This window comes from Micropterus salmoides, unplaced genomic scaffold (genome assembly GCF_014851395.1).
Source record: "Micropterus salmoides isolate LMB-PRFRI ecotype aquatic unplaced genomic scaffold, ASM1485139v1 Ms_hic_scaffold_11, whole genome shotgun sequence".
Classification (NCBI taxonomy): Eukaryota; Metazoa; Chordata; class Actinopteri; order Centrarchiformes; family Centrarchidae; genus Micropterus; species Micropterus salmoides.
Genome location: NW_024040152.1, coordinates 2,979,206 through 3,051,294, shown reverse-complemented (window position 1 = coordinate 3,051,294; position 72,089 = coordinate 2,979,206). Strand labels below are relative to the sequence as shown.

At 39.9% G+C, this 72,089-nt stretch overlaps 2 protein-coding genes across 2 annotated transcripts; one reads left to right on the top strand and one right to left on the bottom strand.

The window, feature by feature from the left end:
* Positions 1-36,135: 36,135 nt before the first annotated feature.
* Positions 36,136-50,737, bottom strand: rhbg (Rh family B glycoprotein). The gene is made up of 10 exons (XM_038710415.1): positions 50,360-50,737; positions 46,086-46,272; positions 45,378-45,528; positions 45,061-45,208; positions 43,940-44,106; positions 41,822-41,959; positions 41,219-41,352; positions 40,429-40,550; positions 39,268-39,341; positions 36,136-36,664 (listed from the first exon to the last, which is right to left on the bottom strand). The coding sequence occupies exons 1-10, from the start codon at positions 50,535-50,537 to the stop codon at positions 36,587-36,589; spliced, it is 1,377 nt and encodes a 458-aa protein (XP_038566343.1). The 5' UTR covers positions 50,538-50,737; the 3' UTR covers positions 36,136-36,586.
* A 15,072-nt stretch (positions 50,738-65,809) lies between these two features.
* On the top strand, positions 65,810-70,898 carry hapln2 (hyaluronan and proteoglycan link protein 2). Its single transcript, XM_038710414.1, has 6 exons — positions 65,810-66,046; positions 66,316-66,420; positions 68,200-68,556; positions 68,876-68,992; positions 69,070-69,252; positions 70,499-70,898. Exons 1-6 carry the CDS (start codon positions 66,013-66,015, stop codon positions 70,774-70,776), a joined length of 1,074 nt encoding a protein of 357 aa, XP_038566342.1. The 5' UTR covers positions 65,810-66,012; the 3' UTR covers positions 70,777-70,898.
* Positions 70,899-72,089: the final 1,191 nt, after the last annotated feature.

Here is a 72,089-nt window from a genome sequence, read left to right as displayed (position 1 = left end):
TTCTAAATGAAGGTGAATAATTGACTGTCACATCACCATGTCATCAACATGGCCCAACGTTAAGTGGATGCTCAGATGATACACCCATATGTTGAAAACGTGATTCCAGAACCATGGGTTCAGTCTTTCCTCCAGGTGCTGGAACCTGGCTGCAGGGATTTGCTACCATTCAGACACAAGAGCATCAGTGATGTCCAACACTGATGTTGATGATTAAAGGACTGGCTCTAGTTCATCACAAAAGGTGTTGGATGGGGTTGAAGTCAGAACTTGTCATTTCTTTGCAGAGCTGGTTTTGTCTGGGAGGCGGGGGGGGGGTTGGTATGTTAAAGCTGTCGGCACAAACATGAAATGTACAGTACAGTATTATCTAAAATATTCTGCTGCTGAATTAAGATTTACCTTCATTTCATTTGCCCGATGAGGCCCCAATCACATTGATTGATTTGTGATGGTATCTATAATATCTAGATAGCATCACATATTTTGTATTGCTGTTAACTGCCCCCCTTGTGGCCACACAGCTGAGAACCTACAGCTGCAGCTCCTTTTTCTACAAATGCAACAGTTAACAGAAAGTGTTATTCCTGTATTTAATAACAGGAGAAGGTTATTTCAGATCGTGCTGTTAGTGTGATTTTTATAGGAATAAAAGCTGATGTTTCAGTGATCTAAGATGTCAGCTGTAAATGTCAAGATTGCAGCGTCACTCCCTCAGAGTTGAACCGGTTGTTTCAAGAGCCGCCATCATTCTAACAACAATTCCAAAAATCATACATGGAGAAATGTGCTGTAGCAGGCAGAGAGCAGCTTCTACAACAACAACACAAGTTAATCAACCACACTGTGATGCAGGCACAGTTTGCGTCTTTGCACCTTTGTCGCCAGTAGCATAAGTGTGTTCTCTATGATGGCTTTGTTTAGTGGCACACTGTAAAACCACTCCATTAGAAAAACACACCGTGCTACCGCTATCACCGTCACTCTGTCCACGGACACCAACAGATCTGCAGCCACAGTGCTGCTGTTTTTCTGTCTGACCAGCTAATTGCAGTTAATTGCATTCACCCGCTGGCCCTGGCGTGAATCAGTCCCTAATTAGAAGGTTAGATTGAAAAGCAACAGGGCTGTGCAGCCTCACAACCGGGACGGGGGACCACTAACCTACTCACATTAAGGGTCTTTTCCTGGTCCCACTGGACAATTTTATCCAAACCTGAGCTTTGTTGCGTAGATTCTTTTTGAGTGGCAGCTGTCGTTGAATCATATGGGAAAGATTACAGAGTGGAACTACCTTTTCAGCCATTTCTGTGCCAAGCTGGATTTATCAGAGCTTTCATAAAAATACCCAGTTTTCTAGCCATAATAGGGACCCTTGATGTTGACCTATTTACAAGTCAGAAACTAGTAATTAAGGTGACTCTCATGAGCAGCCCTGATGTGGTCCTCTGGGGTCCACACCTAACGTGAAAGCCAGTTGGTGATGGATTAACGTCATGTGTCATCTTTTAGGATCCGTGGTGATCGGGAAGGTGATGGTGTAGCCTGGCAGGTGATATTGAAATTCAACTTAAATTTGAAGACAGGAACTTCAGTCAAAAATGCTTGCAGATGAAATAAAAAAAAAATAAAAAGCACTTGTTGTTCGTGTTTACAAAAATAGTTAGTTTGACAGACAAGCGTGAAACTCATATTGGATAATTCATCACCTTAGAATTTATATCAGGAAGTAGTGTGCCCGGCTGATAGCTCTTTTGCCCTGGCCTTAACTGTATCGCAGCTGCCATGCTCAGATATTGTAGAAAAGGATTCCTGCCTGTGGAAACATCCACACAATTTTTTTTTTTTTTTTTTTTACCAGAACCAGGATCTTTCGACCAACTTTAAGCAAAGTGCTTTTGTTGCCTAAACCTAATCACATGTGGGACTTGGGAAGGAACCCCGCTCTTGGATCGAATCTGAATCTCGAATTTCTAACTGACTTGTCCACATCACAGATACAGAAAAAGACACTTTTCTGCATTCTGGGGAAATCATTATATGTAGTTGAGGCACACTGAGGGAAAGTGTACAAAAAATAATGTTCATTTTGTTTAATTCTGCAACAGCCTAATCTCTAAATAATGGCATTTTTTGCAGTAGCCAGGGGCCACAGAGGGGGCCCTGTTGGGCCTCAGGATTGAGGCCCTGTTCCTGGGAGCGACGCTCTCAATTTATTTGATCCCATAAGGTTAGTTGTTGTACACCTTAATCCACATGCACGCCTCCTCCCTCTTTCATTCATGACCTCTGATTGGATTACACCATAACTCAGCCCGTGTGTGTGTGTGTGTGTGTGTGTGTGTGTGTGTGTGTGTGTGTGTGTGTCAGAGAGAGAGATTGCAAAGAAGGGTGTATGGAAAAGAAGGAGGGAGGGCGTACACAGAATGATATGTGTGTGAGAGCTGGATTCAGCTCCTTTCACACATCCTTAATTCCCACCACCACTTTCTAAAACTAAAATTTTTGAAGAAAATTTTATTTTTATTTTTAATAGTCAGTGCTTCCATGTTGGTGTTTTGTTTAAGATTAAGTTCCCATGGACGTCCAGCCGGGGCCAAAATAAAACTTGCGCTCCAGACAAAAAACAAAATGCTATAGTGTCTTTCAACATAAAGACATTTTTTTTCCATATTAAATAGTAAAAATGTATTAAAATTATAGCACATTATTATTGCCTAAGTCCACAGCAGCATTTCAGCCCCCCTTTCTGTGCTCCTCTGAATTCAAAGAGAAAGATTCCATTCTTCCTACTAATGAGCACAGAGTCTTCACGCTAGCAGTAAAAAGGCAGCAGGCTTATTTAATAAAAATAAAAAAACTTGATTTCTGAATTCTTAATTGATACTACTGCCCCATAATGCAATGCACTAAGGACACGGAGGACCTGCTCACAGCTGGTAATAAAAACGTATTTATATAGCACCTTTCATATATGAAATGTAACTGAAAGTGCTTTACACACAAAACACGAAAAAGATCAATGTATGTTTCCTGTTAGTACAAAATAGTTAAATACATCTATTTCTTAAATACTATCAGGGAAGAACAGTTCAGCAGTGTTTGTGTGTGCAGGCATTCTGTTACATGGATTTTTTTGTTTTTCCACTTTGGATTGATCAGATGCATTTCCCAGATAAAAGGGTACAAAATAAGCTACAAGCTTCACTCTTAAACCTTTACATCTTTTACATTTAAATCAACCCAAAGCAAAGCAGAAATTTGAATAATGGAATTTTAAAAAATCCCTTTTAAACATCCGAATACAACCTATATCATCATTGCTACTAAATATTAAATGTCTCCATCCTAACGCCATGCTGTCGGTACAGTTTCCAAATTCCCTCAAATCTGATATATTTGTACATTAGCATTAAACAAAAAGCTTCAGTTTCTGGATCAACTCCAGAAGAGCTTTACAAACAGACAGTACAGGAGGTGGAAGGTCAGAAACAAACAAAACCCAGAGATACGGCAAATATTGTGTCCCAACAGTGATCCCAGACACAAATGATGGCAGAGGAGAAGTTGTTTTGATGGCAGTTGAACTCCTCCACGTCCATGAATGCAACTCATTACAGAATGTTTTTAGCAGTTTTGTTCTCAGAGTCGTGCTGTTTATCCAGTTTGAGAGTCCACAACGTATTTTTTTCAACAGAAAGCCATCACACTGCTCGCACAGCTGAATTGTTGCACGTGGTTGCCTAGCGATAAGATAAAACCGAAGAAAAAGAACGATTGTGAAGTCCATAATGCAGCAGTCCTCTTTGAAAATATAAGTGAATAGGTTGTCAAAGGCATTGTTCTTTACAAAGCAATAAAATACAAAGTGCTCTCCAGTCTCTTATTTTATTTGAATAAAATGTTAGAAATTGTGACTGTTTGTAAAAAAAACACTTGATGCTGAGAGGCAGCATGTTTTTACGCTGACTGTTTCTTTAGCAGTGTCAGGCTGCTCTGGCTTTGCCCTCCGCACCCATGAAATGAAACATTTCTGACTCAACATATGCAGAAGCATGAAAATCCTACTTTCTTATAATCTTTTACATTTACATTACATTTATTCATTTAGTTGACGCTTTTATCCAAAGGGACTAACTAAATATGTCAGAGGTCACACGCCTCTGGAGCAACTAGGGGTTAAGTGTTTTGCTCAGGGAATGGTGAATGTGTAACAGTGGACCCCTCTCACACCAAAGGCTGTCTTATCCACTGCACCATCACCATTATTTTTCACAATAAAAGAAATGCTACTCTTTCTAAACAAGTCTTCCAAACTCCATGACAAAATACATACTGTAAAAGTGCTTTCTGTGTCTTCTAAAATTAAATAAAACCAACCGCTATGGTTAAGGTTTGGTTAGGTTTACAAAGAAAAGCGACTCAGTTTATTGAGAATCATGGTGATGGTTAAAGAACAAACACTGACTGTCAGAAGGAAATGGAACAGTGATCTCTCTTGTCAAACATTTTGCTGACTCATCTATCCCCTCAGCCTCCACCTGGGGACTGTGTGACTCGCGTCACCTGACCTTCTGCATTGCTCCACACTAACACGAGTCATAATTACTAAGGCTGCTAGATGGCTTTGTCACTTCAACCCTGACATAAGTCGTTTTGAGGACTTTCATGAGCTTAAAAACCCAACCAGTGTGGTGCTGGTTAGTGCCACGTGGGCTTGGTTTTCACAAAACCTTTGCATTGTGCTTGTGTACTTAAGCCATCAGTGGACCGCTAACTCTTTTTCTGCTATCCCTGCTGCCACACAATTTGCCTGAAAGCCAACCCTATCCCCAGGCAAGTACTTCAATATTGGATAATTCAGCAAACCCCAGAAGTGCAATGACAATGTTTTTAAATACTTTGTAACCTTTAGTATCTGTACAAAGTATCTGTGCACTTATGGTATGGTTAAAATTAGGGACAGATCAAGGTTGTAATTAATAAAAGGGTGAACATTTATTGCTGGGTTGTGACTTTCTGCAACAGGGAAAATGACTTCCTCCATTGGCACTGAACGTTGGCACTGGACCTAGATCATGAGGTGTGGAATCATTGATGTAATTCTTAGAGATAGTGGGCTGCTAAAAACTATGCTCTCACTTGCTGCTGCTGTTACTATAGCATAGAATTTTATAAGCCACCACAGCATCCACCTGTAGGCTCTGAAAGCTACCATCCCCCAGGGAGGAGGCTATTCTTGTCCCTCCCCACTCCCTGCTGTGCTGAGTTTGGCATTTTCAAGGTCAGAATCTAGATGGCAAGTATCAACACATTCACATAATAATACAGTTGTCATTAGTCCACTGACAGAAAATGTTGTTACTCGATCTTTTGTGTCATATATCAAGAAAATATGCTAAACATATGCTGGTTCCAGATCCTCGAAAATGAGGATTAACTGCTTTTTTCTGTTTGATACACAGTATGTCTAAATAGAATATATTTGGGTTTCAGACTGTAGATTGGATAAAACAAGCAATCTGAAGAGTAACCATGGACCTTTTTTTCTTTTTTGTTTACAGTTTATAGACAAACCATTAGTAGATTTATTATGAAATGAAATGAATCCATAATTTTAAAAAAATAAGTCTTAGGTTTTGCCCTAAACTAGAAGATGAAATGAAATAAAGGACCATCAAAAGGGAAAGTGGTCTGTATGACTGGTGTCAGTGCTGTGTGGGTGAAATTACGTTTCCTGACATACAATACATATACATTACTGTAGGGTATGTACTGTGACACCATTGAGAAATGTTGGGCTGTAATTTAGGAAATGTAATCTGGGAATTTAGGCCTGTGCTGCTGTTGCAGGCATTGCGAGCTGCTGTAAATAACAGCCTACAACAAATGTCCAAAATGCCAGAACAAATCTAGAACCCGAGGTCAAACCCACAAGGTCACTGCACCTATTTTCCTTTACTCTGCTCCTTCCCTTCAAATCAACGGACATACGTAAAAAGGGCTGAAGTGACATTTCACTCCTGGAGTCATGGCAACCATTTAACTCTAAACCCCACCATTAACTCCTGAACATATCAGGGCTGAGACGCACAAAGGAAGGTGGACCTCCTTTGGACCTGTGTGTGTGCTTTCTTCCACCAGGAGACCTCACTAAAAACACCAGGACAGGTCAAGGCTGGCACAAATAGTCGCTGACCTCGGAGAACTAATGGGATGAAGGGTGGTTGGCTGCTGTGAATCAAACCCTCCGATGGGTGCAGGAAGAGGAAGGAAAGGAAGTCGCAGCTCGTCACTTGACTTCTACATGTGTGGCTGACTGTCTCCTTGGGAAAGAAGAAGGCAGAGGATGGGGCATTTTGATGGCCTCCTACAGCCAGACTCCTGTCTTGTCCACGACAATGAGCAATCACGAGTAAGTGTTGATGATTAGAGAGACACTCAGGTTAGACCTGGCCTCCAGTGAACCTACTGAACCTTCACAATAACATCAGGCTCCAGCAGCCTTCTCAGACTATGTCAAATCTGAAAGAGGATCTTTTTCTAAACCCAATTCTTATATATTAGTATTATATATTTATATTCTGTAAAACCCCAAATTACATTCGATGCATTTTTGAATGTTCACTGCCAACTTATTTTAACTTCATTATTTGTTAAACATCCATGCATGACAACTACAGTATGGTTGATTAATAAAATGCACACTACCTCGTGCATTGGCACTGAATGTTTGCACCAGTTGTAAACTGTGTGCTGCGGAATCGTTTAATATGAATGTAATGTATAGGGATAGTAGGCAGCTTTTTCAATCCCCAGACAAGGAAAAACAAGTCTCTCCAAAACAACAATGCGTGTCTGACAGTCAGAGGTTGTATAGTGATATCAAGTTATATTATACCAACTTTCTTGTCCCTACACACAACATGCAAAATTCAACCCATCCAAATTAGGAGCAGTGGGCAGCCACTGTACAGCTGCCACCCCCCTAAAATAAAAAAAAACAACAACAAAATACAAATATATATATATATATATATATATATATATATTAATTATATATTTATTTGCGGTAAACAAACTCCACATAGAAAGGATGTCCCCAGCTGGGAATCTAACGCCAGACCTTGTTGCTGTGAGGCGACAGTGCTAACCACTAGCCCAATATCCCAAACCTGCCATACAACACCCTCTATCCTTAGGTCCTCTATTCGGATAAGGAAAAACTCCCCCAAAAGGTAAGGAAGTTTATTTATATGCCACATTTCAAGAGTAGATGTCCCATAGTGCTTCACAACAAAAGACAAAAGACAGAGCAATGGACATGAAATAAATAAAAACATACAAACAACACAAACACACAGAGGACAACTTTCTGTTTTCCCTGGGATCCCTACAGCTGTTGTCTTTAACCGGTATTTATGTTGATTTTGTCAGATAAGTTTGTCAAACTGTGATCTGTTTGACGTCTCAGCACAGCAGCGTAAGGAGTGAAGGCCGAAGAAAGGCCACACTGCTGTCACAGAGGGCCGAGTAAACGAACAAGGATAACGATGCACCTTTTTGAACAGTCTCTCCTCGAAGACATTCACAGTGTTGCACTTCGTTGTTCACGGAAAAAGTTACAGAAGTCGTTGTGTAAAGAATGAGAGACGAGTGCTTGAGAGAAAAATTCAAACACCCTTGTTGACAAGTAGGATTTATGAGCTCTATATAATCACTATTTTGTACGTGCTTAATTGTCTACAACAAAACATAAAAACAACGTCAATGAAAACAACAAAGTTGTGACTTTGGTTGTATTAACACAGCACACAGTAGGTAATCCTGAAGAGCAGGAATGAAAGGGATTATAAATTATTTTTGGTAACTGGTGGGAAACCCTCTGAGACAACATTTAGAGCATTGTGGAATTTTAAAACTTTGCATTCAAATATAGACTAATGAAATTCTTTCAGGGTTAGCAGATCTTCAAAGCTGCATGACCCTCTGGCACACAATGGATGGAGCGATGAATGTCTGGCTGATATTTGCCAACATCTAGCCTAAGTTAGGTAAGTAATATATTTTTATCATGTATATAAGTCCAACATAACAAAAAAAAAGGCTTAAAATATATTTTTACAGCAAAATAAGAAGCTATTAGCAAAACACAGTTGATGATTTACTGTACCTCGTGGAAACCTCAGCAAAATCTAAAACAAAGTTGATAAAATATCAGTCTCACCACTTTGTCTTTATGATAATTAGCTTTGCATTAAAAACATCCACAAAAATCTGAAAACAACACTGTTGAAATCAAAACCGCTTTAGTGCTGAAAGCTGATGCGACGATTAGCATATGGTAACAGCAGCGTGCACAAAGACGTTCCCAGGCTTTGATGGTAAAACAGAGGACACCATTGATACTGCTGTGAATGCGATGCACCCGTAATATGCTGCATATGTTTCTCATCCCGTTACTACTCTATGGGATTAAGCCTCCAAAGCCAAACACACACACACACACAGATATACACACATGCAAAGTCTACGGCCATGCAATCTCAGGGTCCCCCTAATCATGTTCCTTCCATGGGTCCCCCTCTCTTCATTAAAACTCAGACGAGAAAAGGGGGTGCAGACAGGAGCAGGGCGGCAAAGAAAGGCTGCTGAGACAGAGTCCTCCAGCCTGTCTGGCTAAGAGTGTGGGAGCGTGTGTGACGGTGTGTGTTTTTGAAGGGATGGGGGTGTATGGGAATTGACTTTGGTATTAAACGACCTGGTTGAAAGACATCCACCCACTCTTCTCCCCCGGCTAGAGGACGGGAGTGGCGAGCAGCGAGGAACCAGCCGCTTCCACGGTAGCAATTTGCTGTCTGGGTGGCACAAAGGGGATGTCAGAGGTCAAATAAGTGCAGTGAGAGGGAGATGCTTTCTTATGGTAATGCCGTCACAAACAACTCTACATCATTCTAAGGCTGTTAGAGAAGAATGGCCAGTGCACTGGATGGGGGCATTTATGAATATGATGCTAGGTATAATGATCCATGAAGATTTACAGGACGTGTTACGCAAGTAGCAACAACTGTGAATCTCAGCTACATTTGTAACACCAGGAAATCTAGTCCAGCCGTTTTAAGCAGACACATTCAAAACTCTGTGAGTCAGATTCATATTTCAACAAAAGCCTGATTCAATCCTAGAAGCAGATCTATCAGTTTGTTCTCCTGGAGGATTTGAATTTAGCTTGATTCCTTCATTCCGGTGAGAATGACCAAACCAAATAGCCAATGAAAGGCAAGGAGCATAAATAAAATGCACCAATTCACTGGAAAACAGAACCATAGTTTGTTGTGGATTTGGGGAAGCTTGTTACCAGTAAGAACACAATCCAAATAGATCACACAAAAGGCCCCCATAAAGCAATGTTTTATAGGGGAGACAAAGACTTGTTGCCATCTGTTGTAATGACCTTTGAACAATTGCAAGCAGTCCTTCAAAATACATCCAACAACGCATGGAGTTTTTTTAGAAGTAACAGGAAAACATAATTTGTCTGTGCCTCCTATAAAAGGTTTGGTTGGTTTTAGATACAAAATCAACTTGGTTGGGGTTATGGAACGATCAGGATTTGGGTTAACATTACTGCTTCGTTTGGGTTAGGGGACCTTGATCGTCATGGTACCAGTAACGGTTACGTTTGGGGAATGATTGCATAAAAAGAAACCAAAACAAAGAAAGCAGTCTTCGAAATCCCTCCTTTGCTCACAACGGACAATAGTTTAAGAGTAAATCCTACATACACATACCAGAATTACTGTGAAAGTCACTGAAAGGTCTCCAGAGCTTTATCTAACAGAAAAACTGTTTGGAAGAAGTCAAATGGCCCAAAATTGTCAACCCCGAGAACGTTCCCTGGATACCTTTTTAGTAACTGAGGAACGTTACCTGCATTTCAGACGCTAGAACCGGGTTCAGCCTTGTTTACAAGGCCCTCCCAAAAAATCCTTTTCCTTGTGGCAGGACTTTGTGATGGCCTACGAACTGTCAGGGTTAGGGGTGGGAACCTCACGATACATACACGATACATGACTCACGATAAAGATAATATCACGATACAGCAATTCTGCGATAATTGATATATCGCTAGACAATCTTAAAATGATACATCACGATATCTGTCTAACTATGAATACAAAATGCCGGTGAAAAAGTTCTCTATTTAATTGCAGCAAAACACCACAATTCTGCAGCACACATTTAGAAAATATAACATACAGAACTACAGAGCAACTATGAGCGCTATTTTTTATTAATTTTATGTATCAATATGATGGGCTGGAATATTGATACAGTATCATGGAAAAATGTTTGATTTTAAGCTTCTTTTAAATGCAAAAAAGACAAAAGCGATGATATTTGCACCTATAAATACTAAAGTCCCAGCTCTTGCTATTAACACATTGCAAGATGAAGCCACTGAACTTGTTGATACTTAAAAAAAAATAATACTTGGGTATCTGGCTGGACAGAATAGCTCTTGCTACAAAACTTAAATTTACTCTGGCATTCTTATATAGATTAAAAGCTTGCTTTTTTAGGACAACACGGAAAAAACTGATTGCAGGATTATTCTTGTCTCAGCTAGATTATGGTGATATCATATATCAGTTTGCATGTCCATCTACTCTGTCAAAGCTTGACCCTCTTTATCATGGCTATCAGACACATCACTGCATCTTATACAGTAGGGTGAATTGGCCATCACTCAAACTGCGCAGGATGCTACGTTGGTACACTTCTATTTATAAAGCTATTTTAGGTCTTTTGCCTTCTTATATCTGTTTAAAGTTTGTTCACATGCAAAGTACATCTCATTTAAGATCTAGTGACGGACTACTGTGTAAGGTGCCAAGAATGAGGACAGACTTACTATGGCCCTTCGTCCTGGAATGAACTCCAGTCTAGGCTTAAGATTGGTGCGCTAATTTCCTTAGCTGCTTTTAAAAAAAGAATATCTGACATTCTGATGGACATATGTACTTGTTTTTAATTAATGGTAGGTAGATCTCTACATTTAGTCCTTATTTTGTTTGTTTATATATTTTAAACTCGTTGTATTTTTTCTATGTAAATATTTTGTAAACTGTGTAAATCTGTATTGTATTTTAATTTACGTAATGTATTGTTTTTCAACTTATGGTTAAAAAATTTCCTGTTTAAATAAAGGTTTATATATATATAGGGTGGAGTCTACAAATAGCTAAAACTGTGTAAAACATCAGACTGTGAGCAAGCATAGATTGTTGCTAATATAAATATGAGGACTTTAGATGAGAATTTAGTAGCAGTATTAGAAGCTCATTTTCTGACTAGTCAGTTGGTTCAGTGCAGTTAGTAAAGCAGGAAAACAACCGTTAAAGCAGTCAAATCAGTTGTCTTGCATATCTGATGATTTCTGCATTTTCTCCTTTCCTTTCCTTTGCTTTGTGCAAAGATTATATTTTAAACCATACCATTTTTTGTCTCTGGTATGCCTTGATTATTGACCTAATCTTATTGGTTGTATATGTACAGTAAATGTAGAAATGAATGTGCTAAATAAACCTTAGATCCTGGTCTTAGTTAGCGTTTAGTGTTTGGTATAAAGAGCCAAGCACAAAGAAGCAACAAAATCAACTTTTTATCAACAGGAGTTTGGTGGATCGCACTCTTATACTCCTTTGCATGCACACGTACACATACACACACAACACACACCCTATTGTAGCTGGCTGACTGCCGCTCAGGAGGAGGCTGTGGGATCAGAGAGCCTGCAGCACCTCCTTCCACTTTCTTCTGAGGGGCCAGAGAGAGAAAGAGAGAGAGCGAGAGGCCCCTCTAAATGCAGACATGAAGCATTATGTTTCCAGGCTGTCTGCTGTCTGGGAGGAGAGGCAGTTCAGATAGAGGGAAGGAGGCAGCTCAGGCCTCAGCACTGGAAAGTTCATTTAAGACGTCTGAAATGTCGTCTGGCTGGCAACATATACTCCAAATCCCTGAATACTCACTGTGACTTGATGTGTTTGTTTCCACTGGATGAAAGAGATGCAGTGGGAACAGACGCAACACTGATTTCTAAATATCAAGAGAAACTGAAAATCAGTTAAAAATTATATGTAGCCAGAAAAACAATCATGATGGTTGCCATGATGGTGCTGGATGAGATTAAGGTTAGAGTAACGTTACGTGACAAACACTGACCTGAAGCACATGTTCATGGATTGTTGTTTCTTCCCAAACATAACAACACCCAAGCGTTCAGATGAATTATACTGCGTTATTGTGAGGTTATTGCCCCCTACTGGCTTGGAGTGCAAGTGCTAAAAACACAACTACCAGAATCACTTTAGGAAAAAATCATCTCACTCTTTCCTGTTTGTATCCGGTGTGAATGAAAGATTAATAACTTCTTCTCTGCATGTACTTAACTCTAAGTGACACTTTGTGACATTGTCACCTGCTTCTCTTCATCATGATTAACAAAATACAGTAAAGCTCCAAAATCTGTATTTGTTTTTTATAAAGGCTTGATATGATGAAAATCTCTCCCACAAATCCTCTGCTGATTTTCTTTACATTTCCAGATGTTTTGATTCACCATTGATCTCTTTGAATTGGACTCTTTGATTGACTTCACAACTTAAGCAATGAGTGTTGAAGGTTGACACAAAATAAAATAATGGGAGCTTATGGTGGCCAAGTGGTTAAGATGCATAACATGTAACAGCAGCATCCGTTTTTAAATTCCATTTGTGTGGTTAAATTTGCTGCACATCATACGTCCCAGAATAACCCTACCAACTCTATAAAGTACGCATCCACAGTATATGTGTAGTTTAGTTTACTTACACCACACAACAAAACTAGGGTCTCTACCTGCTGTTAGTTTTTTGACCCAGTTGAACATCAACATGATAAGATAGCACCTGGCATATGGATTAGTCTGCAGACTGCAAGCATCCTTTGGTTGTTGCAAACTAATCAACTTGAAAAGCAAGTATTACGTCAAAACAAAGACTACAACAGCACTGTATGAGCTAAATGACTAAAACCCCTTCTAAATAGAGAGGATGAGGAACTAAAGAGAGAAGGAACATGCATGAAAGTTACAGATTCAGATCACCACTCTGAGGAACAATGCACAAGATTTACACAATAGTTTTCCTGAAACTAGCATCTAGTGGCCTTTAGTGGAACTGCATCTTTAGGAATCAGCTGTCAGCCGTGATGGTGCCTGCTCAGGTAGTCTGGATGATGATGTCTGAAGGCCCATTTATACTCCGGCGCTCCTATGCTGTAGGCTACGCACGTAGCCATGCATTTATACTTGTAAGCAGGTGTGTCCGTCATTGCGCAATTACACCCCCAAACGCTAGTCGGCAGTAGCGCTACAGCGTCCACTTTTGCCGGGCGAGCCGGCTAACGTCCGGTTTAGCCCTCCGCTAACGGGAATGGGGGTAAAAATGTATACGTGCCGCTGGTATAGCCGTTTCAAATGTTATCAACCCATTGGATCACATTCTGATATTGAAACGAGTCATTTCGCTCGGGTTGTGACGGTCAAATATATTGATCCACCGTGTTACAGCCGCCGTTTTGGCCGATAGTAAAAGTTACTTCAAAGCACGGGCACTTCCTATTGGCTCGGAGGCATTGCAAGGCTACCCAGCCGACCAATCACAGTGCTTACAGTCCGCGTCGCCCCGTCGCGTAGTTACATTTGTGAGGAGGTACACGTCAGGCTACGGCGTAAGTGACGGCGTAGGGTAGGGGGCTACGCAGAGGCTACGCCGTCGATTTGACGCAGAAGTATAAGCCTACAGCCACTCTGCTATGTTTTCGTTTCAAAACTGCTACGTTTGTACCTCCCGTCCAGAAAAAAATGACTTATCCATGACTTATAACGCTGCTGACCCCGTTTCGTTTTAAAACTATGGAGTAGCATATTTAGTGTCCATGCAAAAAAATCTCTGGTTTGGTTCTTCTGCTTTCTGTTTACACTGGAACACGCATGCCCAGTGTACGGGAACAGTACATCTTCAGTCGTCTTAATATAAACGGAGATCATTTCTAATACATAACAAAAAGGCTGGTGTGGACAGAGATTGTTTTCATTTTAAAACAAAAAACATAGTATTGTGGTTGTAGCCTAATTTGCTTTTGTTAAAGGAATTTAACTCAACTGTCAAACAAACTCTCTTCACTGCTCCCTCAGAAGCTCCGCCCCCCCCAATTTTCAAATCTCTGAGGTTTCTTTATAATTGAAACACCTTTGCTGTAGTGCTCTGGCTTCCTCCCACCATCCAAAAACATGCTGGCTAGGTTAATTGGTGTCTCTAAAATTTGTCCTTTGTTTGTCTATGTGTGGCCCTGCGATGGACTGGCGACTTGTCCAGGGTCGCCCAATGTCAGCTGGGATTGGCTCCAGGCCCCCGCGACCCTGTATGCAGGATAAGCGGTTGACGATGGATGGATGGATAGATGGATAGATGGATGGATGGATGGATGGATGGATGGATGGATGGATGGATGGATGGATGGATGGATGGATGGATGGATGGATGGATGGATGGATGGATGGATGGATGGATGGATGGATGGATGGATGGATGGATGGATGGATGGATAGATGGATGGATGGATGGATGGATGGATGGATGGATGGATGGATGGATGGATAGATGGATGGATGGATGGATGGATGGATGGATGGATGGATAGATGGATGGATGGATGGATGGATGGATGGATGGATGGATGGATGGACACTTTTGCTGTAGCCTGGTCATATTTAAGACCCTATAATAGGACCCTCTTGAGGCTATCCTTTAATAAATTCACACTCACATAACTTTCTTCTCTGTTTATATTTTGGCTTTTTCCTGGCCACCCTTTCCTTCTTCACAATTCCTGGAGTCCAGCAAGTTGGAATGTGCCAGTGTGTAAAAAACACTGAGGAAATATTTGCTGAATTTAACAGAAAGTGTGTTGGATTACAATCACAAGTACAATTGAATGAGATTTGTTCAAAAAAGTAAATCTAGTCAGGTAATAAGATAAATGATTGTGTTGATATGTAGTGAAGTCAAACATTCGTACTTTACAATTTTCAGCAGGCTTTTAAAATGTTACTTTAAATTCAATGTAATCATATTTAGAGCACCAGAAATAGTTTTCTCAGGAATGAGCTTGTTTTAACTATAATAACTTAAGTATAATAATAATAATAATAGTTTGATATTGATATCCACATATTTTCCCCATCTATAAACTGTATTTCCTTCAGCACTGAAAATCTTTACTTCTTTCTCCTTTTGCCTAATTTCATATGGCCTATACACAAATCCATATTTTTCTGTACATAATTTTCCACAGTTACCCTTTGTGTGTGTGTGTGTGTGTGTGTGTGTGTGTGTGTGTGTGTGTGTTCAATGGTGAGTTTATAGCATATTCTTGTAATATTCCTATCCATGTGCATACTGCTACTATCATTAACCCCTTTAATTAATTAAACCACAGTGGATGAAAATATCGGTTGCGTGTGTGTGCGTGTGTGTGCGCTGTCACGTCACCTGTTTTGATTTAAAGGCCTGAATTTATTTTACGACAGGACATGGAGAGAAATAGTTTGTTTATTTGGACTGTTATTATTAATATTATTATTATTATTATTATTATTATTATTATTATTATTATTATTATTGTAAGAGCACACATATTTTCAGGTCTATCAGAACTCATGTGCAGTCATACAACAGTGTCATGGATTAAAATTATTATGGTTCATATCTGGTGAGTCATTTGAGCTTAATTGCAATTTAAACCGTGACGTAATCCAATAATAACCAGAAACGCACACGTGATGCTGAAGGACTCTTAAACAGCACAGCCCGCTGCTGCTCCTGAGTCCTACCTGCAGTTTTCTGGCTTCAGACTTGCCTCATGTCAACAAAACCAATGTTGTAAGGTCAGTTAAATTCCACATGTTGTGTGTTCAGTTCGCCATTCAGAGCTAATGGGGTCATGGGTTTGTTGTGTAAAACGAAGGAAAACGAACAACAACGTACTAAATGTTATTTGTACTCAGAAACAGTTCCTCTTTTTTCTGTAAATTAATACTTAACACACTGCAGCCCTCATAGAAGTTATTATCTTATGGACATTGCTAACGAAGAAACAGTTCGTTAACTTCGTTATATCAGAGTAACGCATTGCAACTAAAGATTAATACTAGACATTTTTTCAGCCTTTCAGAAATGGCATCACGCTCAGATTTGTCTCGACCTGCAGGTGTCACAACCTGCATTTCAGATCAGTACATACACTGGAAACCCAAATGATCATCTATAGTTATTTTTTTCGATTCCTGTAATTGTCAGAAAAGATGTTTCTTTCTGTTTCAGTTTAAAAAAATAATTTCAGAATCAGACATAAGCGAACTTAAGCGCTGTCACATGATTACATAATCATATGCAATATAATTCGCTGGTTTATAGTTTTGGAAATGTGGTTTTATATTTAAGTTATAATAATAACTTTACAATAATAGCTTCAGTTCAGTCATTTTGTTTATTGTACTCAACTCAACTCTCAACTCAACTTTATTTATAGAGCACTTTGAACACCACAAGTGGAACCGGAGTGCTGTACAGAAGGTATAAAAGAGAAAATAAAAACAGAGACAAAAAACACAGCAAACATATAACATACACAAGTTATAAACTGTAGCCTTTCCTAAATCAGATATTTTAACTTCAATAAAGGAGCAGAAAGGGAAATTAGAAATCAATCACTGAAACTCATTTTCTGTCAACATTTCAGTTCATAACGGCGCGAGCTATTAGCATAATACTTCTGTACTTTAATAATTTTAATGATTGTGGCTTGGTTGGTCTATGTCGTGTGAACTTGCTTAAACCTTCATAGATCATGAAAAACACATGATTTGATCCTTTAAATTACGATAGAAACCGTGCAAAATTTTCTTTTACGTTATCGCAGAGGAGTGGATATAATCACCTGCATTAGTTTACAGGAAGGTGACCTGATGATTCTGCATGAAAGAAGAAGCGTCCTAAATCTCCCTTTATTTTATAAGAAAGGTGGCCAAAATCCGCCCGTAGATTATGTGTTATGGAAGTGGTTGAAATGATGCAAAAGGTGTTTTTAAATGATCATATTAATGATAGAAACAGTTGCTTCATTTATGGCGGTGACCAGACAGGAGCTCTCCTCTCCGGGCCTTCTCTCTCTCTCTCTCTCTCTCTCTCTCTCTCTCTCTCTCTCTCGTCTTGTCTGCTGAGGGGTGTCTAATCAGGGAAGACAAGCGGCTGACGGAATGATGATGCTTAATTGGCATGGAGTCGTGGGAACGCGTAAACAAACAGCTGCCATTTTCATTTTGCTTGTTTCCCCCTCATCCCTCTTCCTCATGAATAAAGCCGCCGCGGAGAAGTGGAACAGCAACCTGGCAGCTGCAGGGAGGCTGAACTGAAGGAACGAAAAAGAGAAGAGGAGGAGGCCCGGATTGGAGATTAGCCTCACTTTAATCCGCCCTCCACCTCCTCCAGTGATGGGAGGAAAAAAACACCACACAGATATATACCTCCTGAACAACAGAAAAATGTCCTCATCACACAAAGCAGAACACATTTCCAAGATAAGCTGTGCATTTGATTATCACTCTCCCATACAAGAATCTGCTCTGCAAGGGCATCACAATAATAATCAAAGGTTTTCCTCACGAATCCTGTGCTACACAATATATAGTGAATATGGTGGGATATTACTGTTTTTGTCTCCTGTGGTGTCATTATTTTAACAGGGTAATATTTGGCCTGAGGGGGGCACATCATTTAAGATTAAAACCCCTCATTTTTCTACTTGATTAAAAAGTTAAATTTCAGGTTGGCCCAAGCCAGCTTCAATACACAGGAAATGAATGAATAAAATAAAGAACATAAACGTATGCAAGAAGTACAGCCAGTGAAACAAACGCTGAAGAGTAAAAAAAGTGGTTTCCTGTATCTAATGTCCCTCCTCAATAAAGTGGGAAATGTTTTAGTATCCATGCACTACACCAAGCTCAGCCTGTGTGGGCGCACAATTTCAAAATAAAAGATTTTAAAAACCCTAATTTGAATAAATAACAGACATGTCCTATGAAGGATGAAATCTTCTCTGTCTTGACCACCAACACTATATTTATGTCGAACCTTTCAAAATAAAAACTTGCAAAGTGCTTCACAACAAAAGCAAGATATCAGACAGGGAGGACAAACCTTTTAATTTTTATCTGAAACCACAAAGCAAGAAAAGTGAGTCTTGAGAGTTTGTTTTTGGACATTTTAGTTCCAAAATGTCCAATGGAAACATTCATATGACTTTGGTTAGCTGACCTGAGAGACTTTAAGTTACAATATAGGCAAGAAATTTAGAATCATGCCAGGTGGCTTCATGATTGCCTTTAAACTCTATTGGCAGCCAAAACAGAAAGAGGCCAAAATAAAACTCTCCTCATTAAAAACTGATCAGTATATAGAATTGCCTTCAAATAACTCCAACCAATCAAGATTATTTTACTAAATGTTTTCTAAATAGTGGACTCATAGGTGGGCATACATCTTCAATAACATCAAGAAGACAATAAACATAAGCGCTGCTCTTCAAGATTATATCGACTTACCAACTCAGTCGGTTTGTGGCTATCAGCTCCAAGCTCAGTTGTTCATACTGAGATATACAAGATACACTGTAAATCTAAAAAAGCTCACATTAAAGTTGAGTTAAAAAACAACAAAAAAAAATGTAATTTCCTAAAACTAGTATAGTTTTTAGCAAACTTTACTGAAACAGGAACAAAATAGTGAATTTGTTGGGGACTATTTTCAGCGGCGGATTAATCCACATTTGGAGTATTTGGGGCAGCAGCAACAGCGTGTGTGCTCATGGTGATGAAGGAACATGTCATCCAGCAACAGTGTGACTCATTTATGTGTTTTTAATAGTTCTTTGGACAAGAGGACAGAGGAAGAATATATATATCAGGCTTTGATGCACACACACACACACACACACACACACACACACACACACACACACACACACACACAATATTTGTTAGTAGATACATTCCCTTTTGGTTTTAGTCTTTTCATGACCTTTGTTGACTATAAGAAAGAAGAAAAATATAGAATATCTTTATGTCAGCTATGGTCTTCCTGTGTTATTGTCCCTGATGTGGACTGTGAGAATGAACAGACTGACACGTTTACATTTACAAATGAATAGATGCTATCCTGCTATAGTGGCCCTTATTAGTGTCAAGGTGAAAGTAATGGACCTATAAAGGCCCGTGACCCTCTTTACACGTCTATTTTATACAGTGAGATTTAAATCACCCCTGTCAGTCAAAGGAGAAACATGCATTATTCATGTGAGCTGATGGCTGCTAACATGTTCTGCTTAAATTTATCAGTGTGAAACCAGCTATTGAAGACTTCTTCCTATTCATATCTCCATCAGCAAAACTATTAATTTGAGTGGGAGCTGCCATTTCTTTTTATCAGTTTTTTTTTTTTTTTTTGGTGGATCCACATTAATTTAATGAACTTTGAGTGAAGCCATACATGTTTAAGTTAAAATGCCACACATTTAAAAATCCTTGTCAGGTTTTCTTGAGGCAACTGTACAGTTTTGACTCTAATTTAACGGTGAAACACGTTATTCAACAATTACTGTAGTATGAATCTCCTTATTAGCCCCTCTCCTTCTTAATTACATTCTTATTAGCATTTCATTTTCAGCATTTTAATCCCTGCATATGTTATATCAGACATCCATATACTGCTGAGCAGACATTAAGATTAAGCCCTGATTAGAAATGAGAATGAATTAATTCTTTTTGAAGTTGCACGTCTCCTGATTGGCTTTCGTGGCAAAACAAAGCATATTTCTGAAAGCAGTTGATCATCTCCATTATGTGATATCTGCTCTGACAGGTTTCCTATAAGGCTGGACAAACAGGGAAGCAGAGCAAGTGTTCACGTACTGTATTTACAGAGCAAATCAATAGATATTCACAGCCTTTTTTGGTTGACAGTAGCTTCCTTTTCAAACAGCTCGTCTATCTTTGACGCTACAAACTAGTTAGCCTCCTGAAAAGAGCCACAAAGAAGGTGAGAGGATGATCCCTCCAAGATGATCATGACAAAATACAAATTTCACTGTTCATTTTCTACCTGTCTGGAGAGGCACCTTCCTTCAGGCTGATTAGTTTTGATTATTTTGATCAGCCTAGTTCCAACCTAACATAAAAACAAAGTTAGTACTGTAGGCCTCAATACCATAATGTATACTCCATAACAAATAAAAGTCTGGCCTGCAAAACTCAAATATTCCCTCAAAAATTAAGTGCTAACAACATGCAAATTTTCAATAAGAAATCCCAGAGTGCAAAGTCCTAGACTGCATTGTCTTACGTTTGAAAGATTTTTTTGTTCCTACATATTTAGGCAAAAACAGATCTCACATGAAGGTCCACGGTCGCTATTCTGGAGCTTTTGATCACGTTACACCATCTTCCTTAGCAGATGGACTTACCAGTGGAAATAAAGACATTCAAATCAACCTAAGGACTTTGTCCATGTTGGCTTAAAAGCTGAGATTTAAGTTTTAGAAGTTCTTGACCTTGGAAACAACAACAACAACAACAGTCTCATCACGGGCTGGAGCATCATATCACACGATCTTCCTCAGCAGACAGACTTTTCCCAGTTGTCATTATTAAATATCTACTCAGAAATGTAGTGCTCATGGCATACTGTTCTTTGCTTCAAACCCCAGATTGCAATGCTTTGCTTTTGCTAGAAATGTAAATTACCATCATGAGACACTACACCTGTCAGTGATGGTGCAAAATGCTGATTGATTGCAATCTGAAATCTCAGTTTAGTGATTACTACAGAGTAAAGTATTGAGGGGGTAATGAATGAGTGAATGAGGGGGTGATTTCAGACACAACATTAGTTGAAGAACATTATAATTGAAGTAAATGTAAGCAGCTGAACAATGTGATTGGATGCATGTTTTGCAGTTCACTGATTGTCCTTGAAGAAGCTTATTGGTGGACATGAGAAATGTTTTGAAATGGAGCCCAATCAGTGAGTGAACCCCTCCGGCTTGAAGACAATGATAGGTGGGACGCACGGGAGGGGCAGCAGGCAGCGGTCTGCTGAGCTGGAAGGATTTAAGCATTTGAGCTACCTTTGATATATTTCTTTGAATGAAGGGGCACATTTCCCTCTTTTGTTTCCCAGAGTGTTATAATTGAGTACGGCAGCAGTGAGGGGACACCTCTCCAGCACCACAAATTACATCATTTGCAAAGTTGAGTTGTATTTTCTGCTCATGAGTGGACGGTGTTGGGAGGGAGTGGGTGAAGAAAGCAATACAGCCACAATTGGGCCAATGAAGCATATCACGTGCATTCACTTTGCATTTGCCACTTCCTTCAAGACTTTTCTTTCTTTGATTTCTTTTAGGCACTGCGGCACTCCTCACATGCTAATAATAGACTTGTCCATCAACTGTACCCACCCTTGGAGTTAATTGGCAATGTGCAAAGGGAGCCAGCGTCGCTCTGAAGTCGGGCCGTCATTAGATCAGTAGATGCTGACTGTCCCCAGCTCGCATACACCCCTCTGATCTGCACACACTCCCCATCTCTTTTTCACCGCCCCACCTGCTCTCACAGCACGCCCCCTCCCCTCCTCCCCTACAGAATGGTCCCTCCCATTCACTGCCCCGTGGCGTCTTCTCAGAAGGTCTTGAGAAGGCCGACCTGCCTCCTTTCACATCTATGCTGTGATCTCACTCTAGACTAGATAGCTGGGAGACTGTCCTCGTGCTGCATCTATGGGGGGGGGGTTTCGCCTTGATGCTGGCATGTAAAGCCGTCTGCTCCCAGCGCTGTTCCAAAGACTTCTATTCCTGTTATCATCACGCATTCCTGTCATCATCACGCATAGACCAGTAAACCGAAATGTGCACATCCCACACAGAAATAATAGTAATCTCTTAAGGATTAGGACAACAGCACCAACTCCAGCACCCAGAACAAACTCATTTAAAATGGCTCTCTTCAATGTGAGATCACTTTCAAGTAAGACTTTTATCTTAAATGATTTTATCTTGTCTGCAAATCTACAGTTTTTAACTGAATCCTGGTTGCAAATGAATGACTATAGCCAGCTAGCTGAACTGTGTCCGCCTCAATATGATTGTTTTAGTCAACCGAGGGTCAGTGGTCGTGGTGGTGGGCTAGTGAGCGTGTATAGGAAAAATTTTAAATGTCATCAAGTACGCTGTGATGAATTTAGCTCCTTTGAAGTTCTCACTCTTAAAGTTGGAGGGCTGCAACCTGTGATATTTGTTGTAGTTTATCACCCCCCAAAACCGCCTGGAGGATTTTTATCAGAACTTCCTGAATTTTTATCTACTCTGGTTTTAAATTATGACAGAATTGTTCTTTGTGGCGATTTTAATATTCATGTTTATGACCCCAACAATGTTAATGCAACTGACTTTTTAAATATGGCCCCTTCTTTTAACTTCAAACAACATGTCAAAGGGCAAACACATAACCGTGGTCATACACTGGACTTGGTTTTTACATCTCCTCTGTGGAATTGGTGGACATGACCATATCTGACCACAGATGTATTGTTTCGCGATTCGCCTGTTACTCATGCCGCCTCACCGAGCTCCGTGTGTTCTCGCATCTTTAATGAACAAAGTGTTTCAAAGTTTTGCACATTCTTTCAGAGCCAAAGCCAACACCTGTCTGATTCTAACACCAACAATCTGGTCGATCACTTTAATCATATCTGCTTGTTGTCACTAAATATTACTGCTCCTCTAAAGGTTAGGCCTACGTCTAAAGCTAGTAAGCAACCCTGGATAAATGACAGCATTCGCAGCCTAAAAAGGGAATGCAGGAAAGCAAAGCGTTTTAACCAGTTTTATCCCATCAACTTGTCTGAGCTTTTAAAAACAGTATCACAAATGAGAGTGTCCTCCGGCCCACTTGATGTAATACCTATAAAGTTTTTACTGAAAGTAATAGATTCTGCTGGGCCCCATTTGATCTCTGTTTTCAACAGCTCCCTATCTACTGGTTGTGTCCCTGATTATTTTAAAACGGCTTGCGTGAACCCACATTTAAAGAAACCTGGTTTAGATCCCTCCCTCCCACATAATTTTAGACCAATTTCAAAACTGCCTTTTATTGCAAAGATTCTAGAAAGAATTGTGTCCAAACAGCTGCTCACTGTACTGGAAAATAACAAATTATTTGAAAAGTTTCAGTCTGGCTTCAGGAAGTACCACAGCACTGAGACTGCCCTGCTTAAAGTCACCAATGACCTTTTAATGTCTGCTGATGAAGGCATGTGCTCAGTCCTTGTACTCCTGGACCTTAGCGCTGCTTTTGACACCATTGATCACAACACCATGTTAGACAGACTGAGGCACTGGGTGGGGATCTCTGGTACTGCCCTAGAATGGTTTTCATCCTAACTGTCAAATAGGAAGTTTTGCACGTCTGTAAACAACTATGTCTCCTCGTTCTGTCCAGTTAAATATGGTGTGCCTCTGGGGTCGGTCTTAGGACCCATTTTGTTTTCCTTGCATCTGCTTCCCCTTGGACATATTATCCATAAACATGGCATTTCTTTTCATATTTATGCTGATGACACACAAATATACTTGCCCGTCAGATCCACAGACCCTGGAATGCTGAGTTCACTTAACAACTGCCTTTGTGAAGTTAAAAAATGGATGTTAAATAATTTCCTCCAGCTGAACTCAGACAAAACAGAAATCCTGGTCATCGGGTCCCAGCAGATGGCAAAACAAATACTGCCATCTGCTGGTTCCCTAGTAAATCACATTAAGCCTGTGGCAAAGAACCTCGGTGTTTGGTTTGATAATAATTTAAATTTCGAGCAGCACACCACAAAGCTTGTTCAATCATGTTTTTATCAACTTAGAAATATAGCAAAAATTCGATCTATGTTAACTTTTAAGGACACCGAGACCATTTTACACGCCTTCATCTCATCACGCCTGGATTATTGTAACAGCCTCTTCACCTGTTTAAAAAATCTATTGATCGACTCCAGACTGTCCAGAACTCAGCTGCCAGGCTTTTAACCAGAACAAAGAAATATGACCACATTACTCCTATTTTAGCTTCATTACACTGGCTCCCAGTATGTTTTAGAATTGACTTTAAAATATTGATCACTTTTAAAGCTCTTCATGGCCTCTCGCCTTGTTATATTTCTGAACTTTTAGTCCCATACACACCAGCACGTACCTTGAGATCCTCGGGAAGAGGTCTGCTGTCTGTTCCAGAGTCTCGACTGAAAACTAAAGGGGACAGAGCGTTTGCTGTCAGGGCCCCGAGGCTCTGGAACAGCCTGCCCGAGGAAATCAGGTCGGCTGAGTCAGTGAACTCTTTTAAGTCCCTTCTTAAAACATACTTTTATAGGAGAGCCTTTCCCGATCTTATTTGACTTTATTTTATCCCTTTTATTTTATTCTATTTTACTAATTTGTATTTTAGTCTTTTCAATGTTTTCATGCTTTTATTTTGTATTGTTTTTGTATTATTGTCTTCTGGGTATTATTGTCTTAACACTTGTTGAAGCACTTGTAACTTGTTTTTGAAAAGTGCTCTACAAATAAAGATTATTATTATTATTATTATTATTGTTATGTAGTGTCTGCTAGTAGCTTTCAAGCGTGTGTTCTGGTTACATCTAACTTTACATTCACTGCAAAAGTGACTTTTACACTTATTGTGTTCTAAAAAAAAGTATTTTTTCGTAAAATAAGTAAAAACCTCTGTCAGTGATATGGGATCATTTCAGTTTCCCACAAAAATCAACTTGTTTTAACTATTTTCTGGAGTTAAGTGTCATTTTGTTTGATTCTGGTGCAGCAATCCTCCCGCAATCTCCTGTCTTCTTCAAAATAAAAGACACGCTAAGTCTAAAAAAACTTAAATCTAGTTCATTTGGAAACAAACTGAAATTACCTTACTGTATATAAGTATATATTTCTCTGTTTTAAACAATGCCTAATTACTGCGTTACCTTTTTTTTGCGGTTATGATCCTCATTTGCCTGCCTCAGTGGGTAAAGAGGACCACAACAGCATCAGTTCTCAAACAAGCCCAAGATCAGGAAAAGCTCCCCAGAAAACATTCAATAGTTTTTTTAAAAAGGCTATCAAAATTACATCTCCTCCCTTTTCGGATGTCCAGGGTCATAACAGGAGCCGCGGGAGAACAACACTGACTGAAAAGAAGCTTCTGGTTGGTGTCTGTTAGACATGTGAGCCCTTTGTGCATGCAAATGTATGTACTATGTGCCTTTGCCAGCAAGTGTTTTCCCTTGTATTTTTTTTGTTTGTTTTTTGGTTTGTGTTCTCCTTTCTGTGTATATCACAGTAAGTGTTAATCTTCAAAACACTTCATTAATCTATCACATTGATACTAGCCTTTCAAATTTGGTTATGCCTTATTATATCTATGAATGTTTCTATGCGGAAGTAATGGAGAAGCACTGTTGTGCACAGAAAGGTGAGAGTTGGAGCAGATTCAGGCTGTAAATCCTGCCAAACACAAAAACCCAAAGGTGTCATTAAATAAATAATTTTGGTGCCCCATGTGTGGTTTAAATTATTTCCAGATTTTTTACACTCACAAATCTTTTTTTAATTGTCAACAAAGGCCATGACAAAGACCAAAACCAACAATAAATTAATCCTACTAACAAGTATTGTGTGTTTATCAGAGATACATACTTTTCCTCTGTGCATAGAGCTCCATTGTTGTCCAAAAACACATTATTGAGCCACACTGTGCACTGGGTGACATGTTCCTTCATTACCATGAACACACACACACCGTGGCCGAAAAAAGTCCTGAACAAATGAAAATGTTTGCCCAAAAAAATGACCATTGCCCAGCTGTTTTAAGACAGTATTTAGCTTTAAAAAAGAATATTTACATGTCTGACTGACACTCATTGTTGGGTGATGTTAGAGGCAATCCTGTGAAAGAAATTGCAGAAATGTTTTGTGTTTTAGAGCCATAATATTATTCAAACTTGCACCTGCAAAACAACAACTCAGCAAATTGAAAATATCTATAAAATTAATCCCTAAATAACTTTTCAACCCTGGCGTGCGCGCACAAACACACACACACACACACACACACACACACACACACACACACAGAGACATGCATGCATAATTCTGTGTGCTTGAGAGAATAAATGTTTCATTTTGGGAGTTTGTGTTTGTGTATGCAGAGGACTGAGTTCAGAACACAAAACGCTGCCTCATGCCCTCTTTGTCCCCCGCTCCTCTGCCCTGGCAGCTTTCCCATGATGCCCCTTCCCCCGGCTTCCTGCCTCTAATGGCCGTCTCTGTGTGCCATCTCGGGAAGCCTGACATCCCCTCCAGAGGCAGAGGGCCTGGCATTAATAGAAGCCATTGATGGGCGAAGAAAGGCTCCTTTGTGGCGCCGGGGGCAAGCGTGGGCACCCGTTTGCTCACACACAGCTTCCCCTCTGCACACACTGGGCCGGCCGCTCAGAACTGAGTGCCAACAGCGGAGATCGAAAGACAGGAGCAGCAAAGTGCCCCTTACTGGGGAAATGGCAGAGAGGGATGAGTAGAGCCGAGGGAGGGAGGAAGGGGGAGGGTTGGCGAGAATGAGAAAGGGAGAGTGAAAACGACAGAGGGGTGAGTTGGCAAGGAGAGGGGAAGCAAAGAGGAAGGGATAGGTGGGGATAGGCCACAGCAAAAAGAAAGGCCGAGAAAGAGCAGGAGAGATTAACTGAATAAGACAAATTCAATTGGCACACAGGAGGAACGAATAAAAAAAAGGGATGTGAAGGAAATGGGGTACAAACCTTGCAACCAAACACAGAGCGCCAGAGAAAAGAAACCCTGGAGAAAGGGAAACTGAACAGGAAAAACAAAGAAACGGAGGTTGGGATCGTCCATGTCAGTGAAGCTGGGTGGCCCTGGAGGATAAAAAAACAGTGGCAGGGTGCTAGAGGTCTCTCTCTGCCACTGTACAGCCTGTCAGCCTCTCGCTGGCTCGCTCCCCTTTCGGTGATTTATAACACCTGAATTGTTCTCTTTTAACAGAGTTGTGAATGGGAGAAAAAGAGGGGAGCTGCTGGCATGCCAAACAGTCCCGTCGTTATTGATAACCAAACAGATGTGTCCAGTTTGGAATGAACATCTGACACTAAATCTGGGCTAACGGTTTTTGTTGTCTGGGAAATACTGTACGCTAGCAGCCAGGCACTCAATAGAGATGTGGGGTTATTGTGTGTGATGTAGTTTTCATTCATTCGAAATAAAAAAATCTGTTTCCTGCCATGCTTTCCAGGTGACGTCCTTTTTCCTCCTCGTTGTCGGCTGTGAAAAGGCTTCATCAGAAATCCTAAACATACCTTTCTAATTACATTCATTTAATTACACTTCAGTTTTGGGGAAGAAAAAAACAAAAAGAGCTATTGTGCAGGTCTCTGCTTGCTCAACTCAACATCGCCACCTACTGGTTTGACATTCAAGCTGTCAGCCACCTCCTGTCTCCCTGCTGCGTAGCACACAGCCTCTTGCATTGTTCAGGCCGCTAATTCATCTCAGCAGCTACTGCTGCTAATTTCCAACCACTGGCAGCGTGCCATTGCCGGAAGTTGCAGCATGCACCGACTGTATCCATGCGCCACCGTGGGAGAGCATCAAGAAAGTAGTGCCACATTTGTCCCAGTATGTCATCTGTTTAACACGCCTGATTGGCTTTCACACCATAGCCTCCTAATTAATATGCAGCGGCCCCTCGCCCCGCCTCTCCTTGCCATGCCCTAAGACAAAAGCGTATTGTGCAAGCACCTCCTGTTTTAATTACGCTCTAAAGGGAGCCGTGTGAGGGGTTTTTGTGTGTGTGTTTGTGTGATGTTGTGCTTCATTTATGAATGCTAAGCGATGACCATGTGTGCATGTGGCATATGTGTGTGAGAGCACTGTACACTAACATATGATATGTGCATTTAGGGAATCATAAAAGAAGCACATTCATCGTCATGTCATCCTGCACGTATGTTCCTCTGTGTGTGTGTGTGTGTGTATCCTAAAAGAAGAAGAAGAAGAATTGCAATGCCATTGCTAGGGGAGGAGCTGCTGCTGTCCTATCCCGCAGCAGAGAGAAAAAAGTGTTGTTGCTTGTTGCATTTATGCAAATTGGCATCCGATAAAGGATTTTTGGGAGAGCCACAAAGAGGGTTTGTGATCGGAGCTCTGAGGAGAATGGGAGAGGTTAGGAGGGGTTATGGGGAAAAGACAGGGACAAAATTCCCATCGGTGTACCCACAGCCATCATGTTACATTCCTCTTTTCTCCCTTTTTCCTCTTTCCTCTCCCTCTTTTCATCCTTCTTTTCCTCACATCCATGACCCGGTTATTAATTTGGTAGAGATTAGTTGCTTGTTAATTCACACATGCCCCCCATCTTTTCCTCTCGCTGTCTCTTTCTCTTTCGATTGTATCGGACTGTGGGTATTTTTTTCCTCGGTCTTTTATCAGTAGCCTTCTTTTCTGTCTTTTTCGCTGATGAGAATGAGGTAATGAGCAGTGTGAGGGGAAGAGAAAAGATTGGGTGGGTCCCCCCTCAATTCCCTCAGGGACCTTTTCAAACGCAGATAGTGAGAGCTTAGCGACTGAATATGACGGTCGGAACAGACGAATGAATTCATAATTTTAATCCATATGCGCAGATCTCAATATCTGGATTCAGCATCCCTCTGTAGAGCTCCTCCAAACAACCTCAGACTGATTTCAGGACCAATTTGAGTCCTCATAGTTTCAAATTCTGGAGAATTTTACACAGAACAAGTTTCAATCCCTGTAATTCCTTTTGCAGGACTGGAAATGATTATTGCCTCTACACGTCTGATATGTCTTTGTTATTCATTAGCTTAATGGTTTAGTGAAATGGAGTCAAGGGAGGACTCATCTAATATGAAGACATACAATGCGGTGAGGTTCAATAACGAGTCTCAGGCTGCTGAGTGAATTCAAATGACAGTGTGATCTGCTGGAAGTTAATTCAACTTGGACAGTTTGATATTAGAGCTCAGAGAAAGGGGAAGGCGATACTCACAAGCAGTTACAAACATGTCTGACCAGAATCTGGCTCTTCACTTTATGCTTTTCTGCAAATCTGCTGTCTTGTTCAAGCGTCGTCCTAATAATGGTGAGATGAGCATGAAGTATGACATACAGATTGTGTGTTACCGTAATTATATGAAGATTATGTGAGTCTGTTTGTAGAAAGTTTATCTAACGCTTTGCTTTATGCAAATTAAAGAGCTTGGGTTGGGGTTGGGATTAACTTTTGAAAGGAAGTCTCATTTATTAGCATGAGTTGGAACCTAAACCCAGGTCCCTAGAGATTAAGGTAAATGTTTTGTCCAAAATCCAAACACTACCTCTACACAACATCAAAGTCAAACTGCTTCCTGTTTCTGGCCATATGCCTTCCACCTAGTTTCTTGTGATTTTTTTCATGATTCTACAACTGTCATTTGAATTATTTTGCATTTTAATTATGTTACTTTGACATTTTACTTGAGTAAAAGTGAAAAAGTACTATTATTAGTAAAGCTATAAAGGTTTTGAAAACCATGATCAGAGTAAAAGTTGGAGTTTCTGAAAACTGAATATACACAATTATTTTGTTGTTTGAGATTGTACGCCAGTTTTCAGCAGTTTTATGCAGCATTACATATATTACATACATATATACATATATATCATATTTAACTCTAAATATTCAAGTATTTAGTGTTTCAACAAAATGTGACTGCCGGTTTGGAAACCGTTTTATTGCCTTTATGTAAAGACTTAATTTACAACCAAACAGTACTGGTAAATTAATAAGTAAAATACACAAAGAGAATAATATTTCAGTTGCAGATTTTACACTTAATTAGATAAATAAATGACTTCTGTTTCTTTGGTCTCTGGTAATGGTTAGCAGACTTCAACCAGATGACCTGAGAGGCAGAGAGGGTTCCAATGGTAAAAAACAATCAGAGATGTATTTTGAGAGATTTTTAGTCAAGCATCAGTCATTTAAATCTAGGACAGAGGCCTGAAAACTTTTCTAATGTGTTCAGTTTTCTGTGTCTTTGTTGGGACCTGAGCAGCAGTACTTGTAAGCTTGCATGTCATCTCATCTTCATGTGTGTGAAGGGAAGATTCATGCTGTCAACTCTCTCTGAGCTCCCTACTAGCCTAGCGTGACTTCCTAGCTACTCCCCTCTGTTCACAGCGCTGACTTGGCCCCCGGTGAGGCCCTGCTGAACCACATGCTCTCTCAATGGGCTCACTCAATTAGCAGGCCATGAAGCCCCTGACCTCTCCCAACCTCCTCCAACCCCCATGAGTCACGCACTTCCACAATGCCTGGAGCTCGGAGACATGCGTGCAGTGGAAGTGACTGGTTTGGAGGAGTAGGTGGGCGGGTTGGTGGATTCAGGATGGAGGTGAGGGTGTGAGGGGACGAGTGGTGGTGGTGGTGGTGGGGGGGGCGGTCAGTGTTCTTTTGTTCCCGTGGTGTCCAGCTTGCCCCCATTCACCCCTGGTGTCTTTCATAAGGAGTGTGTAATAACTGCCTTTGTTGGTTTTTCCTCTTGTAATGGGTCCGGTGGGAGGCCTTGTTAGCGCGCAGGGTGCTAAGCCAGGGGATCTCGCAGGAACTCTGGGATTAAAGGCTGCCCCATTCTGCCCTAAATGTGATCCTTGCCTGTGACAATGGTCATTCAGCTAGTAGATGAATATGATTTCTTTAGATCTTCCTAATTAGATCTTTCTTCCTAAGCCTTTTTGTTCTATCTAACGGTCTTAAATTTGTGTTTGCTTAGTCATCTAAGGCAGAATTAAAGGCCCAGTATGCAGTTTGAGGTAGGATAAAGAGAAGTGTGAATTACAGAGTGGCACATCAATGATATAATGACCTCAAGGAATCAAAGTAATAGAGACCCTCAGAATGAAGTCTGAGCAAAGCTGCTTATTAATGAAGAAAGTGGCTGAACTTGACTTAATGTTTTGTGATAAGATATTGGTTGTGTTTTTATCTTTAAGACTTGGTGATAAAAGGACAATAAAATTATTGGGGTGGGGAGGGAAGCTGGACCTTATGGTTCACCTAAAAAAAGGCCTTCCTCTGCTTTCTTAAATTTTCAGTTGACCCTCTCCTAACATCTCTAGTAAAGTAAATGGAACATAAATTTGGCAGCTCTTTGCAGTTCAAGGGAAGTCCTACCTTGCCTCTCCAAAATTTTACCCTCCCGGATTACCCTCCAAATAGCAAAATGAAGAAATCTATAACCCTTCATTCCATAATTTCAAACAGTCCATTAAACTAATTTGGTAACAGCATCAACAAAGATTTAGGCAATGTTTATTAAACCACAAATACACAAATAATTTACAGAGAAGAAATAAAAAAAGACATCTCTGTATAATTTTGGACAATACAGTATGTGTTCAACAAGTCGTAAACTGTGTTTGTGCGAGACTATCTTTTAATATGCATCTCTATAACTGTTATTATCCATATTGGTCTATGCTGGACGTGAGGGGAGGTCCACACAAGGCAGGCTGCGCTCTGCTTACCACACGCGAGCAATGAAAGAGGCGAACATTTGAGGGCCCAAAATGAACACTACTTTTGTTGATTTGGCATTCACTCGGCTATCCATTTTTCAGGGAGGAAATTCAAGTGAAGCACTCCAAGTACCCGTAGAGCACTGAAGGCAATTTCCCCTCAGTCAAGTGGCTGAAACCCTCTCCAACTGAACAACTTCCTGCATTTAGTTAGCATCCCCCGCTGACACCCCTGCTCAATCATCACCCTGCTTAGTTGGCATCAGTCACAACCTCTCAGTGGGTCGCTGCTCTTTCCAGAATGGTGATGAAAGGGCAATGACCACAGCTCTGTCTGGGGATATAATCTGGAAATAAAGGAAAAACACGGCACTGAAAATCACAGCCTGTGCCTTTAAGTTTAGTTTGTTCTTTATGTAACATCTCACGTTCTGTTTTCTGTGGATGTAGCTGCTATCTGTGCAGCTCAAACAAGACACCAACATTTCCATATATTTCAATGATGGTGATTAAGAGTTGACATGTTGATTGGAGCGTTTATACGGCTTTTGGGATGACTACAATGTTAAAATGAACTCTGATGAGTGTGCACTTCCAGATGCACCACTAAAGTGTTGATATTTACACTCAAAGTGCAATTTACACAGAGGATGTTTCTGTGAAGCATCTCAGCAAAAACAGAAGCATGTAGAAAATCTAAATATCATCACTGTGTCTTATGTAAAAAGAGATTCACATTTTGTCACCACACCTGTTTTATTTAATGTGGGTTCGATTTTTTGATGTCAACTTTAAGGGTAATAAATCACCCTTTTTGAGTCCACAGAGATCACAATCATCTCCACATGCAGTATAGTGACGAGAAGATGAATTCTTGTACATATGAGTATGAATCTCATCAGACTCTGACGTCCTGTCAGTATGTCAGATCCCCATGGTGGTTTTAGCTTTGGCCCATTATGGCTTCCACAGAGCTGTGAGCTGACTGAGGGGTCTCAGGGGACCATTACATCCTCAGGGAGCCTATTAACCCATTATGTTCACCTCCAGAGCAGCGTTACGGACAACAATCCCATGCAAGCTGGAAGCTGAGCCACAGGAGGCTACAGCTGCTTGGAACAACCCTGTGTAGCCCGAGGCTCTGATCGGCACCATTCCCATGCCATGCCTTGCTCAAGGGCAGTTTGTAGAGAAGTAAGGTGATAAGGTCAAGTACGTGGCATGGCCTCTTTGGTGTACATGTCATAGATATCGCATTGAAGGAAAGTGAGAAATCATTTGTGATTACAATGTAATCAAGCAGCGTCAGAGCCAGGATATTACAAAAACTGGAGCCATTATGAGGATGGTTTGTTTTCCTGGTTTTAGAATAAACTTTATTGCTGCTATCATTTACAGGGTCTTATTCTTTTAATCTATATGTTGCCAAAATGTATGCATTGAAGCAAATGAAGCAGGTCCCATAAATGATGTGATTATGTTAAAGTACTGTATATTACACTCTTTTATTCAAAAATCCTATTTTCCTTTTAGCTACACTTTAAAAAAGACAAAAAACAAAGTATCATGCTGAAATATAACAAAGGACATGACATACTGGAGCTGAAGCCTACATTTCAACGTAAAATTTGATGTAGTGATCAATATTCCAGCATATTATCAATCGCAGGTGGTGATGGGGCAGTGGATAAGACACATGCCTTTGGTGTGAGAGACCCAAGCTCAATTCCCCGCTGTGACACATCCACCAATGTGTCCCTGAGCAAGACACTTAACCCCTAGTTTCTCCAGAGGCGTGCGACCTCTGACATTCTCAGCAATTGTAAGTGGCTTTGGATAAAAGCGTCAGCTAAAAATGTAAATGTCATTCATGCATCTAATTTCCCAGAAAACTGAAATAGTTACAGATTATAATCTATAGGTCAGGTAAGAGGATTTCTTATCACTCTTCTTTGTTTTCCGTAGATAGTTTCATAATAGACATGACGGTGTAACATATGTAAATGAAGATTTTGTACTCCATCATGTTCAGTAAACTTGTTCTAAAAGCTCTACCCTGAATAATAATTTAAGTCAAACTCAAAGACAATTTGTTCTGCAGCCTTAAATTAGTTATTTTGCAGTTATAATACTAACTCACTACATAATATATGTTAAACAATAAAAATAAAACAATTAACAGTTTATCTAATTTAATGATAGCTGTGGTACAGACTTTTCAAGACAACAAAAAGATACATTTTTTTATTTTTCAGGGCCTTCAACATATTGCAGGTATGATGCCAAACAAGCACATCTCCGGAAGACATATTAGACAAAAGAATAATTACCATAATCATGATTATTTTTCTCTGCATTTTAATTAGCTCTATGAAGCTCAATTAAGCTCTTCAGTATGAGCGCCTATTCAGTAAACAGCTGTCCACCTGTCTTCTCGTTCCTGGGAAAAGGCTCCAGCGCCTGTTCACGCCGAGGTACCATCAGCAAATTGGGTGGGGGGGTCAGACGAGGCCCCTGCAGCCTGCAAGGGGCCCTATGTATGAGGGGCTATTAATGCCAAAGAAAGGCAGTCAAACAGGAAGGACATCATTAAGCCACGCTAATACCTTGCTTACCAAAGTTAAAACTATTACTATCTATTAAAACAGAGATATTAATAGAAAATAGACTGTAATAAATACTCTATGATGAGAACTGAAACATGAATAAATGTTTTATAATGAATACAGACATCACTTTGAACAAATCAAGCAATGAAAAGATCAGTTCTAAGCACAGCGTTAATTATTACTTCCACACATTCAGTGATTCCTAATTAATATATAGAATGCCAATGATTTAAACTCATATTGTACTTTGGTGAAGATAGAACCTCACTTCGCAGGCTCTTTATCATTAAGGCATGCTTTCTATCTCCCAAGAGACAACAGTAGACAAAATAAATATGTTGTGGCTCTAACCAGGTTTTGCTTTACTAAATCAGCAAGTGGCAAATTGCCCTAAATTATCCTAGTCACTACAAGTCTTAGCTAAGTGTGATATATGCTGTATATTGTTATTTTCAGACTAAGTTAGCATACTAAAAAACTGCATCACTTGACATGTTCTAGGACACTCTTATAATTTGGGGGCTTCACGTGTATGGCAGGGCATATATCTGTGTCAAAAGGGATAGAAGAGAGCGTCATTGTTCCCGGATTATAAACCAACAAATCAATTGATAGGTTAAAGAAACAAACAAGATTACCACAGTTCCTATTTGATACAACCTCAAAATGTAATGTTGCCGTGGAGTCAGCAAAGTAGCAGTGGCTCCAGATTTGTGTGTGTTTTGGCGATCTTCACCATGAATAAAACATACACAACATCTATGACATTGGTCAATCGGACGCTGGTGGTTAATCTGTGATGAGGTTTGTGGGGAAATTATTGTTATTACAGTTGCTTTCGCATGCTTGAATCTTTTTGAGTGGTATCTGCCAACATAAGATGAAGCAATCATGAGTTGCAGGAGTTATTCCTTTTATATCCATTCAAAGGAGTTCTTACATGTTACTGATGATGCGTCTTCCTCTTTCTTCTCCTCCTCCTCAGTGGCATTAATCACCCTTCATACTGCGGCCCAGAGGAGACCATATCTAACAAGGACACCCGCTTTCTTCGGCTGTTTGATCCCCCAAAAGTGAAACTGTGTAATTTACGTGGTGAGAGACAAACCCCATCTGGATTAGAGGCATTAACCCCTTCCACTGTGATTGCTACACAGTCATTAAGCCTTCGAGAAAAAAACGGGCTAATGATGACTAGTCTTCATCATAACAAGCAAAGGCTTGATTGCATAGCCACTTGCCTCTTTCTCACATTTTACAAAATTACTGAATAATGGTAATAGCCTAAAGAGTAAGAGACTTCCAAGGAAAAAACACATGAATTGATCAATTATTTTCTGAAAATGTAATTTCTTTCTATTGATATTGATGTGAATTGTGATGATCTCTGACTGGATGTCTTTACGTCTAACCCTCATCATAATACAATATATACAGTTTAATATTACATATTAAATGAGATGTGACACACTTAAACAATTTATTTCAATCCAATAATGTGTTTAAAAATATTTTCAGTTCAAATACAATTGGTTCAAACAGTGAACTCAGCAATCAGCAATTATCCATCGAAAAATCTATTGATTTCGGTGTAAAGGTTGGACATAGAATTAATGTAAAGGTACATAACTAAACTAACAGGGACAGAGCTATGTATAAAGTTTAATATGAAAAATTTAATCACAGAAAATACCACACATAAAGTATTAGGAGATGATACAAACACCATTATGTCTGTGCATTGTTTTGCATAAAATCCTTTATTTAAAATAAAGAAAAACAAATTTAGTTTGCTATTAAAATGTAACCCATTTTAAGACTCAGTTGGCTCAGTTGTATTGAATAGAAGATTCTGTCTCTGAAGGAATCTGCTTGTCTTTGGTTTGAACTGGCTGCTGAAATTAAATTCTGTCCTCCATCAAATAGAAACATCATTTCCCAATGCAGTCCCTTCACAGGCCTGTAGCTCAGAGCAACATAGCTCTGGTTTGACCTCTAGTGGTCAAAGATGTCACTAACCTGTAAAAGGGAGTTTCTTTCATTTTGGCAGGAAAATAAGTACATGTAAGTTTTACACATAAAAACAGTCATTTGGCAGTTGACATGAGGAACATTTTTATTTTTTACAACCTAAAGGGTGTAATACTGGAGTGCTTGGATATCAAAACCTCAGTATGTGTGTGTGTCTGATTCTAACTGTCAAGCTTCTGAGACTCTTCGGCCCTCACAGCGGTCAACTGGCCCTCGTGACCCTCCTCTTCTCCAGGCACCTGAGACAGACAGAAAGAAAGAGAATGAGATAATTACATTTCTAGACTGTTATGACCTCATCTAGTCTCAAACATCCCTCCACTTTCCAGACTAAACAGTCTAATTGTTGCTTTTCAAGGTGCACGTTAGCGGCCACTTCCTGATTTACAGTCATTAATTTACTTGTGGTGTAAATGTCAGTGTCGTCCAGGCCTCTCTGAAGTGTAGCATGTATAGTGCATTTGTCTTTACATAAAGATTGGAGTTTAGGACAGAAAACACTAGCACTGAATTACTTATTATTGGCTGTCATTTATGCAAGCAGAGAATCTAAACAAAAGACTAATAGTAAAATTGGAACCTTGCCACTTACGTTTACATGATACTATAGTACCACATGCACTTTAATAGACTACTTGTACTCAAATATACATAAAACAAAAGCATGATGAGCCACAGACATGATGCACATTGCACTGTGGGGAATGCTAAATGACATCAGCCTAAAGTGAGAAGGTGTGACATCATCCAGGAGGGATTCTGTTCCTGTGATCCACCTGGTTGATAACATCGTGTGGTGGTTAATTTGCTCCACCTGGTGGTCAGACAGCATTGCTCTCTCATCTGACAGCGAGTAGCAGGTTAGTGCAAAGTCACCATCTTGTGGTCGTAAATTTAATGCTACACTCTAACCCTTTGTGTGTGTTTTTTCTTTCTGCTTGAAAGTCCAAGTAAAGTGAACAGTGTCTTAAAAATAATACAATAAATTACAACAGGTGTAATGCTTTATTTTACAGGTCAAAAAAATCTAATTAACTTCCCAAGAAGGTTCGTTAAAAGACCCGTCTCATTTAAACCCAAATAAATATTTATAGATCCTTCATTGATGATTGGAACTTTTATTTTCCAAGTATGTTGAATGGTTTGCTTATCTGTTTACAAATCTCAGAATTTTCCATGTTCAGCCACCCTGCTGTGACTAAAAGACCCTCTAGGGTGTGTTACCATTTAAATGAAATCTATTCATTGGCAATGTACTGATTCAACACTGTCTATATTTTGCCTTTAATTAATAGGTCACCAAATTACATGCCTCGGTCCGGGAAACTAATTAGAAAACTATTGGGAAAATAGCAGCACCAATAAGTGCAATTACAACTCTTTTGTTTAGTCCCTAATTTCATAACGATTTCATTATAATTTAATAGTTGTTATTCTACTGGAAACGCAGTAGAATAACAACTAAGTAATTTGGTTGTAATTATAAGAACAATTTGGATTTCAATGACAGAGCAGTTTCATTTTAACACAAATGAATATTAACTTACAAATCTAGACAAATCTCCCATTTGTTGTATGTTCATTTTAACATTTGAATGTTCAGCTGACCTTCTGTGATCTGACTGAAAGACTCTTAACATTCCTGTAAAATTCATGCAAAACGCCTCTTCAAGGCATATCCAAAGTAAGTGATTCACTGTAAGTGCTGCTGGAATTGATTAATATAAGTTTAACCACACTACAACTAATATATTTCTCATTGCAGCTTGAAAATGCTTGCTAACGAATGCATGCAGACAACTATAGCTGGGACTTATTAGCTGGAAAACACTGTGGGGCCACAGGATAACGCATTACGTAGTCCTAGTTTTAATTTCATACCAATACCATGAAAAATGAATATTTTACACAGTGTATGTCTTAGTGTATTTTTTCTAAAACAGCACCGGCCCTTGGCGGCAGGCGGCTGCTGCTGCATCGCTCCTATCAGCCGGCAGCTCGACGCAGATGTGTTTTTTAGCTGGTAGATCATGAACTTCCTACTTAAAGCTGGATATCTTTATTTTCACAATTTTATTGGCTACACGAAGTGCCGGTCATCGGCACAATTGCTTGCAATTGGTTCGGCCCACCCAGGGAATAATAGGGGCTGGCCCTTCCTTACAGCTCGGGCTCTCGTTGGCTGTTGAAGGCTGTGAAAGGGACATGTGAGCTCTTATTGGGTCGGATTTGGTGTCACTCGAAAGGTCAGAGCTCAGCGGCTAATTTGAATACAAGCTATCGTAGTTACATTACATTCAAATCAGAGTTATTACGGTTACCATGAGAGACGAGCCACGTCTGCTGGCAGATATGAAAAGATGCGGCAGCAGTCCCTGGGAATTTACTGATGGAATAATGTGTTTTGGACTAAATGTTTTTACTGGATTGGATCGTCTGGACCTTTGACAACGTAAGAAGACCGTTTTTGTTGGAATATAATGGATCGGTGGATTACTATGAGGCTTCATAGGGGAGTCGCGTCACTTTTGATTGTACTGGTTGGTCTGACAGAAGCGCTGATTGGACCCGCTGTGATGATTGTGTCTTGAAATGGTTTGCATTGGTCGAATCACGAGGAGTTTAGCTTTCAAACGGTTTATCATATGAGTATGAAGTTAAAGTTGGAATGTTAAGAGGTTTTAAATGATGCTCGCAATCAGTTAGTAGGAAGGATACTAACTGAACACTGTCTCAATTTTCCCTTGAGCTAGCAAGTTAATGGAGTTATTTCCAGGAAACTTGATGATTCGGAAACAGACTTGTAAAATAAAGGGTTACCATCTCAAATTGTCAAACTCACCTCCCAGTAGATGTTGTCCTCAAAGCAGATGGTGTCAGGAGGAGTACCAAAGACAGGCAGCTTCAAAATGAAACCTAAAACAAGCAGGAGTCCTTGTTATTTATATGTACATTAAGGACAGGCAGAAACACTCTGAATGTCACTTACAAGAAATGTTTTCTGCTATATTAGGCCAATAATAGTATTTTTAGTAAAAGTACAACATCAGCCAGTTGGTGTTTTACTTGAAATGAGAAAGCAACTTCACGTTCATTTGTAAAATAAATGTCTCACTCCATGTAGAAATCAAAACATCTGATCCAGTTACTGATGTTATCTGTCATGTTTGCAGCTGCTTCCTCAACTCAAGTTGCATGAGTTCATTGATGATCAACAGGCTCAAATAAATGAAGTTAAAGTCTGATTCTGGCATTTTATTGTCAATCCTGTCTTCTAAAACTGGGCATTAGAGAGAGAAGCTGAATCAGCTTAATAGTGAATGTAGCAGTGGTAGTCCAGACAGTAAGAAAGTATACTGGATTTAACCATTGCCATCACTAAGATAACAGAAATGACTGAATGATTCTGGAGGTGGAAGGTTCAAAGACAATCAAACATAACAGGGACATAAATAACCATGTTCCATGTGAACGTCATATTCTAAATATGCCTGGTTAATATCCTGGTTTTGAGTCTTTAGACTAATGTGTATGTGAACATACTCCTTCTGCGTTACACTGCTGCTAATACTCATAACTTCAGATGCCTTTCCAGCCTGACAAAAACTACAGAAATCACATTTTATAATTACCTTAGTTATATTAGGACAGAGTAAATATAGGACTATGTGAAGCACTGTAGTTGCCAGTTGTAGTTCAAACAAAATACAGTATTCACTCTGCAGGCAAACATTTGCATGTGTCTGTGTGTTTCACTGTATGTCTGAAGTTAATTCGACAATGGACAGCATATCGGGGATTATTTTTAATGTGGTCTCATGAACGTCTGTTATTGAGATGCTCTTCAAATAATTGTCAGGTGTACCTAAGACATGGGATGTGATGTTGAACTCTCCAGAAAAACCAAATTAAATCTTGTTTTAACCCAGAAATAGGGTCATCTTTTGATCTGCAAATCGATGTTGTGAGTGCTCAGAATAACGGAGGAGGATGTGACACCTACCAACAATAAGCCCTCCCAGCAGGGCGAAGCCGAAGGTGACAGCAAGGGATATGGCCTGACGACCGCCCTGTGCAGACGGTTGAATATCTCCTTTTGCCACATCAGGGAACACATCTTTCATACTGAAACACACAAAGAGGGAAAAGTCAGCTGATGGGAACAGTCTTTTAGTGTTGTAACATACTTTATGACTCAAATAACTAAATCAAACAGACCCAACAGGTCGTTAGATACAGCAAGCAACAGACTTTGCACCACTAACACCACAGATTAACTCTTTGCAGGTCCTTGCATGCTGACAAAATTAGGAATTTGGGAGCAGCCTGAAGAAAGCTGACATCTATCAGTGTAGTCAAAGTGATGTTATCTGTGACAAAACACACTCCTCTCTGCCCACACAGAGAGATTGTCTAATTTAAACTGAAAAATGTTGAAAATCAGGACAAACCACTGCTGCTGTTTTTGGTCCCGCGACTGAAAACATTTCAGACTTGCTGAGGTCGCTTTACTTCTTCTCTTACATGCTAGAGGCTGAATCTAATGTCACTTATAATACTTAGCCTATTAGCAAATATATACAGTATGTGGTCTGCAAAGAAGAATCCTTAGGTGACCAAGTAAAGTTTTTCCAAACATGTATGATTGATCCTAAACAAAGTTCTCCTTTTGCATTATTAGTTCACAAATTCACAGTTTAGTGTCATAAACTGTTTTTCCCACCCACTGACTTTGTGATGGTGCTGCAGGCATCAGGTGTTTGTGAGAAAAACAGCACAAATCAAATGCTTACCCATTTCCATAAACGTCCGTGCTTGCAACAGCAGCAGTGACAGCTCCTACAATAGCGCCCAGGACACCGGGCATGCCGTGCAGGTTGTGAACCCCACAGGTGTCTTGGATCTTCAGTTTTTCCTCAAGGATGGGCTAAAATGGAGGAAAAGAAGGACAGGCGATGCTGATCATGTGGATGAAATAGGAGGAGAATTGCAACATCACAAAATGAAAGGGATCAGTGCATTTGAGACAAATGCACTGATCCCTTTCATTTTTAACATTTGTTGAACACATTTCACACACACAATTTCATGAATACTCATTATTTTTTTTTATCAAATATCAAATCCCATCCTACAACCACTTAACTGTTCTCTACAATATTTAAATGTAATATCAGGGCAGTGAGTGGGAGATTGTGATTGGGAACATTATGTTATTAGATTTGACCATTTCACAGCAATTTGACAGCAGACACATTAAAAGCACACTTTAAAAATATTTTTTACTGTATGCATGGTTTAGAGGTTCTTTTTGGTCATTTCTCCTTCATGGCTCTGCCTCCAATTTGTCCTTTAATAATTTAACCACAAAACATAAAGTGCTGAGTCATCCTTACTGAGAGGTACTTGAAGCCCAGAACGGAGATGATGCCGGCCAAGAAACCAACAATCATAGAGCCGTAAGGTGTCAGCATCATTTCACCAGCGGTTCCCGCTGCGACTCCACCGGCCAGGGCAGCATTTTGGATGTGGACCTAAAGAGTAGTAAAAGGATGAGACTTAATTTGCTAAATTTTTAATGAATTGTATTTAAGCGATTTGCAGATGCAGAGAAGGTTTGAGTACACTAAAGCAACAGTAAAATACACTTCTTCTATTATACTGACGCTCATTGTCCTGTATTGCACCTATAACTACTATTGGCCTCTAAAAATAACTGAGTATATTAAGGTCCTAGATCTTTTTGTCTGGGAATTTTGATGGTCTAGGATTTCCAGTAGTTTTGAGTCATTACTTTGACATTTGGCTACTGGTAGACCAACAAGAAACAAAGATAATACCTACATACATAATTTCCCCACCAGAATGTCACTCCTTGTTGTACGTAGAATGCTTTGAAACATTTAAACCTTTATGATGAGAAATAAAATGTACAGAAAGTATAATTGAATAATTAACTGAACAAAAATAGTTTAAGAAATCCAGTACATTAAGGAGACTCAGTATTTCTAAAATTCTGACAAGTGCCAGTTCAGAACAGTTCAGAAAAAACAAAACACTAACAATTAAGTACAAATTAGACCACTGACACTGGTGGCTTGAAGTGTACACAGTGAATAAAATGCCAATATTTTACTTAAAAGTCAGCACTTCACTTTAAATGTTGCATGCTCCACATGAGCTGAAAGGTTCAAAAAGGTTGCACTTCACATCTTTGATGATGAACTCATCTAAAAACCACAGACAGGTGTGGTCCCAAGTACAACAAACCACACACATCATTAATGCACAGTAGCTTTACACAACAATACCTTGTGAAATGTGCTGTACAGGGTGTGTACTGATTATGTAGTAACCACTAGACTGTAATCCAAGCAGGATTACTGGCGACTTTGCTTCTAAAATTTATATGGGTGGTGAAAAAGACCCAGTGAGGTCAGAGAAAAAGAAGCTAAATTCATCTCTGGCTACAAGCTGCTAACATTTAATCAATCCAAATTATGTTAGCTAAGATAGCTAGTTAGCCTAGCTGACTATGGAAATGTTCGAATAATGTTGAAGAGAAACGGTTACACACAAACATAATTTAATCTGAGCAAGCAAAATTCTATTCTGTGCTCAACACATCGATATCTTTGGTCTTCCTATTGGTTTCTAAAATGGATCTAACTTTCTATATCTGCAAATATCAGTGAGGAAGCGTTAATGGATCTGCACAGCTGTAAAACTGTCATAACAGATGATTAGATGAGACTTTTTCAACATTTGAGCTACAGGAACTTTCAAACACTGACTCTGTAATTTGATCCAGCCGGTTTCACATGACATGCAGATGAAGCAACAAACAGGTGGAATGCATTAGAGACGAGTAGATTCCTTCAACTGATTACTCTAGCTCATCTTTACTATGAACAAGCAATATATGTCTGCAACCTTGTCAAGTTACTGAACTCGGTATGATTCACTCTTCGGTCGGTTTGATCACTATCAACACAAGAATGTCCCATCTTGATTTCAGGACTATTTACTGTTGATAGCTGAGCATGACAGACGTTTGACTCACATGAGACTCCATGTGACTTAGCCACAACCTACATTTTTTGGGGGGGGGTTCTTCAGATGTCATCAGCTTTTATCTTTTGAGTAACCCTGTCATGAGTTTTAAACTCTGATAAGCTGAGGTTAACCCTGCTGACAAAGTCAAGATGTTTCCAAATCTTTCTTCCATTCTTCCACTTTTCTATGTAAGCAGTCAAGATCAAGATTTATTACACCTGCTGTTAGGCTGTTTTTTTCTCAACCTATACCTTTGCTGTGTTAATTTTGAATGTGAACTGAAAGCTATCATCTTCTACTTCTACAGCTGTGAATCACTTTCTGAATAGCATTTTTACTCAGTAAGTTCTTTAAAGTTACAGATCAAATTCATGAGCAATTATTACTTTTTATTCTTGATTTTGATTTGATTATGGAAACCACAATTTAAATCAGGAATGACAATCCTGTGCCCTCACCATGTCCAGCTTTCCATCGTGTGCTGTGAGGGCGGACATGCCGTAGGTGGACAGAGTGCAGGCTGCCAGGGAGTAGTAGGTGTTCATGGCTGTGCGGTGCTGGTCGTCTCCATGAGCTGTGATGGCAGAGTTGAAGCTGGGCCAGAACATCCACAGGTAGATGGTACCTGAGAAGCACAACAGTTAAAACAACATTCCAATGGTTTATTTCTGTAAGTGAGGATAAAGGGTAAGTTCTGTTGGTCCAGTATTGAACAAGCGTGCTGCAGTGAAACAGGGTTGCAATGTTATCCTTGCAGCCAATTGCACCTTGTAAAAAGTATGTGCACTAAAGTGCTTGTTTTTGTTCAATCTGAGCCCACTGAGGGGCTCAGATTGTTATTATAAGTGTCTGACAACAATATTAAAGGATCCCTACACAGGTAGACCTTTGTTTTAAGCGTATGCTTCTTTCTGTTTAACCCAAAACAGCCACTATGTTGCGTTTGTCAAAGCCAGCAGACTCCCTTGAGGAAAAACATGATGACAATTAAGTTTAACTGAAAAAATTGTTATGGTAAATTTCCAAAACAAATGCACATTTCCCTCCCATTACCACAACGTGATTGCCTGCTGACATTGATCTCAAGTCAAAAGGGTAAAGTCTGAGTGCTAATGAGTCTTTGTCAAGCTGAATCTATAGTCATCTCATGATGAGACAAGTCTGACTAGAGGGCAAGTCATGTGACTCCAGTCCACATTTCTGTTTGGTATCAACAAGTATGGCAAATCTTCTTCTAAAAATCTTAAATTTGTATTCTGAACATGAGACCTCAAGTTTTCTCCTTTCACCAAAGCAATTTTGTGAAGAATACAACTGAATTTCAGGGGAAATTCACACTAAATGTATGGTATGAAGAAAAAGCACTGCTGCACTGATGTCAATGGGTTTGATGGTTTATAGTATAGAAGAATAGTATAGAGTATATTGCACCTATAACCACACCTGACTACACCCACTTGTGATGTAACCTTGTACAGTAGTATTTTTTGAATATTTCCATCCAAACAGAAATGTACTCTTCTGGACACTAACACTATTTCCATTTAAAAGCAAAGCTACAACACTGGGAGATGTTTACCGATCATGGCAAACAGGTCAGAATGGTAGACTGAGCAGTTCTTGTGTTTGCTCTTATCCAGGTGGGGCCGGTACAGGATTCTGGTCACCATGAGACCGAAATAGGCTCCGAACGTGTGGATGGTCATGGAGCCCCCAGCATCCTTGGCCTGAAATAAAGGTAGCCACAACCTGCTTTTAAAAAATAGATATACAGTTTTTTTTGGTGCTAATCAGTTTTTGCTGTCCTGTTTTGCACTAGATTTTTCAGAGAACACACAAAAACAAAGAGATCTTCAGGTAATCACTGCTAGAGTATATTTGTTTTGTGTAACTCACCCCCAAAATAGTCAGCAGGATGAACTCATTCACAGCAAACAGTGTGACCTCGAACATTGCCATGACCAGCAGCTGGACAGGGCTGGTTTTACCCAAAACGGCTCCAAATGAGATGAGCACAGACCCAGTGCAGAAATCAGCATTGATCATACTGAAACAAACGTTAAATTAAATAAATTACTACAGCAGTTTGTGCAGGGCATGGACTTTTAAAGTTGTAGTGTTGTTAAGCAAAGGGTGTTCTTTTCTGCTTTGGTTATGTAGGTATCTGATGTTTGGTCATTTCTGTGACATTACCCTGCCACACAAAGTGATTTAAGATTTAATATTGATTTAAGGTACACTGATATAGTTTATATTACATAAATTAAGCCATAAACACTGCAGATTAAGTCTTGGTCTAGACTAGGGGCTAGACTTTTCAAACATCTTGTGAAATCCATTCAAAAACTAGGCTTAACTCTTCTCTGGGAACAAGCTTACAGTCTCGAATGACTACAGTATGGCATGGCAGTTTGTTTTTGCATTTGTCTGTATTTCTATTGAGCTGTCGTCAGTGAGTGGCAAAAGCTGAAAGCAAGGATAATGAGTTTACATATGTGTGTCTTTGTGGACTTTCCAACATACCTCAGGATGTGTGCAGGCATGCTTATGTGTGTATCTGTGGTGTGTGTACATTTATACATATACAGTATGTTTACTACATACCTCTCCACCCCGATATGGATCTTGCCTCCATGCAGACCATGAAAGAAGCCCTGCATGAGTGTGGCCCACTGTAGGGAGAAGGCCGCGATCAGGAAGTTGAAGCCCACACTGCTAAAGCCGTAACGCTGCAAGAAGGTCATGAGGAAGCCGAAACCGATGAAGATCATCACATGCACATCCTGGAAACCTGCACGATGTAGAAAACACCAGCTACGATTATGGAGATCATGAGCATGGGGGACCAATGGATTTGTGTTAGTTTTGGCAAAATGGACCCAAATGGCTGAAAGGTCCACAGCATTTTGACAAAACATGAAAGAAAAAGACTGACAGACTCATTACATAAAAATCCCTTGTAGCTGTTTTTTCTGAGCAAGTGAAACTACCCCGGGTAATATTGTAAATAAAGAATCATCTGTACAAATAATGCTGTTTTTGACAATTTTGGTAATATTCTGAATTCAATGTGTAATTCCAGTAGTCTCAGGTCTGGTTCCATTACCTTGAAATAGTACTTTCACTTTTTTTTCGGGGTTTTTTTGTTTTACCACTAAGAAATATTTGTAAGGGCCGCATATTTTTCTGCTATGCAGATAACACTCATCTCTCTATAGATGATCTCAGGCCAATATTGAAAAAATGCGTCAAGAATTACTGTACTCAGGACACACATCTCAGCACATTATAACCCCAATATATAACAATTATAACTATCAATTCATTTTGTGAACATTATGAAAAGCATTGAAGTTTTGCAGAGCCATCAAATTGCTTCTTTTGAGTGACTAACTGTCCAAAACCCAAATTTAACAATGATATAAAACTTTTAAATGACTTGGATGATTTGTTGATTATCAAAATGGTTTTTGATTAAGTTTCTGTTGATTAATTGATCATTATTTCTCTAATTAACTCTGATGTAATTTTCCAGCTATATATTATAAACGTAACTTTTAAAATTTCATTTTTAGTAATAACTGTAAAACATCTGAACTTTCCTCCTTATCTGTTTGGTTTTTAAACTTCTAAACGAACTATTAAAGATGAAACACAAATCCACTAAGTTGTTGGACAACAAAGAATTGCAGCAGAGTGCCAAGGAGATATAAATCATTTAGATCAACTCCACAGAAACATTCAATCACTGCCAACAACTGTGTCACTGGAGGGCTTTGTCATTGAAAGCAGCCTGAGCCATTCTCTGTGAATAAGTACAGTTACATAAGCTTTGATCAATTGGGACTTCAGGTTCAGCTGTGACTCAGGTCTGCGCAGTGTGACTCTGGAACATTTGCAAAGTGGCCTTCCATAGTGATATTCATGTTAAGAAACTCTATGTTATCAAAATATAGCTGGTTAACTGTGCAAAAGTCTTTCTATTAAGAACTCTAAAAGCAGAGATAATGAACTCCCTCAACTTGCACCGTGATGTTTCCTTCCCCCCTCATTGTCCTGGTTCACACTGTTTGTTAGAACCACTTTCTAACTCTCCCTTATTTGTTCCAACCTGCCACACACAATATCGCACTGTGCTGCGGCGGCTGTCGCCATGGTGACCATCAATTTGCACAGCCAGGCGGAGGTGTTGCCACTGTCCCCATTGGCATTTTGGCCCAGATATCTGCACTGATATCGAGGAGGACACTATACAGTCAAAGCTATGACAGGCTCTGCAGGCAATAACTAGTGCTCACTGTAAAACTAATATATTCTGCTGATGTGTTCTTTTTTATGCCTATGGGATTAAAATATTCTTCAGCTCATTTAGACCATATTTTGATAAATAATACCTCCCAGTAAATGTTAAAACTATATCAACGTACCCCAATGTATAGGGGTTTTTTTATATTAAAATGTCATATAAAACAACAACTTATGGTTTCACAACAGGACAAGTTTTTCTGCTGTAGGGATCAAATCTGTGACCTCTCAGACAACCACGGGATATCCTAGTTCATCACTGTTCAGGTGATCTGTTGCACTAAAAGGAGACTTGCAAGGTATATTTTCGGTTGACATACTTACTCTCACAGGAACATATAGAACAGACATTGGCTTTAAGATCACCAACACAGTGAATATAGCGGCACACGATCCTATGTGTGTCTATTTGTCTGTCTCTACCCTGCCCTAGGTGACCTGTAGAGTGTGAATTTCTGTTTATTGTACATTGTTTTCCAGGCATGCAATTAGGATGGAGGATGTTGGTTGTGTATACACAGCACTGAAACGTGAAGGTGATTCAGCTCCTGTGCCAGTGAAGGTGTCAAGTTAAACATTATCTGAAGCCATTAAATCTAATGGACCTTTACTCTAGGCTGTTATGTTTCTAACCTCAGGCAGTCTGTTACCTTCTGTGGTTTGAAATAGTGCTGCAGAGACGTGAATGTTCTTGTATCAAAATCATTGCAAAAGGGCTGGGGTGGATATGAGGTAAGTATAATGTTGGAATTGTACAAAAAGTCTTTAAAACTTTTGGAATAAAAAATTTCGTTAGTGATTTGGATAATTTTAATAATGCTGTACACCTACTATTTATTCCGTTTATTATTCCCCATCATTTCTTTCTATATTGGTTACATTTCTCTTCCCCAGGACACTATACTCCATACACCTGTGATAGAGTGAGAGACTCCATGGTAGAGTTCTTCTGAAAGTGTGACTTGCTAAGACACGCACAGCAGCCCTCAGTCATGTTACTTAAAACCCTGATAGGCAACGTTGGAGATCTAGCAAGAGACAACAATATTCAACCAAAAAATCCTACCCCCTCCTTTCAGGCCTCCCTCCAAAGCCACTTCCCCAAAACACAAATTAATGCGCAGTGAGTGCATGGGAAGTGCGCGCACAGGTAGGCCAGCCGATCATGTAATTTGGTTCAAAAACAAACTACATATTCACATTACACTGCTATATATTGATTTTGGGCAGAGCATACCACCTTATGCACAATAAGTGTCAGTGGCCAGATAATGTGTTTTATGAAAGCAGTAGCGAGCATTTTACAGCCTGCAATCAGAGGCCTGTGTTTTCCCTACAGTCTGTGAATGAAACAAGCTTTTTTCTACACCATCAATCCCTATAAATCAGGAAATGAATGATCAATGGAACTGCCTCTTTGGGACAGCAGCAGACCGGAAGACAACTCTATAAAATATTCACTCAGAATGAATGGGAACTGTCCAATTACGGACTGCGGCTCAGGCACTTCTCATCCCTTTGCACAAAATAAAACACTTTCCTGCTGACATAAAAGGGTTAACAGTTGACAAAAACATTGTGAATATGTAAATGAATCAGGGCAGCGTGCAAAAATGGCATACTTACATGTATTTAAAATCACTCAGAGAGCATGTAAGAGAAATTAGAATTTTGTTGTTAGAGAATTATGTTAAGCGTCATTAGAAAAAAAACTCAAAATAAGATTACTCAAAACAAAAAACGAAGGCAACCCCCCTCCCCCCCCCACACACACACACACACACACACACACACAATATTTGGTACTACTGCTTTAAGATCTGCAAGTGTGAAAAAGTTACCACCCCTTAATTTAAAAACTGTTAAGCCTTTTTTTTAAAAAAACTAACTTTTGAACATTATTTTTCAAATCGTGTCAGTAACTCTCTAAACATCATCTTAAAAACTGTTAATAGGTTTTTAACAATCTGCCATGGAGTCTCTGTTGATTCAAGGGTGACATTTGAGACCAGTGTAAAAATCTTTCAAACCTGTTTGTGAACATGCATACGATAGTGACTTTTCCTGCTCTCTTCCACTCTGTCATTTGAGAAAATTGACAGGAGAAAGTTAGTTACATGCCTCGTTAATATTTGCACTGGAGCCTAAAAGCGGAGTGTTTTGCTCTATCAACAGATAATACTGAAATACTTTTTTTTCGTATTTTGTATGTAAACATTTGTTGGCTTGATTATGTTCCTGTATAATAAAAAGAATAAAGTAGTGGTAAAAAGGCATCATGGCGATTTAATGTCTCTTCTCTAATCAACATGCAAACAATTGCAAAATACAAGATACACTAGCATTAGTTCCTTGTGTATTTGTTGTTATATATAAAATTTGCAATTATTTTGTTGAATTAAAGCACACATTCCCATCAAGTTGACAGTGTCACAGTGTGTAATGTACAAACCTCAGGTTTTAATGAAACTTTGCTAGATGCTTCATCTAAACAGTATACAGATTGGGAATCAAAGCATCTTGACCCCTTTAGCCTATGACCCTGAACCTCCAGACATCCAAAGGGCACTCACTTGGGTAGCGGTAGTAGAACTCGTTGTCATACTCCGAGTGGTTGTGACTATGCCACTTCCTTGCGTCCGTATCCTCGTCATACTCCACCAACACGCCGAAGAGGATGATGAGGATGATCTCCAGGATGAAGCAGATGATCGGCAGCTTCAGCCGCATGTTGGTTGCTGCGCCTGTCATGATTTCTTCCCAGTGAGGTGTGGAGGAAAGGCTAAATGTGGCTCGTTCTTTGAGTCAGGGATAATAGGTATATAAGATCCAGCACCAAACGTTAGCTCTGTCTCTCTCACACACACCCTGGGGTGTCCTCAGTGCAGAGATGGGAGCCTGGTGTGTGTGTGAGAGGGTAGGGGAAAAGAAGCTCACCGACAGACACAAGAGCTGGTCTTGTGTGTTTTTGTTCAGTTGGGTCACACCTACTAGACCTGCCTCCCACATGAATAATGCAGGCTTACTTTTAGCCCTGCCTCCCTGCTACTGTACTTTTGAAGGTGATCAGAAGATTTTAAACTGACCTTAAAAATCAGATTAAAGTAGTAATCCATTACTATGCGATAGAAAGTTTCTGTTAACTACTTCAGGGTTGTAGTCTGGGCAATATTGTTTTCGCCAGCTGCTCTGCTCATTACCTGCAGTAAGTTAGCGCTGATATTGCTTATGCTAACTCACCATTTTCTGCATGTGTTTCACAGTTAAGGCAAAGGCAATAAATACACAGTAATATCACAGAAATGTGACAATACTAGCATGGTTAGCTAACAAAGATTGACTTCAGGAAATTTCTTTGCAACATTGCAAGGACAACTAAAAATCACATGAATACAGGTGAAATCTTTACTAATAGTACACTGGGCATACATGTGCCGGTATAAACAGGAAGCAGATTGTCTATGATTTGGCGAAAGAGGAAAGTTGCCTACTACTATAGACCATACACTGCATACAGATAAACAAAATAGCAATGGCAAATAACCACACCAGAGATTTCTTTGAATGGACTGACACCAAACCATACTGAAAGCAACACGGGAATACAATGTACAAGTTTTAGGTCTTTGCATTGTCCGTTTTAGTCCGGTGCAAACGCAGCAAAACGTCTGCGTAAATGAAAATGTAGTAGTCTGGATGTGGATGACACTCGACTTCCCACATGGCTTCAATATTGACTTAACTGGCAAATGGATGCAAGTTCTGTGTGAGTGGGGAGGGGTATAAGGTGTGGTGTATGAGTATGAAACACAAATTAAAAACACAACAATGTCAGTCAGCAGGCCAGAGGAAGAGAATGGGAGGATGTGGCATGGTCTCAGCTCCACCCATTAATTTCTTGGAACAAAGGGAAAAACACAGCCAACAACGAAGAGCAAGAAAGGGCCAGCCCTAAGTCCATCAACTCCACTCCCTAAAGACAGGGTTCACACCTTGGACCTTGACTTGTGCATTAATCTATTTACATTATAAACAAACTTGTGATGTGCTTGGCTTAAACACAACCCCCTTACCAAACACACCTTTGCTCGATACTCGATACTCCTCCCCTCTCCAGACTTGGAATCTCCAACCTCAGCCTAGACGATGTTGCGCCTAGGAACAATTTAAAAGGAAGGGAAATGGGTGCCATGTCATTAGTTAAGTTGCAAAGACTTATAAAAGGTGTGCGGGAGAGAGAAACAGGTGAGTGTGTTATGGACGGTAAATACTATAATTGGTATTCTGGAGTCAAGGTAGACAGGCAAATGCCCAACACAGTCGTTGATAAAATGTTTAAATGGGTTGTCCGCTGCAGGGATCGGCCAAAGTGGGGCAAGCTTAATATACAGATTTAACATGGTACCACTATATGGGCCCTGCGATGGACTGGCGACCAGTCCAGGGAGTACCCCGCCTTTCGCCCGATGTCAGCTGGGATTGGCTCCAGCCCCCCTTGACTCAGTACGCAGGATAAGCGGATGGATGGATGGACCACTATTTGGAAAACTGGACCAGCAAATTGCAGGTTTGATTTATAACCTCCTGAGCCCAGCCTGCTCATGGGACAAAACACAGCTAACAAGGAAGAGCAATACAGGGCCAACCCTGAGGCCATCCCATGTCACATGCCGCTCTGTGAGGCTGTAGTTAAGTAGTCACAGTAGTGCTTTGAGCTAAATGCTAATATCCGCCTGCTAACATTCTCACCTTGACAACATTACAATGTTTACAACATTCATGTTTAGCTGGCTAAACAGTCTGTTCTGTTTCATGGCAGTCCATCCAGTTGTTGTTGACATATTTCAGTGCGGATCAAAGTGGTGCACGGACTGACAGACAGACAGACTTTCCCAGAGCCATGCCACTCGCAAAGCATAGTGTTTAGTAAGGTTATGTTCTAAAGCATGATATTCAATAATAAGATAATAATAATAATCTAAGTAATTTTAATTGTGTTTTGGTTTACATCCAAGATTAGCTTCCCTTTCTAAGCCTGTTGGTTCGGGTTCACCATGTTTAGAACCCATTTCAATAGATGCGGTTCTTAATAGAACAAGTGGAAGTTGTGGTGGTCTTTTTAAAAGATACCTATTTAATTAAACATATAAAACAAGGATCACTCTTGGGACATGCTGTGTGTACCCTGTACATGTTATCCTTGGGGCCCTGCGATGAATCTGTCCAGGGTGTACCCTGCCTTTCGCCAGATGTCAGTGGGAATTGGCTCCAGTCCCTTCCGTGACAATGAATGGATGGACGGATGGATGTTACCCTTAGGACAGATCATCCGTAATCACAACATATCCTTGCTATGCAGATGATACACAACTGTACCTGTCTTTTGTTGAAGTTCCAGAATTTCTTAAAGCTAAAATTGTTTCAGACAAATACAGTCACTCATTGCCCCTTCACTCCCAAAATAAAGTCAGCAAAATCTGGGTGTTACCCTGGATAGTAACTTATTCCTGAATGCCGAAATCACTTTGCTTAATGTGAGGTCAGTTTCCAACAAAACCTTAATTTTAAATGACTAAGGATCGACTAAGGACCCTGATATTTTATTTTTAGGGCTTGGCACATTATTATCGCGTTAAACATTAAATAATTAATGCCGACAATTATTTTATCGCACGTTAACGCAGTTTATTTTATTATTATTAGTTTTTTATTATTATTATTAGTCCTTGCTCACTGGCTCTGAATACACATACAGTCAAACTATGGGTCACAGGAGGGGTGGGATGTTGATCAGCCTGCAAATCACCCACCCAAACAAGCAGTGGAGGGAGGCTTCATCTTTTTTCCGTATTTTTCCACCCACGATCCGTTATCATGGCAGCAGGTGAGCCGCTTGCTTGTTAATGACGCAGCCTATCAAACAACTGAAACAGCCAAAATCAACATCTGCACCCTGTGTTCAATGTTGCTTTACGTTACCTGGTCTGTGCTTGTAAAATATCCACCGCAACTGTGTGAGACGCTCTGGGGCGTCCCATACAGACGCTAGTTCGCTAGCGGTAGCTAGCTAGCTAGCTACGTTCGTGATAAAGGTGTTGACAGTCCCCCGAAGCCCCTACCCTTACCACAACCATCAGAAATGTTAGTACTTAAATCTAAGTCACTGACTTTATGCATGTCGACCGGCTAACCCTACAGCTGCGCACATCAGGTAGGGTTAGCCCATAGACAGTATATTACTGGACGAAGCCACCCCGCTGATTTGAAAGGAGAAGAGTGAAGCCTGTTTTGGACCAATAAAATACTACTACAGGGCTACTTCCTGTTGGCACCAGCATCTACTGCGCATGATCGCGCAGCATAACCGTGGTTTAATGACGTAGAACAACGGCACCGTAATTCTGGTAGCTGCACCAACAAAAAGTTTCATGGCTCAGTGCGTTCGTCTGACTAGGATCGTCACTGATTAATCAGCTCACCTACAAGGCTCACCTGTGAAACACCAATGATGGCCGAATAGTTTTTTTAGATTGCTGAGAGCTTATAATCTAAGCAATAGGGTTACATCTGTCATGTGCGACGGGGTGTCACAGGGTTTTGATGTCATTTTTGGGCCTACATGGATCCCTCCATGAAGGCTTTGGTCGGCTTCACTATCCAATCTCTGGCTTACCCCCTTGGGTTAGCCTCCCTTGTGTTGCTGCAACATAGCAAACGGGGGAGTTTCACACGGACTCTGACCCCTAACCCTACCTTTAGCGTAAAATCCTTACGCTTTGTCACGCTGTCTGAAAGCGTCAGTTATGACACACTGAGATGAGAATGTGTTGGATGCTGATACCTGTTCAGAAAAAAAAACAAACAAGAAAATTGGACTCTGATGGGAACTTGTTTTAACAAGCTAGATAAAAGGTAATGCCCTGGCAGTGGCAAATAGCTTTGGTTTAATATTTGATTTGATTACATATTTTATTGCTACTGTGTAAAGGGAATACTGCTGGCACCTTATTTGTTTAAAGTGTTTGCAAACCAGATGTTATTACACTTTTGTGTGTATAGCAGTACATTCAAATTAAAATTGTCCAATACACTATTTTAGAATTCATTATTTAATTTTACACGTATTAATCGCAATTAAATATTTTCATCGTTGCACAGCACTACTTATTTTTAACAGAAACATGGTTAAGACCAGTTGATCACTGCCAGTTAAATTAACTCTGTCCTCCACTCTTGGAATCCTTCAGCTCCCCTTGGGAAAGTTGCTTGCTGTAATTTTCAAAGATCATTTCAGGTGTGGCCTTATTCCTGTTAATAATTTAGCAAGTTTTGAGGTAATGATGTTTAAATTTAACTCTGTTGTTCCAGTTCTTTGTTTTTTATCCTCCGTGGCTATGAAATTGTGATCGTTGGGTTTAACTTTCATGTTTAAAAGATTTTAAACCTTGATACAAACCAGTTTTTAAATATTCCTGCAATTTTGTCCAACATGTGCATGCACAATGGTGAAGTAGCAGGTAGTAACAAGTTTCTTAAAATCACGCTTCTTCTAAAATAGTAGTAGTAGATGTGAGTACAATGTGTGTACTATTGTGTATAGTATCTGAATCTGAACCTGTGTTGTACCAGATATTTTTAAAACTGTTTGTGTTCAACCGCTGCTAAAGGGACATGGGTTAGATCCACCAAACATTTGGTCAATTTCCAAACTATCAAAAATAGACGTGCAGAAAACGGTGAGTTAGCATCAGCAATATCAGTGTTAACTTACTGCAGGTAATGAGCAGGGCAGCTGGCAAAAATCATATTGTCCAGACGTAATGTAAATTACCGTTTTCCTTGTACTTAGCCAACAGGAAATGTTTTGTTTCTGTAGGTGAATTTCCCTCACAGCCTGTCAGACAAAACATGGAATATTACAAGGGTCAATCTTTGGACCTGTTCTGTTTACCCTGTACATGTTACCCTTGGGACAGATAATCTGTCATCACAACATCACCTTCCATAGCTACGCCGATGATACACACCTGTCTTTTAAACCTTCTGACACAAGTGATTTGGCTTCACTAAATAGCTGCCAACATGACATGAAAAGCTGGAAGTTCCAAAACATACAGTGTAACCTTTACAAGACAGAAGCTGTCATTACTGGCCCTGAACACATCTCAAAACAAATACAGCCAATTGTTGACCCACTCATTCCCAAGAAAAAGGTCAGATACTGGAAGTCTGAGATACCCTGGATGGAAACTAAATTCAAAATTTAACCAAAACAAAGCCGTTTTCACTCTTCAGTGGCTTCCAGTCTTCTTTAGAATCCATTTTAATTTGCTGTTAATCACATACATGACTTTTCAGTCCAGGTCTTCTACCTACTCGAGCCTTTGTGGCGCCTCAGCTCTGGAACAGTCTTCCATTGAGCATAAGATCAGCTGACGTTGTTACTGCTTTTAAATCTTGTCTAAAATGAATTTTTATAGAAAGGATTTTCCTAATAGCTGATATACTACACAGCTAAGTTGAGTATATGCAAATGTTTTATTATTTACGTCTTGCAATTGTCCCTAATGTTGCTAATGTTTTGAATTTTCTGACCTTGGAAAGCACCTTGCACTTTTTGTTTGAAAAGTGCTATATATATAAAAGTATTATTATTGTAATTTTTAGCTAACAACATTTTAGTGAATGAATCCCTCTTTCAGGGAGCAGCTGTTATTTAGGTTAGTGCATTGTTATCAAAACCAATAGAAATAACTATGAAAAGACCCAAGTTGTTATAAAATGGAATTATCCTCTAGAGAACAAATGTTTGTTTTTAATAACAATTTACTAGGCTCTGTAGTTCATCCATACACTAGCTTTTTTATCCTTTTCCTCTATGAAGCCCGCAATTTTATTGAAATGATCGTTCCAGACCCTTACCAGATAAATGTCTGATAGACGTGATTACAGGGATTATGTTTTTTTTTTGTTGAATACCGGAGATCCAGAGATGCCAAGAGTCAAGGTCATTCCAGGGTTAACTCAGCAGACATACATTTGAAGTCTTGCGAGTCTCGTGCGAGTAAAAATACAAAGCGTCCCTGTTATTTTGACATTCATGTCAGATTTTAGATAACACACTAACAATTCATCAAATATTTTAAATTGCACCGTAACCTCCTTTCCATAAAAATGCATTTTAGACAAGATTTAAAAGCAGTAACAACGTCAGCTGATCTTATGCTCAATGGAAGACTGTTCCAGAGCCGAGGCGCCACAAAGGCTCGAGTAGGTAGAAGACCTGGACTGAAAAGCCATGTATGTGATTAACAGCAAATTAAAATGGATTCTAAAAAAGACTAGAAGCCACTGAAGAGTGAAAACGGCATATCTCGGCCCAAAATCAAAACAAAACCATATTATTCAAACCAGTCAGTTAGAAAAAATTGTTCATTGTCTAAAAACCTCTACTGTTTATTTTTCTACTATATTAAGCGGGGAACTGAGGTTTACTTGAAATTGACTCGTTATATTGCTACTCTTTACATAAGGAAAACCGTAATGCTTCTTCTGCTACTTCCAGGTCATCGATATTTGTTCATTTGGTGATATTAATCGAACAGTAGTAGGACATACGCTTCTTGTCACTCCATCAGTGCAGCAGGCTGGCTCCTAGGGCCCCACTGATAACACAATCTCCCAATCTACAAGAGGCCTGGCACCAGATGAAATGGAGATAAGAGCAAGACCAAACCTGCCTGTTATGTAACAGAGATATGAAGATGTACAGGTATGTTACACTGAACTTCCTAATGCACTGTAGAGCTATTATATTGGGTGCCACCCTGACAGAAAAAAAATCTGCTTCATAATGTGTTATAAAAATATTTTTCATGGTATTAGCAGTTATCTGTCGGCTGTCTATTAGCTATTAGCTGTTTCATTACTATAACAATAAGGGAACAAGGTAATTTATTTATCACAAGGTAACATATACACTCACTGGCCACTTTCTTAGGTACACCTGTTTAATTGCTTGTTAACGCAAACAGCTGATCAGCCAATCACATGGCAGCAACTCAATGCATTTCGTCATGTAGAGGTGGTCGAGACAACTTGCTGAAGTTCAAACTGAGCATCAGAATGGGCAAGAAAGGGCATTTAAGTGACTTTGAACATGGCATGGTTGTTGCCTGGTCTGATGAGTCTCGATTTCAGCTGCTACATTCAGATGGTAGGGTCAGAATTTGGCCATCCTGCCTTGTATCAACAGTTCAGGCTGCTGGTGGTGGTGTAATGGTGTGGGGGATATTTTTTTTGGGCCCCTTAGTACCAAGTGAGCATTGTTTAAACGCGGCATCCTACCTGAGTATTGTTGCCGACCACGTCCATCCCTTTATGACCACAGTGTACCATCTTCTGACGGCTCCTTCCAGCAGGATAAAGCACCATGTCACAAAGCTCAAACCATCTCAAACTGGTTTCTTAAACATGACAGTGAGTTCACTGAACTCCAGCAGCCTCCACAGACACCACATCTCAACCCACTAGAGCACCTTAAGGATGTGGTGGAACAGGAGATTCGCATCGTCCATCTGCAGCCGACAAATCTGCAGCTACTGCGTGATGCTATCACGGCAATATGGACCAAAGTCTCTGAGGAATGTTGTTGAAAGTAAAATTCTAAGGGGCATTTTTTACATTTTGTATGGGAGAATGTAAACAGCAATAACAAGATAGTGATGATAATATGAATTTTATCGTCACGGAAAAAGTTCAACATTTGGTAAACATTGTTAATCCGCTTTCTTGCACTTTATTGGCTCAGAACTGGACCATGTTCCGAATCCGCCAAGTGCTTGATCCATGATGTTGATGAAGCAGGTCTCTGTAAAAATGTGTGCACACCAGTATCTGATTTTATGTTTCTTGGCCAGCCAGTCCCATTTCACCTAGGTCAGACGAAAGCCAGGAGCAGCCTTAAGTCCAAGCTGGGCAAGCATGGCTCCTATCCCGACTCTTTTCTGTCCTAGCAACTGTACCCTGGTGCCTGGTCTGGGTGCTCTGGCTGGGTGGATCATGTTAAGGTCTTTAATCCAAACCTCAGCTTCCTTTTCCAATGACTGTGTTTCTAATACAAGCAATAAATGTTATGTTGACTCAGTAATTAAACTGTAAAGGATTAAAATAAGTTATAATCGTCTGGAAAATGTAACCCTGTTAGCACAAATGCTGTGTGTGTTGAAATCACATCAAAAATCTGATTTATGAGATAAATGGCATCAGATCAGAGAGAGATCAGTGTATCTGCGTGTATGTACCGACATTATCATATGTTTTTTCCCCCAGGAGGACTGGAAAATGATCCTTGTTGTTCTAGGAGAGATGTAGATAATGTACATATCCATTCACATACACGCTCACACACACACACACACACACACTGTTGCTGATACCCATGTGACACACACAAGACGTCGATGTGTTACAAAAATAACCGGTAAGTGATTGGTCGATGAGCCACAGGCTCATCAGTAAATCGCTCCATGCAAAGTGCAACAGGTCAAATGTTTCCTGTTTAGACATTGTTTTCTGTTTGCTTAGCCCACAGCTGTTTTGTTAAACATGTTAAATTACTTAATTTACATTAATGGCAAACTGTGGAAGCATTTACGATTAAAAAATAAAGTTAAACAGTGTTAAAGTGCTACAGGCTATGGGCAGGTTTCTGAGAATGAGTCATAGATGAAATACTTCATAGCACCTGGCAGAAAAGAATATCTGAGCACCAAATCAGTGAAGAGCCTGCATGTCTGCTGGGAGACTGGTGAGAGTCACATGTCACATGTCTCACACAATCATCAGAACACTATGCGAATCAGACATTTAAAAAAATGCAGTGCGAGAGACCGATCACTTGATAACCATCAGCACACCACAGAAATGTGACAATACAAAAATGTAAATATGGAGAGTCACATGGCATGTCAGATGACCATAACTACTAGAACTGTGGCATTTTGTAATTAATACATAGTCAAGACAATATATAGACAGTCATATGACAAATCTCAGACAACTGCACTATCAGCACACCATTAAAATATGACACCACCCACATTAAAAAAACTGTCTAGGTCAGGGTATCAAAGTCATCGTGTAGTTTTCAAGAAAGTTTTCTCTTTCACCAAGAACCGCACCATACACTGGTTGATAGTTTTCTGTCCAATCACACAACATAATGTTGCTGAGCTAGTGAACCTAAACGCAAGACACAGAGAGGCAGACACTGAGAAGCAACTTTATTGCAGGGCTTGGGGGGGGATGGATATGAGCCTGAGCTGGAGGTTGCAGAGCAGAACAGGAAGTACACTGATGCTAAGCTGAACCCCAGTATGTAGTTGAAGCAAGCAGGGATCCCGGGCAGAGAAGATGGATTTGCAAGGGGAGGAGAAACACAGTTAGGCTGGGGTTAACAAACAAGCCAATGTCAAACAGTAGTGGCTTGAAACACAGACTGACTGAGCAGGTACTACAATCTGTCAAGGTGAGTATGATAGAGCTGAGTGTTTATGGGAGACTTGACTGCAAGATGAGATGCAGCTGGTGAGGCACTGCTCGGGGCTCCGGCACACCTGTCTCCACTTAGCAATCGCAGATAGCCACACAGAGAGAGAGAGAGAGAGAGAGAGAGACTGACTGACTGACTGCAGGCTATGCAGAGGTGGAGGACATGACACAATCTCATACATGTACCTGCTCCACTGATATACTGATTGTCTGAGGCTGAGCTTTTTTAAACGTGTTCATTGTTTGCTGCATAACGAAGGGTCAAAGGTCATGTTTGAGGTATGCAAAGACAACAAGGGTACCTGCAGTTACGTGCACGAACGTAACATATAGCCCTCAGTCAGGCAGGGGAGCCTCTCTGAGCTGTCAGAAACATTTAGCTTTCTTCACTGTGAAGAAAATAAATCTGTCAGTACACTGAAAACTCCCAGCCAGGGCTTCGTAAGCAGGGTCATCAGTAAGAATGTCAAAAATCAAGCATGTGAACAAGGGCAGGCTAAAACAACAGTCCATTTGGTTTATGCTTGTATACTGCATAAATACAAGTAGCCCATAATTGCAAAATTACAGTCCTTTTTTCTCAGAAGCATTTTTTTAAAGTGGGGAGTAATAACTAACTAAAAGCAAATGTTTCAATTAATGATAAATACACAGCATATTATATCAGTGCATAGTATGAGTGTGTACATATATAGTGTATGAGTTTCATCTTTAACATCATGTTTCATAGAGGAGGAGCATATATAACATGGATCTGTCGCACAGAACTGTAGAGTAACAAGGCTTCAGCTTCAAAAAAAGGTTTTATATCATATCGACACTTAAGTCCATGCTGCGAGTCTGCATCACACTTTTTTATTTCTATGTGTTTTATTATGGTTTTTATAATGTGCCATTCATGCGGTATTTAACGAGGTACAAGCGCACCAGGGGCGAGTTCAATCGCAAAATGTTTTCGGATTGAACGACATGTTTCCTTGCAACATTATGCAACGTTATGCAACGGGCTTTGAGGTATGTTTTCTTCTGTTTGGTGGGCGTGCCACAGGTGTTACCCAATCAGCTGCGTTAAGTTTGTAAACACAACGGTGTTCAGAAGGCAGGAAAACAGTTTGAGGCACCACCGTTTCCATTGAAAAAAGAGTTTTGCTACGTTTTGTCGGCGCTGAACTCGCCCCTGGCTTTTAAAGGGAATGGGAGATGACTCTCATTGGTTTATTGCATGTTACGCCCCAAAACACACCCATGACTAATTCACAGACTGAGCACGACCTTTTTCAACCACTGCAATGACCATTTTTCCACCCTGAACTAGCAAATGAGGATTCGTACATGCCCTAAATGTACGGCAAGCCATACAAATGCACCCGGGCTATGTAATAGAGCCCTAAACATGCAATAATGTGTTTTTGTCATTTACATTAATCTTAATTCTTTAAATTGATTTATGGTTAGTTAAATGACCATATTTTACACCCTCCAGGGACATGCTGATGGGTGACACCTTAAATCAGGTGGGGGTTGCCCTTTTTCAGGTTAGAGTAACAGTCCCTAAAAAGGTCCGTGCACATCCCTGTAAAAAAATGTTTCAGGGGATAACATGTCTTTACATGGGAAAGGGGGAACCTGGTAGAAATGTTCCCAGAAAGTACATAGTTTTACCAATGGGACTGCCTTCATGACCCCGCAGCTTGTCACACCTTTCATCAAAATAGTCACGCACTAGTTCACCTTGCAAACTGATACGGTGTCAGGGCAGCAGGCAGGCCCGACGTGCTCATATCAGCGCTGTTCATCGATTGTACATGAGGGCGGTTTGTGCTTACAACAGATTTTTTGATTATGTTCCTACTGAAATAATGTGACAAGATCCTAAATAGGATAAACATTTAGAAACAACGAAGTCTAAGTGATTCCCACTTCCCATTCTCTACTTTGGGAAGATACCTAAAAAATAAGGGCTGCAAGAACAAATCCATCACTCAAATGGAAATTAAGTGTGAGAAGTAGTACTGCAGGGCCAAGAGAGTTCACCTGTAGACTGGAATAAGTTGCTAAGTTACTGAGAACCAAGTAATGACTGATCCTCATTTCTTTAAAGCCAAACAATATTTCAAGGCTTTCAAATGTTTCTTACCTTTCAAGTTAGAATTCATTCTAACATAAAATAGAAAAAATAAAATTTAGCATTATATAATTTGTGTTAAAGCTACCACATGATGGCATGATAAGAAAATTGTACCTAAACAAAGGTTTCTCCAGCGAAGCAGCGCTCTGTAGCTCTCAATCAAATATCTGCATGAACTGTTCTGGATACTGAACTGTTGCTCATGCTAGTGGGCAAGCTAAGTCATGCATTACATGTGGCATTGGCATTCAATCTCAGGTCAAATGACTCTGCAGTAGTCACGGGTATTTATCGGTTCCAGCCAACACATTGCAGCAATGTAAACATGACACCCGGGTGGACATGCTAATTTCCGCCCTTTTTTTTTGACACAAGTCATTCATCTGTTTCTATCAGCAGACGTCTAAAAACATCTGATGCATATGTTTATGTAGTATGAGCATGATAAGCTAACAGTCAATCAGCTGACTTGCCATGACGTCTTTCAGAGCACACAAAGACTGCAAACACACCTGTCACCGGCCCAGCACAGAGCTATTAACCGGAAACATTGCAGCTACACTTTATTTTTATGGGCTACACACAGCAACCACAGTAATATTGTCACTGGCCTCAAAGTTTCTCTCTATACTGTTTACTAACCCTGTTTTCTAGTGTGGTCGTGACGTGAAAGAATTGTTTCATCTATTTTTAGCAAGTTAAACTGCATTAAAAAATCCTGCATATACACACAAAGTTTGGTATGAAAAGAGTAATGGACAACCACGTAAAATATTCCTATGTAATAATTTCAACAAAAGTGTTACCCGACTATTACCCGACTTGTGTTTTCCTTGACATCTGCAGCAAGTGCACAAACCCTCGCGTGAAATCAGTGTGCCCACCCAGGTTTCGTCCTCAGCAGAAACATAATAATGCAAAGACTTCTTCCACTCTAATAGATTTTCCAGCTTTAACATCTGAACTGTCTTCTCATCCTGATTCTGATTCTGTTTGTTGATCATTTGCTCACTGGTCTTTCCTAAGAGTTTCAGTTAGGGGTCATCTAATTTTCTGTGTTATGCTCACTATTGTGCTTCATCTCAGCATTTTATGCCATCTTTGTTTGATTAATCATGGCCTGTGACAATGCTTCCTGGTCTGTGCTTTTTGAGAGCTCCCCTTATTTTGGGTGGGGATTTAATCTTATGCATATTTAGGCCTGTAGATTATTTCTTATACCATCCTGCCATGCCCTCTCACGCACGCTCACTTTCCTCATTATCTGGGACTGTTGGTTGTGATATCAGCTATTCCATTAGCTGGTCACTTCCAGTCTTTGCAGTTTCATCAGCTCTGTCATTTCATCATCCTCATCAGCCTATCAACCTCAGCAGAGTCATCAGCCAAGTGTCTGGACTCCATATGGGAATTTATCTTGCTGCTGCTCAGGGCAGATGCCCCTTGATTACAAACAACTTCCCTGTGGAGTCTCAGCACCAAAGACTTATACATTATTGTTTCTTCATTTGCCTGTTTCTTCTGATTGAATTGCTTTTATTTGCTAGTGTTTCTCTATTTGAAACAAAATGTATTAATTTATGTTTTAATTTATTTAGATAGATAGAATGCTGCAGAGACAGTTGGCCCTTTTCACCTAGAGGTGTTTGGGTGAATACTAATTGGAGGACAAGAAAGAGTCCCATTGATGACGGAGCACAATGGAGAAGCAACACAAGCAAAAAACAGAAGAATCCCATTATTTCATCTTCTTTCCACATTGGATGGTGTCTGCGTGACCGCCGCCTGCTGGCACTGCATGGAGACCGTGACTGTCACAATGCGGCCCTTGTGCCCGGGGTCCGCAAAATTAGAGCCCACAGAACACAGCTTCCTCTCCCACTGTCCCCAAAGCTGTGTGGGCAATAACAAAGATGGGTGAATGCACACTATAGTCCTCTTTGGCAGCAGCCCTCTGGAAAAGGTTAGAATATGCAGGAAGGCTTGTTGGCCGCAGGGTTCAGTGAAGGCTCATTACCATGTGCACTGTAAGCTACACTATGCTGTTTGGCAGCACAAGCCAATATAGTAGCTATTATGTGAACTTGGTTAAAAAAACACACACGTTAGCCCTCGAGCACAATTTTACTGAATAGTTTCTCTTGTTTCAGGAATTTTAAAATGAGATTGCAGATAGCTGAAACAGTGTGAAATTAATGACCCTTGATTGACTCTGGAAAACAAGCCAACTCTTTTTAAACTGGTGCAAAATACTGTAAGGTTTAAGGACTAGAATAGTCCTTAAACCTTACATTGACAAAACACTTTTTATCGCCCACTAGTTCATGATATCACATACAATGTTTGGCTTTTGCCAGTGGCTGAGATTCATTTAGACTGTGTGATTTACTCAGAATCCTGCTCCCACTTGCAATGCACGTACAGGTCATTGTCCAATCTTGTCAAATCAAAAGGAATGTCGGCACCTAAAGTGTTAAAGAGAAAACTAATTAGCAAATGAGCATGCAGGGCAACCTGCTAGTGAGCAAGCCCAGTAACTAACATTGAAGATAACAATTTTTGTAGCCGCTCAGTACAAGACTCTATTCACTGCGTATGAGTAAGTCATGACATCCATCCCCACAGAGACATTCAAGTATATTCTATTCTCTTCTAAACTGTGTCCAGCTAGCCTGAATCACACCTTTATTGAAAGACAACAAGTCACATTTCACAAGCATATCTTAAGGATGTTTCAGGAAATCTGTTTTGTTGGAGAATGAAAGCAAACAAGTTGACTTAGCTTGCTTGCTCAGTAGGTAATACGCTTGCTCACTCTTTCTGTGACTGTGCCATCTGCACATTTTGCAAATAGAAAATAAACAGTTGTGTATAACCAATTGACTAGCTAGCTAATGGTCAGTAATAAATTAAATAAAGCAAAAAAATAAAGCGTCATGTCTGAGGTTGTGTTTGGGTCTGGGGATCACTTGGATTTGATCAGGTCAGGTCTTAAAGATGCAGGCACGGGACGAATTTGGGTCTTTAAAAAAGCTTAAAACATTTAAGCATTTGGAAGCAGTGCAGTTGCTGTTTTCTACAGCACTGATTTTACAATTAAATAATTAGTCACAGGAAGTATTACTAGACAGCACATCTTCCCATGTCACATTTCGATATTAGTTGTGTAAACTGAAAACTACTCAAACTACAATCAATTATTTCCGTTCTCTATTCATTTTGTCTGACTTTGAATGAGCAAAACGAAGAAGAAATCTAAGGAAAATAGAAACAAAGACAGCATGTCAGACCTTCATATGGTCATCAACATCTGGAGCAGAGAGGACAACAATCCTGTTTACACACTGTTGACAACAGTGAGGAAAGAGTGTCAGTGAGGACAGAGGGGAGGTGAGAGTGAGGGAGAGATGAACTGGGTATGAAAGCTGAACACTTGGACAAAGAGCCAGCAGGGATAAACAGTAGCTTCTACTTTCAGAAGTTATGAGTTATCCAGGAACTCGGACACTTTGAAAGCATCGTCGTCATGTGGGACAAACCAGGAGGATGACTGGACATCTGCAGCATCTCAACTTTACAGGTTTGTACTGTTGTGTTTTTTCTACTTTACCATTGCTAAGGTCAGACTAACGGTAAAACACAGTTTGTAAATAACATGCTGGACCTGGAATTTGCCACGCCATTCAATATAACAAATGCATAAAACCCTGGATTATTTGATTACTACAATTTCTTCTTATTGATGGAAACTTGTCAGGTCTTTGAGAACAAAGACAAAGTGAGATTTGTTTATGCATAAAAGAGTTATTCTTTGTAAAAACTCTACTCTTTTTTTAATATGAACTGTAGGAGCAGGAAGAGTGACTCCCTTCAGAATGAACTGTGCAGTGATTCTTCTATTAACATCAAGCTGCTTCGCCTGGTCTTCAGTGATACATACCCCCAACAGAGCAGGTACAGTAATGAAAGTGAATGTGGTGATTGACGTTTTGGTAATCCTTCTTGTCTACAGCTAATGATAGCTAAGGGGGTGCTTGATAATCTAACTGCCCGTGAAAACATCTTTCCAACAACAGAGTTGTGTCCAACAATTTTTGACGATCTGAGTGTTACACAGTGATTGGCCAGGTGTGTAGATGTGTAGAGGTGGGATTTGAACTTTTTTCACACAACATTTTCTTTCATTTTTTTGTATGACACTTTCGTGAGGGCAACACAATGAAGGTCTTCAGTGTATAAAGACATGCAAAAGGCACAGAAACTTGGAGAAAGATCAGAGCGGCATTGGGCAACGTTCAAATGTCGACATGCTTAAAAGTTTCTTCTACTGATGCTCCATCTGATGGCTAATAGAGATAATAAATTACTTAAAAGACAAGGCAGCAAAATGTTGCTACACAGCTCTATATGCTTTGACACCAACAACTATTTTGGAAGGCTACGCTCCAAAACGGTGCTGGTATGATCAGGGTGAGAGTGGTTTACACTCCATTTCACATTTCATATCAAGCCCTCATGATTCAACGTGTACCAACGTCATTGTGAAGAATAAACTTTGAAACACGTATATGGCTTTTTGCTGCTAAATCCAAAAAGAAAATGGTCCTGTACGACTGTCAGAAGCTGTGAGCTGTAAGTCTACCACAGCATCTCCACTTCCTTCTGCGATTGGGTTATCAGTTGATAAAAATTCAATGTCGGACCAGCACTCCATTTTATTGGATTTCCTCACCAGTGGTACAGTGGCATGGTCAGATGGAGACCTTCTGTTTTTATGTGGAAACACCAAATATTTTAAATAAAACTCAAAAAATCGCATTTTTTTCCTCTTGGCTGAGGTTGAAAATATGGTTAATCGATACAACCAAAATGCAACAAAGTGCACTAGAAACAATACTTACCAATGACTTAAACATCCTCTGAAGCTTCTGCTCCATTGAAAAGACAGATAACAGAGGAAAACATCAGATCTGTGTGGAGTGATGAAGAGACTGTAACTTTCCTCAAATTAATATGAAACAAATATAAATGCCATTTTCTATTGTGTTTTTTTCTACTTTATTTTTCACCATTTGTGGTTTGACTGTGATCTTGTTGTAACTGGAAAGTTACGGCCACCTACTGTTTATCTTGATGAACCAACTCCAATTAATCACGTAACATTAGTATAAATTTGAGCTACATTAGGTAATTTACCTACTGATTGAGGTGTGGACACTCTAGCAGCAGTTTCCGCTTTGTGTTATTTGGGTGAATTCATCCTTGAACATAGGCTATTTCCTTTAATTTTGATTCAGCAGCTCTCTGGATGACGGAAGGGAGCTCTCTGACGAGGCCGCTGATGGATGGCAGGGAGGTGGAGGCCGATAGCGGGATAGAAATCCATGATGTAGCCTGCATGGCAGACACCGCTAACCCATATGGACAAAGTGGTGTGTCGCCCTGATTCGATCAGCTTGCTAGAAGACATTGTCACTTCAGAATCTTCTTTGTTCTTTAGACAGCTCAGTGCTGAAGAAAAGTGGGAGTCGATGGCTAGGTCTCATCATTGTTTATATAGAAGATGCAGACATAGCCGCAACCCACGCTGTGGGTGGGCGTAGACAAGCTGTTCTCAGTGCCGCGCATGTGCACGTAGGGGTAAACCCAATAGCGATAGCCTTAGAGGACTGCACCTATACTCATAGAATCTGGAGTTACAATACATAACTATTGTTCCTGTTTCACCCACAGAATCCAAGAAACTAAAGTACCTCCTTGAGCCTCCTGTGTACGCTGAGGTTGTTGGCAGAAGGGGACAAAACGTCACCTTGCCGTGTATCCTGAGAATCAAACCTAGCCATTACAAAGTGAAATGGACAAAGCTGGAGCCGGAACACGTCGGGACGGAGAACATTATCATGATTTTAAATGCACATGCTTTCAAGCCATACGGCCATCTTGGACAGCGGGCTTCTCTCCGGAAGGCTCACACCATGGACGCATCGCTACAGCTCAGCAGCCTTGAGCTGGAAGATGGCGGCACGTATCGCTGCGAGCTTGTCAATGGCATCGAAGATGAGAGTGTTGTCATTACTTTGAGGATTGAAGGTAACTGAAGCAATACGGAGCCGAGTGTCTGTTCAAAATGTTAAACTGAAGGAATGGCTCCTTACTGGTGTCTGAAAATAAGATACTTTTGAGTACATATCACTAGTGCATAGCTAATGAAGCATAAAATGAACTGTTACTGGTATAAATAAAGTAAAACGTATTAAAAATGTTTTTACACCCACAGGGGGACATGGATTTTATCTTTTTTAATTTATTTTATTTTTGGGAATCACATTTTTGATGAAAGACAGGATTTATAGGATACAGTACAGTAAAGTGTAAAACATAAACACTGACACATGGTTTCTATTTGTAGGTGTGGTGTTTCCATATCAGAGTAAAAATGGCCGCTACAGATTCACTTTCCATGAGGCTAAGGAGGCTTGTACTGAGCAAGATGGCACATTAGCCTCACTGACCCAGCTGTACATAGGTACCACATAGTGTTAATTTGTCTAATTTGTCTGCAGCTATACCAGCTCTTTTAAATCAGCATGTCTCCTCCTGTAGCATGGACTGAGGGTCTGGACTGGTGTAATGCAGGCTGGCTCCATGATGGAACCGTTCATTACCCCATTATTCATCCTCGACCTGCCTGTGGAGGAGAGCTGGTCCCTGGAATTCGCAGTTATGGACCAAAAGATAAGAATCACGATCGGTTCGATGCTTTCTGCTTTACTTCCCAGGCGTCTGGTAAGCTTTCAGTGGCTATGCTTGTACCAATGCTTAGTCTAGTTCCCTGAGTGGAAGCTGGAAGCAAATTGGACTTTGAGTTTGTCCAAGACTTGCTCTGGACCTTAAAGGATATAAAGGAAATATAATAAATAAAAACTAAATATTATTTATTTATTTCAAATTTTCTCCTTAGCTGAGATGTAACATAAAAGTGGCTTTAGGTAAAGTCCTTCAAATGAAATGACAAAGTAAAAAAAAAAAAAAAACGACCTACAGCAGTTTTATTTTTTAAACTTTAATGTTTAAAAATAGTTCAACATTATAATGTTTTTAGTAGGAACCAAGATGGCTCAAGAACCACATACAGGGTAAGGATGCCCTTAACATTGTTGGTATTGGCCTTTTTACGGGATTTGTTGACAGGAAAAATTTAGACTAATGTAGATTTATCCTTTAAATGTTAAAAAGTAATTTAAGAGCAGGCTGCAGGGTGTGGATCAGCAGTGTGCTCTGTTGTACCACACACAACTGTGATGTCACAGGTCCTGGAGTACACCTGCACATCACTGCAGCAAGGTGAGAATTTAAACAAGATTTTGAGTTTGTTAAAAGTCAACTGCCTTGATTTATTCTCCACAACACAGTTTAGTTTGTTTAGATCATTCCTTAGATTTTTGAAAGTCCTCCTTTTGTGGAAAAAACTAAAACTCTCAGTTATAAGAATCTCATCTCTAAAAATATATGCTGTAATTATTTCACTGACATTGCAGGGCTAGTTTATTTATCAATTTCATAATCAGTTTTATCTTCATAGCCCACATCAGACTAAAAGGAGTGCTCATAATTTCTGGACCAGAAACAAACCCAGATTCCAGGAAAGTCATCACACTGTGTGGGTTTTCTTGTTATTGCCAACGGAGCAGCACTGTTTTGTGTTATGTAAAGGACAGATTCACAAACATTTTGTAGTGTTTCACTGTAGTAATAGTGAATGTCAACTCTGTGTTGCAACAAGGTGACCTTTTATAGCCACAGTGTGAGAGTGGGACTGATAGGAGGCTGACAGAGGACAATAAAATCTGTTGGTGAGACATGGCGAAGTTAATCAGTGGGAAAGTACTTGGTTGTCTCTGTCCCTGGAAACTTCAACTGCAGTCAGTTATTCCATTCTGAACAAAATAAGTTAAATAATAATTTATTATAAATAAAAAAAATTAGTGTGGTTTGAACTGTGTGTTTCCATAAGTCTTTCCTCTTCTCACAGGCTCTGTTTCCTACATATCGGGGGCGTTCTCTTTCGAGCAGGCAGGACATGCATGTAAACATCAGGGAGCGGAGTTGGCGTTGGTGGGCCAGCTCTATGCCGCCTGGCGTTTCCAAAACTATGACCAGTGTGATGGCGGATGGCTGAAGGATGGCAGCGTACGGTTTCCCATCAGAAGCCCTCGGGAGCGCTGTGGAGGCATCCCTGAAGCAGGGGTACGCTCATTTGGATTCCCCAACAAGGCGATGCATCTTTATGGCGCCTACTGCTATAGGTAGCCCAAAATAAAACAAAAATACAAGGCAAGGCAAGGCAGGTTGAATTGTATAGCACATTTCAACAAAAAGGCAATTTAAAGTGCTTTACATAAAACATAAAAGCAACAAATTGGGAAATTGAAAAAAAAACAACAATAAAATATAATTTATATAATTTTTTAATAAGGGTGAAATAGAAAATAATAGGATAAAATACATTTAAAAAGTAGTTTAAAAAGTTAAAAAGGAAATAGAAACTTGATAAAACAGGACAGTAAAAGTCACAGTGCAGTGCACGACATTAATCCACAGTCTTACATTTGATCTAAATAAAGGCAGTGGTAAAAAGAAAAGTCTTAAGTCCTGGGAGTTTTTTCTAGATATATAACTGAACGCTGCTTCTCCATGTTTAGTTTTGATTCTGGGGAGAGTAGACCTTCTCCAGATGACCATTTAGTGCTTTATAAACTAACAGCACGATTTTGAAATCAATTCTTTGACATACAGGAAGCCAATGTAAAGACCTCAGAACTGGAGTGATGTGATCCACTTTTTTGGTCTTATTGAGGACTCGAGCAGCAGCATTCTGAATCAGCTGCAGCTGTCTGATGGATTTTTAGGGAGCCCTGTAAGGACACCGTTACAGTAGTCGAGTCAACTGAAGATAAATGCATGGATACATTTTTCCAGGTCTTGCTGTGAAGACAGTCCTTTAATCCTTGATATATTCTTCAGGTGATAATAGACTGACTTTGTAATTGTAATAATGTGGCTCCTCAAATTCAGGACTGAGTCCATGACTAGACCAAGATTTCTGGCTTGGTTTGTGGTTCCTTAACCTTACCAATTCAAGCTGAGTACTGACTTTCAGTCATTCTTCCTTGGCTCCAAACACAATAAATTCAGTTCTATCTTTGTTCAATTGAAGAAAATTCTGGCACATCCAATCGTTGACCTGCTCAATAAAGTTACTCAGCACTTATATGGGGTCATAGTCCCCTGGGGATATCGTTATGTAAATCTGTGTGTCATCAGCATAATTATGGTAACATTTTGTTGTTTTTCATAATCTGAGCCCCAAGGGAAGCATGTAAATGTTAAACAAAAGAGGCCCCAGAATGGAGCCTTGGGGAACTCCACATGTCATTTGTCAGCTCAGATGTGTGATTACCTATAGACACAAAGTAGTCCCTGTCTTTTAAGTAGGATTCAAACCAGTTTAGTACTGTACCAGAAAGTCCAACCCAGTTTTCAAGTCTGTCTAGTAATATGTTGCGGTCGACCGTGTTGAATGCAACACTGAGATCCAATAATTCTAAGACTGAAATTCTGCC

What these genes read in the sequence shown, in the direction of transcription:
- rhbg (XM_038710415.1), bottom strand. Translation starts at nt 50,537, where the DNA reads ATGACAGGCGCAGCAACCAACATGCGGCTGAAGCTGCCGATCATCTGC. An exon ending in TCCTGCTGACTATTTTGGGG is followed by an intron (nt 45,209 to 45,377) that starts GTGAGTTACACA and finishes CCTTTATTTCAG; the next exon opens with GCCAAGGATGCTGGGGGCTC. An exon ending in TGGGCTTCAAGTACCTCTCA is followed by an intron (nt 41,353 to 41,821) that starts GTAAGGATGACT and finishes CCTCCATTTTAG; the next exon opens with CCCATCCTTGAGGAAAAACT.
- hapln2 (XM_038710414.1), top strand. Translation starts at nt 66,013, where the DNA reads ATGACTGGACATCTGCAGCATCTCAACTTTACAG. An exon ending in ACATACCCCCAACAGAGCAG is followed by an intron (nt 66,421 to 68,199) that starts GTACAGTAATGA and finishes TTTCACCCACAG; the next exon opens with AATCCAAGAAACTAAAGTAC. An exon ending in CTTTACTTCCCAGGCGTCTG is followed by an intron (nt 69,253 to 70,498) that starts GTAAGCTTTCAG and finishes CTCTTCTCACAG; the next exon opens with GCTCTGTTTCCTACATATCG.